At 45.3% G+C, this 69519-nt stretch overlaps 6 protein-coding genes and 1 long non-coding RNA gene across 10 annotated transcripts; 4 read left to right on the top strand and 3 right to left on the bottom strand.

The window, feature by feature from the left end:
* Positions 1-3463: 3463 nt before the first annotated feature.
* LOC130201617 (uncharacterized) lies at positions 3464-7723 on the bottom strand. The gene is made up of 2 exons (XR_008833218.1): positions 7459-7723; positions 3464-4363 (listed from the first exon to the last, which is right to left on the bottom strand). It is a non-coding gene; the product is annotated as an uncharacterized LOC130201617 (long non-coding RNA).
* A 25161-nt stretch (positions 7724-32884) lies between these two features.
* On the top strand, positions 32885-37835 carry syf2 (SYF2 pre-mRNA-splicing factor). Its single transcript, XM_056426345.1, has 7 exons — positions 32885-32931; positions 33230-33331; positions 33484-33609; positions 34061-34178; positions 35501-35591; positions 36003-36101; positions 37435-37835. Exons 1-7 carry the CDS (start codon positions 32914-32916, stop codon positions 37598-37600), a joined length of 720 nt encoding a protein of 239 aa, XP_056282320.1. The 5' UTR covers positions 32885-32913; the 3' UTR covers positions 37601-37835.
* Positions 37836-40286: 2451 nt separating this feature from the next.
* On the bottom strand, positions 40287-43406 carry rsrp1 (arginine/serine-rich protein 1). The gene is made up of 5 exons (XM_056426092.1): positions 43182-43406; positions 42248-42761; positions 41987-42159; positions 40748-40822; positions 40287-40644 (listed from the first exon to the last, which is right to left on the bottom strand). The coding sequence occupies exons 2-5, from the start codon at positions 42738-42740 to the stop codon at positions 40486-40488; spliced, it is 900 nt and encodes a 299-aa protein (XP_056282067.1). The 5' UTR covers positions 42741-42761; positions 43182-43406; the 3' UTR covers positions 40287-40485.
* Positions 43407-44381: 975 nt separating this feature from the next.
* On the top strand, positions 44382-46457 carry mgst3b (microsomal glutathione S-transferase 3b). The gene is made up of 4 exons (XM_056426094.1): positions 44382-44592; positions 44716-44838; positions 45072-45144; positions 46176-46457. The coding sequence occupies exons 1-4, from the start codon at positions 44467-44469 to the stop codon at positions 46274-46276; spliced, it is 423 nt and encodes a 140-aa protein (XP_056282069.1). The 5' UTR covers positions 44382-44466; the 3' UTR covers positions 46277-46457.
* Positions 46458-47120: 663 nt separating this feature from the next.
* tmem50a (transmembrane protein 50A) lies at positions 47121-49744 on the top strand. Its single transcript, XM_056426093.1, has 7 exons — positions 47121-47228; positions 47767-47872; positions 48086-48198; positions 48707-48774; positions 49035-49127; positions 49304-49364; positions 49476-49744. The coding sequence occupies exons 2-7, from the start codon at positions 47771-47773 to the stop codon at positions 49519-49521; spliced, it is 483 nt and encodes a 160-aa protein (XP_056282068.1). The 5' UTR covers positions 47121-47228; positions 47767-47770; the 3' UTR covers positions 49522-49744.
* Positions 49745-50209: 465 nt separating this feature from the next.
* rhd (Rh blood group, D antigen) lies at positions 50210-53396 on the bottom strand. Of its 3 annotated transcripts, none has more exons than XM_056426088.1 (10): positions 53205-53385; positions 52667-52853; positions 52234-52384; positions 51872-52019; positions 51553-51725; positions 51284-51421; positions 51086-51213; positions 50929-51008; positions 50608-50681; positions 50210-50425 (listed from the first exon to the last, which is right to left on the bottom strand). In XM_056426088.1, exons 1-10 carry the CDS (start codon positions 53353-53355, stop codon positions 50399-50401), a joined length of 1257 nt encoding a protein of 418 aa, XP_056282063.1. In that variant the 5' UTR covers positions 53356-53385; the 3' UTR covers positions 50210-50398. The 3 variants fall into 3 exon arrangements, with proteins under 3 accessions (XP_056282063.1, XP_056282065.1, XP_056282066.1); XM_056426090.1 differs by having other exon boundaries at positions 51872-51923; XM_056426091.1 differs by lacking the exons at positions 50210-50425; positions 50608-50681; positions 50929-51008 and having other exon boundaries at positions 51092-51213; positions 51284-51444; positions 51813-52019; positions 53205-53396.
* A 1013-nt stretch (positions 53397-54409) lies between these two features.
* Positions 54410-67789, top strand: maco1b (macoilin 1b). 2 transcript variants are annotated; one of them, XM_056426844.1, is made up of 11 exons: positions 54410-54681; positions 55918-56059; positions 57322-57448; positions 58948-59071; positions 59940-60118; positions 60772-61321; positions 62436-62594; positions 63543-63725; positions 63849-63969; positions 64345-64519; positions 65584-67789. In XM_056426844.1, exons 1-11 carry the CDS (start codon positions 54602-54604, stop codon positions 65775-65777), a joined length of 2034 nt encoding a protein of 677 aa, XP_056282819.1. In that variant the 5' UTR covers positions 54410-54601; the 3' UTR covers positions 65778-67789. The 2 variants fall into 2 exon arrangements, with proteins under 2 accessions (XP_056282819.1, XP_056282818.1); XM_056426843.1 differs by having other exon boundaries at positions 60769-61321.
* Positions 67790-69519: the final 1730 nt, after the last annotated feature.

Here is a 69519-nt window from a genome sequence, read left to right as displayed (position 1 = left end):
TTCTTTTTCCAACATCTTTTATTAATTGCCATGTGCTTGATTCACATGAATTGTATTCAATGTTCTCTTGACATCATCCACATGGATCGTGGTCCATGCCGACTACTAATTATTCATAAACTGTGTCAGACACATTGAATGTGTTGTAACTCTGTAATGATTCCTTCTGATCACATGACATCTATTGCTTCTGTCCATCCTGGAGAGGGATCCTCCTCTGTTGCTCTCCTGAAGGTTTCTTCACTTTTTTTCTCGTGGAACTTTCTTTCTTTTGGGGGGGGGTGGCGATGTGAGGTCGTGGGACAGGGATGTCGTATGCGTTCAGATTGTAAAGCCCTCTGAGGCAAATTTGTCATTTGTGATATTGGGCTCTATAAAATGAACTGAATTAAATTGACATGGGATTCTGTGTGTTTGATTGTCTGACTGCTCGTTGCGGGTTCGCCTATTTATGGAACAGTTCATCTGTGTTTATTTGACGCCGATATGAAGCTGTGTGATGTGTTTTCAATTGGTTTCTGGTACGGTTGTGATTGAGGCTGTTCTTGGATTAAAGTGGCCGTGTTTTAAATTATGACGGAGCTGGAAACTGTGGATCTGATCTCGCAAAACTGTTTGCCAAACACATGGGTTAGTCCTCATCCTTAAAGTCCTTTTCTTACTTTTTGGAAATACCCTGTTCTGGTAACAGATTCATGTCAGCTCATACTATCCGTCTGATAATAATGACCTTGTTTTCATACTCGATGCAGGACAGAACAGTGTTGTCTTTATTTCCGTGGATCATCAGCTGGTGAGGATGCTGATGCTCTGGGACATGTTAGCTTTAGTCTATTTGCAGGAAACCATACATAGAGCCACCAAGTGCCTATTTGAGACCCTTTTTATGAAGTTCTGGAAACAACTGGAAACATTAAAATGCGGCTCCACAGCAATCTTCAACCAACAGTAGCTCAATGAGCTCGCTAGGGCTGATACGATCTGCTAAGTCATCATTTTAAATGGTAATGTTTACATTTCAGACTCGACTGTGGCCACGTTCTTTGTGCCTGTCTCTCTCCCCCGGTTTCCTTCTCTTCCTCCCAGCTGTCCTCTGGGGCAAGTCTCGCTGATCCGGCCCATCGGAGCGCTGCTATGTTCTCCTCAATTGCCTAATCAGAGGAGATGGTTAAATCAATGAGGTGGATGGATCCTAACAGGAATCTGAAATGAACACCAGCCTGTAGGATCAATGTGTGTCTGTGTACGCGGGGTGGGGAGCCCAAGATGTTCGACCTTCGCCTGGACAGCGGCGCTTTAGGCCCGGGCTGTATTGGATCACTTTTGGGAAACGATGGCGGGGGAGGAAGGTGAGGACAGGAGGCGTGTAAATTAGAGGTCGAAAGTCTGCACAAGGAGTCAGACACCACAGCCCACTTTACTCAAATCAGCGCACAATCTTTTGAGGCCAAATCAATCCACCTATCGTAGGAAAGGACAACTGATCCCGTCCGATCAATCGCGGCCGCCGTGATGGAAGTGGGAGTTGAATTGAATGCACATTGATTTAGTCCGCGGCAATTGTATTGGAAACCGAAGGCAATAAATAAATAAAAAAACAGCGTTTCGATGGCGACAGCAGACAGATAAGATAAGCCGAGGGCCTGAAGGAAAACCGCACTGATGAGAAGAGAAGAGAGGCTCGGGAGCGGCTCGTCTCCATCTGGTCCCCATCACCTCCGACTCCTGTGAAGTTACCGAGAGGGGGATGGTACCAATTAGAGAGCAGACTGGAGACAACTTGGGGAGAAGTGGGCTCGGTGCCAGGCTCTGAGCAGGATGCCACCGGTTGCCTCCAATTCCAATGAAAACAACGTTGTTTCCGAACAGAGCATTTCCAGTTCATACTTGTGGCTGTTGATATCGCCACACGTTAAAGTATTGATCATAAAATAAGGGCACACAGCAAATTGCGTGATCGGTATTCAGCTTTCCGTAAGTTAATGGCGGTCTGGCTGCAGCACGCCACTTTTTTAAAGCTCCTCTGTCGGGAGCGAGACGAGCAGCGCTGGCTCTTCTCGTGTTTCTTTATCAGAACAGGCTCAAACGCTTTCCCAGAATCTGTCAGGGCCCGGCGAGCACAGCGCTTCATCCATCACCGGAGCCAGCTCCACAGGCTTTTCATTTGACTGCGGAGGCCCACTTCAGAGGCCCGGCCCATTAAGTGTTCACATTCGTGTCCCGACGCCTGTCGTTTGGCTCGCATCAACCCGAATGCTCCTTCACCATCGCTGTCTCTCGCTCTCTCTCTCTCTCTCTCTCTGTTTTCCTCTCGTCCCATTTATCTTTATTTATCGGCCTCTCCCTCTTTGCCCTCCCCCCCCCCCTCCCCTCTGTCGCTCCATCACTTTTCTCGCCTCTGATGAGGAGTGAACCCGTTTTATTTTGAAGACGATGATGTGATCCCCGGGGGTCAAAGCTTCAAATTAAGCGCACGTTATTTCGAGGCTCGCCCCCAAAGCGGAGCGAGAGAGGATGTGCAGGACGGCTCCGGTGTGGCCTTCACAGAGCGACTCTCAGTTGCCAGTTTTCCCGCATAAACAGGACACTGGAATGTAATCGCCGGTTTAACAAAACATTCAGGCTTAATCCTCAAGTCACGGGCACACCGAACAACCAGTGAGAGCAGCGCTGGTCTTCCTCGGCACTTAAGCAGAACATTTCTGGATCTTACTCCAGCCCCCCCCCCCGCCCACGAACAGGCATGCCGTGCAGCGTGTGTCGTGCCGGAGGGCCGGATCAACGGCTAACAATGTTGACAGTCAGATTTACTCTTGGAACAGTCCTGATGCCTCAATCTCTTTTTCCTCCCTTCATCTTCATCTCCTCCATTTAAAAAAGTGGTTCTGCTCTCACTGCCAATCACTCCGCTAACATTTCCCCCAATCGGAATCCGGTGACTCGAGGCAATTTAACCCTCATTTTTGGCGCCGCCCAAAATTATTTGCGAGGCCGCGGATCTGGCACGGTGGCACTTGGTGTGAAAGGAGGCGCGATGGCGTCTCCGTCCTGCCCTCGATGTCGTGACGCCACGCTGAACACTCGCACGTCGGTTCCCTTTGGAGAAAAGAAGGAGCACATTTGTTCTCTTACAAATTAAAAGTTGAATTCAGAGGCATTAAGATGCACCGCTCCATACATTCACTGGTTTTACAGATTAACCCTTCATCATTGGCTCATTGTATTGTGCACAGCTAATCTGGGCTGACAGACATTGCTGTGTAACTGTGATTATTGAGTCAGTCTGATGACTCGATGACTCAAATTCACTGTATTGTGACTCCTTGTATGATAACATTCGGCAAAATCCAACTTTATGATGAGTCATAATTAGAGTATTAAAGATTTCGTCTGTTTACAATTCAGCCTTTCTTACCAAACGTTGGCTTGAAGACAAAAATAAATGCATTCACTACCTTTAAAAAACTTTTTCAACGCTCTTTTTTAATTTATAATTTCAACCAGCATTGTATATCCATAAATAATGATGTCTCTGTCTCTAACGTCCATTACGCATAAAACCAGTAACCTTTCTACCAGAGTAGGTACAATCCAGTAGAAATGTAAGATAACTGTATTTAAATGCAAACACATTATGATATAAAACATAGCTGTCAAGTCACTGAAACTGAAACTGAAAGCAACTAATGATTTTTGAATATAATCAGAGGGTATTCAACGGGCTTCGTAATTACAGTGAGAAGCAACGCAGACATCTCTCAGTCCATTTCAAAGAAAAGTGTCTCCACGAGGGTGAGATCTGCTTCCCTGCAGGTCTGCGTTGCAGAACAGGCCACACACTTGAGTAAATCCCACGTATTATTTCTGATTGTAACCACAGCTCCCAACTCCTCCGACATGAACAGACACGGCCGGGCTCTGCCATCTCATTTGCATGACTCCATTGTTGTTGTGCCAAGCAGTCATTCTGTGGCATTCCGCATCAGGCTTGCCAATGAGGCAGACATTTAAACATGCTGCACATTCCTGTGTGTTGTGATCGTGGTACAGTGTGTCCTCACACGTTTATGGGCCAGTGTTCCAGGCCCTCCGAGTGTCAACACTCCACGGCGAGCGGTCCAAAGAGAGAGTATTGATCGGGGGGTCGGCGGGTCGGCGGGCGGCAGGCGGTTTATTTACTCTCCTCCGCCGCTCGCAATTTGAAGGGAGGAGCCGACGAACTCTCCTGAACGGCCTCTTTGTCGATCTGTGACCTTTCCTCTTCTCTCGTCCCCTCTCCGCCACTCCGACCTCCATCCAGGAAGGAAGCGGTTGTTGTGAAACACTCGGCCCGCTTCCTCTGTACATCATCCGTCAGCTCTCTCTCGGAAAAACAAAAACAGAAGTGGTTTTGGACATTGTTCTATCTGTGCCGCCGTGTGTTTGGGTTTTCATGCCACGCACCAAACATTCAGTTTGAAGTCTTCTTTTTGCATTTTTTTTCGCAGCACTTTAGTGCAAACCCCACTTATATTTAATCTCTACATATTTTGACTCTCCCCCCCCCCCCTCTCTCTCTCTCTCTCTCTCAGCTCTTTAAGGTGTTTACATAATGAACATATTGGATTTGTTACTGGGCCCAAGTCTTATTTCCACTTCGCTCTGGGTAAATAAAAGGATAGACCCTATATTAAAACATATTTTTTAAATTATATGATAATTAAACCAATTAGAAGTTGTTTATGGGCCCGTGCTCGGGTTATGGCCACTTTGGGCATACCGTTGAACAATGTGGATCTTGTTTGGCTGACGTTTGAAGCGGTTTGGCTGTTTGGAGGGTCCTGTGAACTGAAACTCTTCAATAGCTGCTGTTTGAAGCCCTGTCGTGCGCTCCCCACTCAGCCCCATCCACGGGTTCCTGGAACCCCGAGGGGGACATTATCAAATTTAACACAAAAACACAAATTCTGTTTTATATTTTTTCAACCATATCCCCTCTACCAACCTGCCCTCCCCTATAAAGACACTGGTCCTTTTTTTCTACTAGAGCTCGACTGTATTCCGACATCTTGGGCTTTAATAGCAAGTGTTGAGCACACCAGATCTAAACATCCATGGAAATGCATAATCTTGACTGTATTCACACCTTTTTTACCCAAGTTACTTCAATGTACACATTTTTCAACAACATTCACATTATATAACATTAAATTCAAAGCTAACTTCTTTTATTTTATTGCTGTTTCTTGTGAAAAGATCCTACGTGATGATGACAGCCCACTGTGCATCAGTGCCTCTCCTCCGAGAAGGCTTTCACAAACCACTGGTAAAAATGTTTGTCTCAAGTTAATGGTCCTCCCCTCACACTCGAGACCAAACAGAACAAACAAAAAGCACTTATGTCAAACAGCATCCTTCATTACATAGGAAAGAGAATGTTTTATTAACTCTAAATAAGCCCCACACCTATCGTAAACACCTATATTACTGTAATGCTATCAATAAATGAGCGAGTGGAAGCCTTTCAGCCTGATAAACAGCAAACAGCTCTCCATTTGCCTCTGACTAAAATGATTTAATGGCCAGATTGAATCAGTGGAATTAAGTTGTTGTTTCAGTCCCAATGTATAAGCAACCTCGCCTGAGCCTGTGCGTTGCTCTAATCCAGGTAATTTATGAATGTTCGACCCAAACAAGACCAGACATAGTTTAAATATAATAAACTAAATAAAGTAAAAGGTGTACAGACAAGAATATAGCTGAAGAAATCAATAAATATGATTTAAAAAGAAGCATTTTCTTCCAACAGACTCTGGACAAATACGTCCATCTAATTATCAGATATGAATTACGGAAATGTATGAATGTGTCAAATTGTAAATAGATGAATTAACAGTGTTTGCCAAGACCCAATAAATAGGAAAAGTTTCCATCATATTTTAACATTTTTGATTTATTTCATGAAATGATTTAGTTGTAAATGAAACAATACTTTTCTCACCTAAACATGCAGTATAAAGCTTTCTATTTATCATAATGCCATGTAACAGTATTGTGTATTGCTTCATTACCTTCGCATTGAAAATGCGGAAGGTTATGTTTTGATCGCCGTGTATTTATTTATTTATTTGTATGCGTGTTATTCGCATAACAAAAAAAGTTTTAAACCGAATCGCATGATATTTGGTGGGATGATTGGTTATTATCCGGGGACCATTTGATTAGATTTTGGGATCGATCGGGTCAAAGGTCAAGGTCAAGGTCATGAAAAAGGTCAACATCTTCTTGAATCGCATGAAATTTGGTGGGATGATTGGTTATTATCCGGGGACCATTTGATTAGACTTTGGGATCGATCGGGTCAAAGGTCAAGGTAAAGGTCAAAATCTTCTTTTTACCATAGCTCGGTCAATTTATATCCAATTTGCATGCAACTAATGCCAAAATGTTCATAATTCAATGCCCAATATTGTGATATGCGAAGGTATGCGCTCTACCGAGTGCCCATTCTAGTTTAATCATGTTTTGTCTGATAAACTTGAACTCCATCTCTCAGACTGAGCCGTGCGGTCTGTTTTATGGGGCTCAGGTTTAATCAACAATTTGCCTCCGCGCCCATAAATCTTCCCGCCGCCTCCGATATTGTCGAGTGTCGAGAGACGCCGAAACGACAAAGACTTTGTTTACGTTTGACTCTCAGACGTCCTGGTTCATGCCCGTGAAGAAGCCACATGTCTTCATGTGTGGGAGGCCTGCACTCATACCTCTGGTTAACCATTATCTTACATCAGGTTTAGCATGTAGGCCGCAGCCCCAGATCAGGCCCGACATGGGCGTATCGCCGCTATAGCTGCGGCGGCAGCAGCACCGCTAGCCCTGCTCAGGGTATTTTTAACTGTCAGCACTAAATGCCTTATTCAGCCCCGGCATCCCCCCCCCCCCCCACCCCCCCACCTCGTAACCTCAGCCAGAATACCTTCACTTCTGTTTACACAGCACCACAGGCAGGCTTGCCAGCTGTTTACACACTCAGACACGCGCACACGCGCACACACACACACACACACGGGGGCGCGCGCCGTGCCCTTCGCGTATACTTAAAAAACACAAATATGCAGCGTGCTTTCTCCGCTACACACACACACACAGACAAACACTCAAACACAGAACACATCTCTATGAACTCCATGAGAACGTTTTCATATTCGCTAAACAGACACACGCAAATAGGCTCCCGTGCTCGCGTACTGTACACACATCACGGGATCCGGCCCGGGCCTGTCCCGTCTGTTGGCGGCTCGGAGGAAAGGAATGTGTATGAAACGGTGCCCACACATGGAGCAGCCGCCCCAAAAAAAAACGGCGGAGCTAGCGTCGCACACAGTGGGGAAGTGTATGCGGCGTGGAGCGCGAGGAATGCAGACAAAGAACTCGTCTCCGTTTAACAATGCCGCCGCAATTAAACACGCTCTTTCTCACCTTCTGTCTCACTCTGCCTGTCATCACATCGGGGAGATAATGGATCGCGTTGAGATGAGACAACAGTTATCTGCAGTGAGAGAACAGCCCGAGGCCTATCAATCATCGTGGCGTGACAGCTTTATGACTTCTAATGCATTTCTCCCACGCCACCTCCATCGCTACTTATTCAAGAGCAGCCAGAATAATTTTTTGTCTCTCTTATTATTATTCAGCTCCTTCCTCTTCGGGGCGTGGATGAGATGCCAAGTCGTCACCTAGTCGACAGCCATTGTTCCTCCACACACCTCTACCAGTCGGTGTCATCATGACATCACTGTGCCCCCCCCCTCCCCCCCCCCGGCGCTTCTCTCCCTCCGTTAGCCCCCGAGTCTGTTCGGCGCTAATGAATGAACGAGGGGAGCTGTGGCCGAGCCTCTCTGTATTTTTAGGGCTGTGTGCCTGTGGTCTGTGTGGCCTGTCCCATTCAGAGGAGCCATGGGGGGATATTTCTGGCCCACGGGCTGAGTTGAGTCCAGGCCCACACAGAATCGCTGACAGACGCAGGCGAGGAGGAAAGAGGGATGTTTTCCTATTGGGAGGAAACCAGGCCTGATTATGGAGGAGAGAGAGAAACCAAGAGAAAAGGCAGATGACTGTGTTTGTGTATGTGTCAGTGTGTGTGTGTGTGTGTGTGTCTATGTGTGTGTGTGTTTGTATGTGTGTGTGTGCAGACAATAAAAAAGCCAAACAAAACGCTTAGAATTGGACATTTAGGCGACAAAAAGCATCTTGTCATTATTAGCTTTTTACTTTGAATGTGAACGTTTTTTAACAAAAGAATGATAATTACAGTTATTGCTTCCCAGTTTTATATTGTTTTTCCCCTCCGCAGTTGGTTTAGTCGGGATTAATGATATTAAAGATACCCAAAGTCTTATTTATACAGCTCTCCAGATGCTATTTCAGTTGGCTCACTGATTGGAGCGATTTGCATGCCCCGTGTAATGTGGATACAGCTCTCAGGCTATGATTCCCCGTATTAATATTTAATTGCCATCAAAGTGTGTTTTCAAAGTATAGGGTGACGCTCCGGTCTCTGGGCCCAGTCACGATGGAGCTGACTGCGGCGCGTGGGCGAGGAGCGCGGTGCGGTTCCAAGGAGACGAGCTCTCGGTCATCTTATCCCTCCCTCCTCGCGAGCTGGCACCTGTAGCGCCTCTCCGGCAACAGTAAATCACGTGACCATTTCCTCGCCGAAGAAATCCTAATCCTCGAGCCAGATCCGTCCGGGTGCGAACACTGCCTCGGCCCAAGACATGTTGAAACCCGAGGCGACGGCATTAAGAATTAAAAACGCTAGAAAGTGGTCCCTGTGCGCGCCTTGTTTTGTCATCAATGCTCCATTAGTGTCACTTTATTCCGCGCCTCCCCTCCTTCTCCCCTCGCTGTGTTTGAGTCAATATCGGGAAAGGCGGCCCGTTTCTCCCCAAATGGTTACAATACACCTTCTTCACGCCTGAAGAGCTGACAAAGGTTATTAAGCCGATCTGTGTGCTGAGCGCTGGACGGGGCCCAGCAGATAAATCAGAGCTGCTGCAGATATGTTATCTCAGCTCAGGGGATTCGCTCAGCGAGGAAGAGTGTGAGGGGACGAGGGCCGCTACAAATCCATTAGATGTAATGTAGCAGCCATCTTCAGATGGAGAGCACGTCAGACGCTCATTGAGACACCGTCTGCGTCATCCTTTCCTCCGTTGTCGTCTTGGTTTCAGAGTGCGGTACCGGACTTCCTGGACTGTGGCCTGTGTGTTTAGAGGCTTGGTCTCCCTGGATATATATTACCTGTGTGCGGCTGCAGCCAGCGGCCAGTGTGGTGATGTCGATACAGAAGCAGACCTGACGCACGGCTGTTGTTTATGATGTGGCTGGTTCAGGTGGACGGGGCCACGGCCACAAGCCAACCTGACCCCAGATCCACAGATCTATAGTCCCCACCAGAGCCGTTCTTAAGTCTTTTTGGTGGAAGACGAGTCGTTGAGCTTGAGCACAGCCTGAACTCCTCGCCAGCTAATCCAGGGTTTATCACAGCAACAACACGGGTCATTCAGCTGTTAATGGATTTCAACATTTTCCTTTTAAAGCTCCTAATATTGTCAGTGGTCCCTCAAACCATTTTTTAAAATAAATAATATTCTATAAAAATGTGAGAAGAAAGAAGAGGTGTTTGTATTTCTACAGACTAGATACTCTTTACTCTTCCAGAGATTACTAGAAGGGCTCAAAAAAGCATCCTGGTGATGGTGACTTCACTCTATATGTCACGAATTCCCCACCTTCCTAGTTAAATTCATCCTGCTTACACGTTTAATTAACTCTCCTGTCATTCCAGATCCTGTCATCCTCACCTGATTGTCCCTCATTCCCTTCACCTGGTCCTCACGCCCTTCTCACCTGCAGCCCATCCCCTCATTAGTCCCTCACTATTTAGCTCCCTCACTTCCACTTGTCCTCTGCCAGATTGTCTTGTGTGTCACTGTTAAGTTGTAATAGTTTATTTTGATAACATCTGCAGAGGTCTTATGTTTTAAATTAATACATATAGAAAGATATTATAATAGACAATATTAAGGAGAATATTGATATTGTTATTAATATATTATGAAGCATAGGGGTAATGTTTACTCTATGCAAATGTAAATGGCAAGAATTAATGTATATTGCATGAGAGTGACTATGTTAGTATTATAGATTGACGAAGCCGGTTGAAATCCGTGCAGTGACTCACAATAACAAGAGACTTTTATTGTGAAGGTGACTTTAACAAGACGGGATTCTTATTGTGAAAGCGACTGTACCGGAAGTGACGTTTCGACCGGTGAGAGAAAACTCCGTCTCTCAGGGAGATCGGCCTCTTTTCACAGGTAAGCCCCGAGGGGAAAGGCTGAGCTCCCGAGCCGGGACATGAGGAAAGAGCGCTTTGAAGGTTTGTTTCACATTTCCTGCCATTAAATGTTGATAACTTAATCCACGCGCGTCCGGAAGCCTGTTTTCCACCATCTGCGTAGTGCCCAGTTTCAGAATACCTTACAATTTGGAAACCACGAAGGCGGAACTGAGATGGCCACCGTCGATTACGGAGCTTCGGACACGTTCCTGCGGTGAGTAGCTCGCGCTAAGGAATCAAACTATTTACGCCATCAGAACACGACGGAGGGCATAAGCCTGCGGGAGGAGTTTAACAAACGTTTGACGCTGTGTTTGTGTTTCATGTGTGTTTGTTCCAGCCGCGTTAGCATGCTCTGCACGTTTTGTGCCACATTTGCGCGTGCACGTCTCCCACGTTTGGCCCGCGTGGTCGCGTGCACGGTTTGGTCCTGTCGCTGAAGTGTAGTTGTGTGTGCGCGGTTGCGTGTGTAGCCTGTGTGTACTCCCAACACCGGGTGTGTCACTGTTGCAACAGCGTTGTGTATTTATCGTGTTATATAGTGCATGTTTTTGTCATATTGTGTGTTCCTCGTTGCTCGTTTTGTCTTGTGAGTATCACGTTTTGTATCAAGAGTTGTGGCTCAATGATGTGCCTGGAAGCCAGGAGTGCTTGGCACATAGTAAATTCGACGAAGACGACGCGGGGTCTCTCTAAGAGCACGCTAGATATCCAATATAATATCCTAAATTAGTGTGTGAACGTTGCTATTTACGAGATTAAAGTTATATACGTAAGCTGGTGTACGTCGGCGCACTGCACAGTTACAAGATCATTGTCCCACAAAACTCAGTTGGGTGGCCCGTGTAAGTTGTTAATGTACGTTTGACCCTTGTTTAACATGTCCGGCATTGACAATATTCACTAAAGGGGATCCTTCTTTTAAGTACAGCGTGGTTTTGCGTTTCCTGTTTTAAATCCACCATTACGTTGCATGTTTTTGTCATTGTTCGTTCCTCGTTGCTCGTTTTGTCTTGTCTCACGTTTTGTATGAAGAGTTGTGGCTCAATGATGTGCCTGGAAGCCAGGAGTGCTTGGCACACAGTAAATTTGACGAAGACGACGCGGGGTCTCTAAGAGCACGCTAGAAAACTAACATAAACATCCGTAAGCTAGCGCACGCGTGTGACACGATTCTGATTAAAGTTACATACGTAAACTGGTGTACGTCGGCGCACTGCACAGTTACAAGATCATTAGTCCACATAAATCAGTTGGGTGGCCCGTGTAAATTGTTAATGTGCATTTGACCCTTGTTTAACATGTCCGGCATTGACAGAATGGGATCCTTCTTATAAATACAGCGTGTTTTTGTGTTTCCTGTTTTAAATCCACCATTTTGATTTGGCCTGAGAAGAAGGGATGGTAGTTCCCCTTTGTTCACCCACATGGTCGTTAGGGAGTTGAATACATTTACTTAATTTGCATGACTTACTTGGTTAAATTAACAGCTTCTCCCATTTCACAGAAAATATCACATTTGGTTCATTGGTTAAGATAACACCGTTTTCCCATATGTTGTTTGTTAACATTTTCCCCATTTTAAAATGTCTATGTATTTTGTATGCTGTGCAATTTCACTGTATTCACCCTAATTTGCATTCTTTCCCAACTGCACCGCATCCACAAATTAGACACATAGTGTAGAATAAATTTCCTTTCGATTTCTTTCGAAAAATCGATTTACGATTTTTGAGGGATTTTGATCTGAAATTTTTTAGGAATTTCTGTGCTCTACATTTACATTTCCTTACATATATTAAGCCTCAGTACCTGATCCCTTCAACAATGTCAGAATCAACGTCAATTAAGACCCCTACCGCGTGGATTGAGGATGTTCTCTACGCTGCCATGAAGATGGTGGAGAAAGCCGACAGACTGCACCACTACAAGAAGCTGAGGAAGCACGTGCAGGAATGGCATGCAGAGGGTTTACTGGATGTAACAGCCCTGGAGGGGCCCACCAAGAACAGAAACTTATGCTTATGATAGTGCTCAAGCGTCGCATCAAAGCAGCAGAGGAGCAAAAAAGGGAAACGCTGGTTCAGATCCCGATCAGCAGACATCGCCAAAGCCAGTGACGCTGTGGTGCAGGGAAGGCGGTTGTTGCATGGGATGACAGTCCATGCTGACAACAAAGCAAGGAAGCTTCAGTCCCAGCAGCAAGGAACAGTCCCCAAGAACGCTCCCAAAGAAGAAGCTCCCCCGACTGAAACCCTGCATAAAGAGGCAGCTCCAAGGCCATCAAGCCTGGCCCCCACCCCCCCCAATCCACCGACCAGAGAACTTGGCGAGCCAAGCAGACTCCGCCAACAGATGACGTCCAACATCAACTACGGAGATACCAGCCCTCAGACAAGACCGCTGCCACAGACGGAGTGCCCCCAAGACAAAGCGGAGCAACACCATATCCAAGCCCCACTCATAACAATGAGCACCGGTGTCACCCAGTACAAGCCGTACAGCCCAAGGGATATGCATTTCATCACCGACCAGCTCCCCCCCATATCGAAAGGAGGAGTCCCCTGGATAAAGGCACTCGATGCTGCCACCACCGGGATTCCCTTGGCAGTAGGAGACATGAGAGCAATCCTGGCGAAATGCTCCTCACTGAGAGAGCTAGACGACCTGGAGAGAGATGCTGGCTGCTCATCTGCCCATAACAGCCAAGATGTGGACACTGTCAATATACACCTGTTCGCTGCCATCAGAACACGGTGGCCCTTTACCCCTGACATGGCCAACCTGTCCGGCATCAAGTTAAGGCGAGATGAAGACGCTGAGGCCTACTTGTCACGCGCTGCAAAAGTCTGGAAATCAGCTACAGGCACCAGACACGACAGGGATACCACCTCCATGAACATATGGAAGGATGCAGTGATAAAAGGACTCCCACCCAAGCTCGCCAGAGAAATGTACCGGACGGTGGGCATCCAATATGTCACTTTTGAGATATGGAATGCACACATCACCCACTTCATTGCCCAGCACATCGAAGATGAAGAAGAGGAAAAGGCAAACAAAGAAAAGATGACCATGACACTGCTAAAGCTACAACTAGCAGAAAAACATACAGAAGCTTCTAAAGAAGGTATCCTCCCTCCGGAGTGTGTTGTCGGTGCAGTAACCTGGGAGGTGGAGGACAGGGTAAAACGCTCCAACGCCGAACATCCTGCTCCCAGTCCTTGTCCGGTTAACCGGTTGTTTGTTCCTGCTCACCTCCGCCCGCAGGTGCTCCAGTGGGGTCACTCTTCTCGCCTTGCTTGCCATCCCGGGATCCGACGCACACTAGCAATGCTCAAGCAACGCTTTTGGTGGCCGTCCATAGAGGAGGACACCAAGGGATTTGTTGGTGCTTGCCAAGTCTGCGCTCAGCACAAGACCTCCCGCAAGGCTGCCTCTGGTCTCCTCCACCCTCTACCACTTCCGCATCGCCCATGGTCCCATATTGCATTGGATTTCGTAACCGGCCTACCCACCTCCAGTGGTAACACAGTTATTCTGACAGTCATTGATCGATTCTCCAAATCTGCCCGGCTTATCCCACTGACAAAATTGCCTACCACCAAGGAAATGGCCGAGATTCTGTTACAGGAGGTGTTTCGTGTCCACGGTCTGCCCATAGATGTGGTCTCCGACCGTGGCCCACAATTCACCTCTCGCTTTTGGGCCGAGTTTTGCAGGCTACTGGGGGCCACAGCCAGCTTGTCGTCTGGGTTTCATCCGCAATCTAATGGACAGGCGGAGCGCATGAACCAGGAGATGGAGACAGCATTACGATGCCTCTCCTCCCGCAACCCGCAATCCTGGTCCAAGGAACTTCTGTGGGTCGAGTATCCCCACAACACCCTTCCCAGCTCAGCCACAGGGCTCTCACCCTTCCAGTGTGCCCATGGATATCAGCCCCCTCTTCCCGGAGCAGGAACTTGAGGCCAGTGTTCCTTCTGTCCAGGCGTTTATCCAGCGGTGCCGACGCACTTGGAGGCAGGCCCGCTCCACGCTGATGCGCACTTCCGAGCGCTACAAACGGTCTGCCAACAGACGTCGCCTCCCTGCACATCAGTATGCTCCAGGACAACGGGTCTGGCTGTCTACACAGGACCTTCCCCTCAGAGTGGAGTCCAAGAAACTGGCTCCTCGGTTCGTGGGCCCGTTTCCGGTGTCGCGGGTCATTAATCCTGCAGCCATCTGGCTGCGTCTACCACCAGCCATGAGAGTTCACCCCAACTTCCACATCTCTAGGGTTAAACCTGTCGAGGAAAGCCCGCTTCACCTCCCCCCCCCCCGGCTCCTCGACGGGGATCCTATCTACACGGTCCGTCACCTGCTCAAATCTCGGCGACGGGGTAGGGGACTTCAATACCTCGTGGATTGGGAGGGCTATGGGCCGGAGGAACGACAATGGGTCCCCACTCGCGACATTCTGGACCCCTCCCTGATCACTGCCTTCCACCGTGCTCATCCGGACCAGCCCAGTGGGACGTCTCTAGAAGGGGAGGTTCTGTCACGAATTCCCCACCTTCCTAGTTAAATTCATCCTGCTTACACATTTAATTAACTCTCCTGTCATTCCAGATCCTGTCATCCTCACCTGATTGTCCCTCATTCCCTTCACCTGGTCCTCACGCCCTTCTCACCTGCAGCCCATCCCCTCATTAGTCCCTCACTATTTAGCTCCCTCACTTCCACTTGTCCTCTGCCAGATTGTCTTGTGTGTCACCGCCAAACCTTCCAGCGTTATTAGAGTTTATTCCTGACCTGCCTGTTACGACCCTGTTTGCCTGTTAACCCGACTCAAGATTCTTGCCTGCCCCTTTTAGGATTTGTTGCCCTGTTGGACTGACTACCTGATTTTGACCCTACCTGAAACATACAGTAAACTTCCTCCTCCTGCATTCCTGTGTTTGTCGTGCTTTTGGGTTCCAGTACCTGTAACCCTTACACTATATGATTCAAGTCTATATGCAGTATGTTGTTTGTGCATATGAAGATATATTAGTTTACATTGAGAACATCTCTTGTGCATGGCAAAATAAGGAAACCCTTCAATTTCCTAGGTTGTGTTTCCTATTTATTTCAATAGATAGATACTTTATTAATCCCCAAGGGGAAATTTGTCGAGTTTATACTGTATGTCACTAGTAATTTACATGGAGGTTTTCTGGAAACATCATTATTTCTAATATTTAAAATTGAGTAACTAATTAATTTAACTTCCTAAGAAAAAGTCCACAAATTATTCCTTGTTAAATTATTATAAAAGCCAGCTAGATTGAGTTCATAAAATGTGAAGAAGAAAAAAAGCTATGGGAGCAGCTGGTCTGGCTCTGGGTTAAACAAACACGATGTAACATGTGAATTTAAGAGGTGCTGGGGAGAATAACTTGGTACTTTTGACGAGCAAGGCAGCTAGCTGTTAACAGTCTTAATGCTAAGCTAAGCTACCAAGCTGCTAGCTGTTTCCATGTTGAATAAAATTAGAACAAAAGGCCAATAAATTTCCTAAAACATCACCATTTACAAATAAATACATTTCTAAGCAGTTACTAAGAAACTCAGGATATAAAGACGATTATCTCTTTTTGAGAACTTATTTATATATATATACTGTATATATATAGTATGTATATATAATATATATACTATATATATACACTCTATATATATATATATATATATATATATGGAAGGCCACGTTTTCTCCTTGTGATATATGAGATTTGTGAAACCATAGACGGCAAACATCGTAAAACATTGCTAAAGCCTGACGGCTACATGTACAGTGAATGCATTCAGTTGTAGTGATATGCATCTACACACACACACACACACACACACACACACACACAAAGGCAGTAACAGAACTCTCTGCTCCCTGGCCTTCGAGTCATCTCACTGCATCAATAAATACAGCAAAATAGCATTAGCAATAACTTCAACTTTATGACCAGGCTCTAATATGATAGAATTAGTATCAGTGTTTTAAGGTTTGGCCATTTAGGTGAAATTCTAAGCCGGGCAGGGAGTAATTTGGACACAGGGAAAATTGATTTTGACCATCAGCACTTTCTCATTTTCAAACAGCGCCTGCGGCTAAACGGGTTAGCCTGTTAAGCACATTACACAGGTAGCTTCTCCTTTCCTCCCCAATGATTATGTGTCCGCCTTGAGCAATTGATATTTCTTGCAAATAAGAAAATTATCATATTCCATGACTGGAAGGAGAAATTAGGGCCTGCTGTTATGGAGTGTAGTCTCAGGACTGAGAGAGGCAGACGAGGAACATTTTTCTCTTCTTTCTTCGTTTTTTAAGGGTGGGGTGCACGTATCAAATGTCCTAAGCTATATTGGAATTGGGGGGCGCTGTCAGGCCTCATCAATAGAAATATACCGTGTTAGGCTATAAGTGGTGGAGGGGGGACAATGAGGGTTGGAGGGACTCTGGCAGAGAAGTACAGGCTTTCAACTTGCCGAGGCAGAAAGAGCTGAGAGCATAAAGAGCCGGGCGTGTCATGAGAAAGCTGGAAATTCACCACCAAATGTGCTTCGGTCTCATAACTCATAACTCCAGCAAGTCTGAATAAAGAAGAAAAAAACCTCAAATAATTTAATTGACATATAAAATAAATAATAATAACCATTTGGGCTTTATTTAACCTACCTTCTCATGCCATGTAAAGCTCAGTGGACGTATATTCTCTGGGCAGTCAGGCACCGAAGAGGCCACGGGGCACCGGCTGCTCGCGATGAGGTGTGTGCCACAATGTGGGTTATTGAGCCTGATCCAGTCAGTGGGGCCTTCCCCTCACCGCCTCCGCCCTGTAGCCCGAGAGGCTGTCTGCAGACCGGAGCTGGAGCCCCTGGCGGTCTAAGTGGAACCACATGGGGGAACCTGATAGCGGCGCTCGGCCTGAGGAGAAGTCAACCCGGGCGGTGCGGCGAGCGGCTCGTGGCCTCAGTGAGAGGGATGGTCACCGCTGGCGGGCTCGACTCCCGTTCATACGCGGCATCATTGCGCAACGTCGTCCGACTTGCACACACACATGCGCGCGCGTGTGCGCCTCGTTGCATCCCTGCACAGGCACTTTCTCTCACTTGCCCCGTTGTACACAACTCATCCATCCTACACCCTCTCGGGGGTTTCTGCGGCTGCGGTGCCCTCAGGAGTGGCCGACCGATAAGCAGCATTTACCGTCGGGCCAGTCGGTATGCGAACAAACACCAAACACACTAATGGGGGGGAGACAAAGCCACAGGCCACAGACATCCAGTAAACGGAAGACCACAGTCCACGAGATGTGTACTCTCTCCTCCATTTGACCACGCAGGTACACCTTCAGGAGTTGTGACTTCCGCCAGCCGAGCAGCTGCAGTCGGGTTGGAGGTATCTACAAAGTGCCGGCTACCGCGGGATATCAGCGCCATGAGGTCGGACGCTGTCTTGCGCCTCGGCACCGTGAAGGATCTTTCACTGGTGGGTGGGTTGATAGGGATTCTCAGTCGCTCTCTCCCCGTCTCCCTCCGTCGGAGCGCTCTGCAGCCATGTGCTTCCAGTTAAGTTGGCGCTCAGCCCTGAGCAGAGGTTAAGTGAAACTACCTGCTCCTCTGTGTCTGCCGATTATTTGCTTTGTCCGCGGCGCTGCCAGATCATAAAACACTTGTGTCCACTTTCCTCCGGCTCTCAGAGTCCCCGAGGTTCATTATTGTTACGCCTGGACGTGTCGCTGTACAAGGCCGACCTTTTTAATGTCACGCTGTGACAGCCCACTGAGGGCTCCACGAACAACCCGTAGCAGCGGGACAATATATCCAACAGCAAAATGCACTTCAAACCTTTTCCAAAAAGATTCCCCCCCTCCTTCTCTTAATGTACACATTATTGATGATCATCAGTCTGGAAGTGAGACAGTAAATAATGAAAAATGAGGTTTCTGCAGGCAAATGGGATGAGACATGAAAGCGGACTGCAGCGCTGGCTCTGGTTTCCTGTCTGAATGGCTGTTAATTAATGGAGCAGACGAAGGCCATCATTCTTCACCGGCCCAGGACTGCCACAGTGCCTCACGCTTACATTGTTTTAGTGTTGCATCTGTTTTCATGTTGAAGAATTCAAGTATAGGAAACCCAAGCCATGCTATCTCTTTCCCTTTTTTGGTTATTTTTTTACCCCCCACACACGAGGCCCTATCTCTCCTCCCTGCGAAGCGGCAGATCAAAGATCAAACCTTTTTCAACCCCTATCAGTTTGGAGAACCAGTCCATTCTAAGTGATTTCCAAAAACCGCAGGTGATTCGTCTCTGTCTCTCCCCTTGACTTCATTTGCAGGATTCCAAGATCAAAAGGGCGCGCAGCTCCTCCGAGATGAGCTCCAATCGCTTGAACTCCAGCGCGGTCGTTAAATACAGTCGTATGGATGTCTCTGCCCGAGCGCCGGCCCCCGAAAAACGGCCCGCTCTGAACTTCTACTCTCTTTAGCAGAAGCCACTCATGGGGAAACATTGGCGCCTCCCAGAGACCGTGATTAAAGTACGCCGAGGAAATAAGATACAAGGAAATTGAAATGATTAGTTTTTATAGTAACCACGACGACTGGCAAGGCCCCGCCGCTCCGGCACAGGAACAACTGAGCCAATAAAGCGTTTGCATTCGACTGTAAACGAGGCGGCGAGGAGGGCGAAGGAGCGCATAGCAGAGTAAGACCAAAATTGCATTGATTATGCATTCCTAGCCATGGCTTTCTTCCATGAAATATGGTTGGCTTTCAAACATCAAACCTGAACTTTCATTTCAGAGGACAGCCAGAAATCCCAGAAACAATGTCTGGTTTCACTCACGACGGACAGTAGCGTTTCCGTCATTCGTGTTATTCCCTCAGAAACACGACATCGAGGGTTTTTGTAATGTGGGGATCTTAAACCTGCAGTAATTAATTGTTTGGCCACCAGGGGGCGTCAGAAACACCCCGTTGTGATATTATTGCTGATGTAAGTTGATGTATTGTTTCGTAAACAGTTTCTTTTTTGTTTATATACATCCGGAATATACGCGGCTCCGCTGTGTTCGCTAGCTGGCCGCTAACTCCGTCTGCCACTGGGTGGAGGCCGTCGGATGGAGGCCTTTCTCATGAGTCGGGAGGAGGCCGGTCTCATGAGAGTCTGACGGAGGCCGGTCTCATGAGAGTCTGACGGAGGCCGTTCTCATGAGAGTCGGGGGAGGCCATTCTCATGAGAGTCGGGGGAGGCCGGTCTCATGAGAGTCTGACGGAGGCCGTTCTCATGAGAGTCTGACGGAGGCCGTTCTCATGAGAGTCTGACGGAGGCCGTTCTCATGAGAGTCTGACGGAGGCCGTTCTCATGAGAGTCTGACGGAGGCCGGTCTCATGAGAGTCGGGGGAGGCCGTTCTCATGAGAGTCTGACGGAGGCCGGTCTCATGAGAGTCTGACGGAGGCCGTTCTCATGAGAGTCTGACAGAGGCCGTTCTCATGAGAGTCTGACAGAGGCTGGTATCATGAGAGTCGGGCGGAGGCCGGTCTCATGAGAGTCTGACGGAGGCCGTTCTCATGAGAGTCTGACGGAGGCCGGTCTCATGAGAGTCTGACGGAGGCCGTTCTCATGAGAGTCTGACAGAGGCCGTTCTCATGAGAGTCTGACGGAGGCCGTTCTCATGAGAGTCTGACAGAGGCTGGTATCATGAGAGTCGGGCGGAGGCCGGTCTCATGAGAGTCTGACGGAGGCCGGTCTCATGAGAGTCTGACGGAGGCCGTTCTCATGAGAATCTGACGAAGGCCGGTCTCATGAGAGTCTGACGGAGGCCGGTCTCATGAGAGTCGGGCAGAGGCCGGTCTCATGAGAGTCTGACGGAGGCCGTTCTCATGATAGTCGGGCGGAGGCCGTTCTCATGAGAATCTGACGAAGGCCGGTCTCATGAGAGTCTGACGGAGGCCGGTCTCATGAGAGTCTGACGGAGGCCGTTCTCATGAGAGTCTGACGGAGGCCGGTCTCATGAGAGTCTGACGGAGGCCGGTCTCATGAGAGTCTGACGGAGGCCGGTCTCATGAGAGTCTGACGGAGGCCGGTCTCATGAGAGTCGGGCGGAGGCCGGTCTCATGAGAATCTGACGGAGGCCGGTCTCATGAAAGTCGGGCGGAGGCCCTTTCACTGAAGGCTGCATAATAATGTGATTTATTTGGCTACAAACATTGACAGTAGCTGCTTTAATGTTTGAATTACTTCGGTTTTGCCACAACTTCTTTGACCTCGACTATAATTTATATATTGTATCTTTGAACGGACTTAATGAGTTTATTTGTATTAGTTGAGGAAATACTGATAACCCAGTCCGTCACTTACACAATCCCACAATCTAACGAGTGTCTCTTTTTACAGACTGAATTCATACATATTTTAGTTAGGTTCACTCTTTTTGGCTGTATTTATGACTAATGTATGTATTTTTACACCTCGTTCTTCTCCTCTGTGTCCTGAGGCGAGGGCGTGACAGACAGCTGGGACAGACTCGGCCCTCGTGAAGCATTCAGACCCAAATCTCCCCCCCACACTGGTGACGGGCGGAGAAGCGGTGTATTATCCTTTTTTACACATGGCGTAAACTTTAAATACCTCACGAAGCAGCGCGGGGACATGTTTTCAATTTCAGATTCTGCGATGTCATTTTGAGTGGTATCAGGAAAGGGAAATGAAACACAGCATCCAACATTTTAATGGGTCATTAATGGCCTCGGTCATATTCTGGGAATAGCTGTGCAGTAATTAATCACATGTGAATTAAAAAACCGGCCAGTCCATTGACCACCAACCCCCACCACCATGCTCCGCTGCCTCTCTGCCGTTTGATCCCAGGCCTTTGTCCACCCACCAGCCTCCCAGTGCCCTCTTTTATCCCCCGCCCACCTGGCACGGGAAGAAAGGCAGCCTCTAAACACAGAGTGGGCCAGGCCCAGCGGGCATCGTGCCGTGCCTACATTTCCACATTTTCTCACCGTCTGTGCTGCGTTTCCTCTCCAGAAGCCATACATCAGCCACCGCGCCCGGCTCCCTTTCCGCCTCGCAACACGACTACAAAGCCACGGGGTAAATGACAGGAGTGGCGGGAAGAGGACAGAGGAGAAAGGGGGGGAGGATATTTAACGTGGGAGCATTAAAGTGAGCGCAAGTAGAAATAAGGGCTCAGTCCAACGCTCGCTGTAGAATTCAAACATACGGCTGCATGGGTGGGTGTCTGGCTGTGAAACGGAGGGCGGGTGTGCATGTCGTGGCCGTTTGCCAAGCTGGAAGCTTCAGGGCTTCCTAGTAGGGCACAAATTGTCACATGCACCAGTGGCCAAGCCCAAACCACCGTGACCGAGGGTGGAAGTGACATCATTCTCTCTGGCTTGGCAGCCGGGGATGATGGCATTATAGTAGTGATGGCGTCGCACTGGAGGAGCGAGCCAAGACTCGGGTTAACCGCTAGAGGAAAAGACATGGGGATGCAATGAATGACAAGAAAGGGAAGAGAGGATGTGTCCTGTTAATCAGGTGGAGGTGAATCGACCACGTCTTGAGCCACAATCTGGTTCTCTGGGTGGGGGGGGGGATGTTGTGCAGACGTTTGTCAGGATGCTCTCTAATGACTCTGGTGATGGATCAGCATGAAATATGGAGAACACTTCGCGCCGCGCTCAGGATGAATTCACTTTTCATCTGTCGTACCGTCATCAGAGCTTCTTCAGTCAGAAACCTTTCATATTTCCGTCGGGCTCAGCTGAATTGTGTCCAGTGGTCTGGCCCAGATCTAAATATATATATATATACAGATATATATATAGATATTTCGATATATATATGTAAATATATGGATATAGATATATATCTATATATCTATATATATACATATAAATATACATATATATATCTATATATCTATAGATATATATATGTATATATATATACATATAAATATACATATACAGGACTGTCTCAGAAAATTAGAATATTGTGATGAAGTTCTTTATTTTCTGCAATGCAATTAAAAAAACAAAAATGTCATGCATTCTGGATTCATTACAAATCAACTGAAATATTGCAAGCCTTTTATTCTTTCAATATTGCTGATTATGGCTTACAGCTTAAGAAAACTCAAATATCCTATCTCTAAATATTAGAATATCATGAAAAAGTATACTAGTAGGGTATTAAACAAATCACTTGAATTGTCTAATTAACTCGAAACACCTGCAAGGGTTTCCTGAGCCTTGACAAACACTCAGCTGTTATAAATCTTTTTTTTACTTGGTCTGAGGAAATATTAAAATTTTATGAGATAGGATTTTAGAGTTTTCTTAAGCTGTAAGCCATAATCAGCAATATTAAAAGAATAAAAGGCTTGCAATATTTCAGTTGATTTGTAATGAATCCAGAATGCATGACATTTTTGTTTTTTTAATTGCATTACAGAAAATAAAGAACTTTATCACAATATTCTAATTTTCTGAGACAGTCCTGTATATCTATATATATACAGTGCATCCGGAAAGTATTCACAGCGCTTTACTTTTTCCACATTTTGTTATGTTACAGCCTTATTCCAAAATGGATTCAATTCATTATTTTCCTCAACATTCTACACACAACAACCCATAATGACAAAGTGAAAACTGTTTTTTGCAAATTTTTGCAAATCTGTTAAAAATAAAGAACGAAAACATAATATGTACATAAGTATTCACAGCCTTTGCCATGACACTCAAAATGTAGCTCGGGTGCATCCTGTTTCCACTGATCATCCTTGAGATGTTTGATTGGAGTCCACCTGTGCTAAATTCAGTTGATTGGACATGATTGAGAAAGGCACACACCTGTCTATATAAGGTATCACAGTTGACAGTGCATATCAGAGCATAAACCAAGCCATGAAGTTCAAGGAATTATCTATAGACCTCCGAGACAGAATTGTATCGAGGCTCAGATCTGGCGAAGGGTACAGAAAGATTTCTGCAGCATTGAAAGTCCCAATGAGCACAGCGGCCTCCATCATCTGGACATGGAAGAAGTTTGGAACCACCAGGACTCTTCCTAGAGTTGGCCGCCCAGCCAGACTGAGCGATCGGGGGAGAAGGGCCTTAGTCAGGGAGGTGACCAGGAACCCGATGGTCACTCTGACAGAGCTCCAGCGTTGTTCTATGAAGAGAGGAGAACCTTCCAGAAGGACAACCATCTCTGCAGCACTCCACAAATCAGGCCTGTTTGGTAGAGTGGCCAGACGGAAGCCACTCCTCAGTAAAAAGCACATGACAGCCCGCCTAGAGTTTGCAAAAAAGCACCTGAAGGACTCTCAGACCATGAGAAACCAAATTCTCTGGTCTGATGAAACAAAGATTGAACTCTGGCCTGAATGCCAAGCGTCATGTCTGGAGGAAACCAGGCACTGCTCATCACCTGGCCAATACCATCCCTACAGTGAAGCACGGTGGTGGCAGCATCATGCTGTGGGGATGTTTTTCAACGGGAGGAACTGGGAGACCAATCAGGATTGAGGGAAAGATGAATGCAGCAATGTACAGAGACATCCTGGATGAAAACATGCTCCAAAGCGCTCTGGACCTCAGACTGGGGCGCCGGTTCATCTTCCAACAGGACAACGACCCGAAGCACACAGCCCAGATAACAAAGGAGTGGCTTCGGGACAACTCTGTGAATGTCCTTGAGTGGCCCAGCCAGAGCCCTGACTTGAACCCGATTGAACATCTCTGGAGAGATCTGAAAATGGCTGTGCACCGACGCTCCCCATCCAACCTGATGGAACTTGAGAGGTTCTGCAAAGAAGAATGGGAGAAACTGCCCAGAAATAGGTGTGCCACGCTTGTGGAATCATACCCAAGAAGACTTGAGGCTGTAATTGCTGCCAAAGGTGCTTCAACAAAGTATTGAGCAAAGGCTGTGAATACTTATGGACATGTTATGTTTTTGTTCTTTATTTTTAATAAATGTGCAAAAAATGTCAAAAAACTGTTTTCACTTTGTCATTATGGGTTTTTGTGTGTAGAATGTTGAGGAAAATAATGAATTTAATCCATTTTGGAATAAGGCTGTAACATAACAAAATGTGGAAAAAATGAAGCGCTGTGAATACTTTCCGGATGCACTGTATATATTATACAGTATATATATATAAGTATTACATGTGTGCTAATTGCATGTTGTACATTGGTACCAAATAAGATGTATGAAGGATTTATCAATCTAATAACCCGATTGATGCAGAGCTACAGAGGAAATAAACAAAAGTTTTTCGTGGCCCTTTGCATTAAAGGCAGCCCCCTTCTGGGCTTTGCTCTCAGGCACACGGAGGGCTCGCCGCGCTCAGCGCCGGGGCCTTCCAAACGGATGATGCTCCCGAAGCATCCGCACCGTGTTTATAAACAAGACTCAATATTATTGTGATGTCTGAGCCGAATTCGATAGATTCCTCCTCCGTCAGTTGTGCTTCCGCTGCAATACGATCCGAAATTACATTCAACAGCAACAGGAGACGGGCCCGGCCGGTTCTCTACCCCTGCCGTACGCTGCCTGCTGCCGCTCTAACTTCATCACCGGGGCTCGCGAGGGGCCATGGGAGTCTGCAAACACCCCGGTCCATTACTCAGAGTGAGAGGCTAACCTGGAGTTAGAGTGTCTTGGCTACCTCCATCAGAGCCCCGTGTCTGGAGAGAAAGCGTTCCCTCAGAGGCTTTTGGCTTTAATGGACTCTGCTAAACGCATTCTCTCTGTATATTACCTTTAGGATTGGACATATCTGGTTTCTATACTCTGTTTACACACGGCCGAAGCTTGTTCTGCCTAATGCTCTCCGTTTCTTTCCTTTTCATCCCTCCGTTTCTCCAAATATTTTTTTTTTTTCATTCCCATGTTTTTGTTAACCCCCCTCGACCCCATCCATATAAGAAAAGGACCCCAGTCTAAATTTACGCTAAACATTTTTTTCTGCAGCACTCTGCCTGCTTCTCCCTCCCAAGGGGGTCAGATTATAGCCCACATTAGGGAAAACACCTCATTCATTCACACACATCACCCTACATCACTGCAGCTCGTCTGGCCCAGACAGTTCATCCACTCTGGAATATCCGTCATTGTTTTCCCCCGAGCCGCTCAGCACTCCCACATGTGCGTCTGCTTTTAATGACTGCGAGTCACCCACAGACCCCCGGTACGACTTGAATGGGCCGAACGATGCCAATACCACACTGGAAATTTTGACACTTACTTCTTTCTTTTTTTTCAGCCTGTTTCTCCCACCAGTAATTGCTTTTGTCATTAATTGTGTTTGGTTGTCACGGTTTGGTCGCATGCCACCGCGCTGTCCTCCTCGCTTTCCTCTTCTGCCTCTTGTGCTGATTCATCTTTTCTTTGCGCGCGCTAACCCTCTCGTCGTCGCCTCAGGCCTGCAGTTCCTCACCTGTCCACCAGCTGTCACTGTTGATTCTCCTCACCTTCATCAGCAAGGTGAGGAGACTCAATGGCTTGACTACCGCCTGACGCTCTCTGTCACGGTGAAATGTTTCTTTTTTTCTTTTTAAAATGTATTTATTTGTATTTATTTAACCAGGAAATGCCTCATTGAGATTAAAACTCTCCTTTACAAGAGAGTCCTGGCCAAGACAGAAGCAGCAGCACATTACACACAGTTTCAGACAATACAACATAAAACAGTGACAGACCATATTTTAAAAAAGAAAGATAATTATTTTTTAGATCACAGCATGAATAAAACCCAAACTAAGACTCAAGTCATCATAACTCAGTTCACACAGGTACCTCATACCTAATGAGTTCATCCTAAATGTTGTGGTGCATTATGTATATGTTTTTATTTTTTATCCTTTTTTTTATAAAACAAATTCTCAGTTTTCTTCTTATATGTACTAAGACAAAATCTTGAAAAGATACCAAATATTATTATTAGTAAAAACAATAAAAACACAGTTGGTCGACTTGTCTACTGACTGTATTCCTTTGTGCCAAAAATAAATGATGGCCTTTAATCTCCATTAATCGGAGAGATGAGACCATTTTGTCAATATCAAAGTTTCTTTTTTTTTCTGTATATTTTGTCATTTGCCAAAACATGAAGACCATGAGACGACACAAGCCTGAGGGTGAGTGGTTAGCAGGTCTTTCAATCAGAGGGTCGGTGGCTCACGGCCCTACTCGATGTGTCCTTGAGCAAGGCATTTTGTGACACTTTGTCTGTGATAAGTGCAATATAAATAAACTTTACTTACTCACTTTACTTACTTAACCCTAAATTAAACCTGAAAAGCGTCAGTGAAATGTAATGTAATGTAATCAACTCACCATGATTGAGTAGAGCTCACATATAATAAGACAAACAATAGAAACATACGGTATAGAAACAGGATGCCCACATGGCTGATATTTGACCGATGTCATACCTCTTTCTCTCGCTCCGTGTGCCTTCTCTATCTCTGCCCTGTCAAAGTGTAAAAGTATTTTTTTAAAGTACAAAAATAAAAAGTACTAAAAAGTGACAGCTCATTTTCACAGTAATAAAATGCAGAAATATGTGCCCGCTATTACATTTCCTAATTTATATCAATAAAATAATTGTTTAGGAATCCGATGATTATTAGTCATTCCAATCAGTGATTGAAAAGAAGATATTTATGAGATAGTTTCAGTTGGATTACACTTCCATTAATCATCAGTGAGTGCCATCTTCAACTTTAAGTGGTGTATGATATTATCCTATTAGAGTGTTGTGTTCACCAAAGTTTAGCTGCACATGATTTATTCATCCGTAGCGGTGGCTCCATTCAGAGGAGGATTCTGGGTCTTATGTGGTGGGGTGACCTCGGTGTGTTGGCCTGCTCGAGCTTCGTGAGCAAACAGCATTTATTGTTCCCTGAATCAGCCTCCAGGTACCAACGCTATCCACATATTCTCACCGGGTCCATTTAGTAACCATTCTGGACCTTTTGATATTTTTCAAGTTTATTGTGTATAGCCCAATATCACAAATTACAAGTTTGCCTCAGAGGGCTTTACAACCTGTACACATATAATCTTCATCATGTTCATGGACTTATTCCCAGTTGATTTGAAACGTTCTTTTTTCCCAGAGCACTTTATACATATTATATAAAGCAATAATTAATTGTATGTATGATTAAAAGCTCTAAATGGTGAATTCGCTCTCTCTCAATGGCTTTTCTTAATCTTCAAGAATTAACTTCAAACATCAATTTTAGATTTTGTTCTGGTTGCAAAACAATGTCCCAAAAAGAAAGCAAACTAAAAAATGATGCCATTATGTAATCCTTACATTTTCTTACATAAAGAAATCCAACTTTGACATCATTCCCATGGAGGAACGACTAAACTGCTATTTTCTGCTCCAAAAAAAACCCCCAAGATGAGTTTTGAGAATAAACCATAGTGACCACGAAGAAAGAGCTCATTTATCTCTCTGCAGCGTCGTGGTGTTGTTGTTGACACTTTTTTTCCATCATCCGATTTGGAATTACATCCGTCGCTTTGAACCGGAGATAAAAGGAGCTTTTTCACTCAAGTAAATTCTCAGAGCACGAAATGAGGTGGGAATGGGATTCACTGTGTGTGTGTGTGTGTGTGTGTGTGTGTGTGTGTGTGTGTGTGTGTGTGTGTGTGTGTGTGTGTGTGTGTGTGTGTGTGTGTGTGTGTGTGTGTGTGTGTGTGTGTGTGTGTGTGTGTGTGTGTGTGTGTGTGTGTGTGTGTGTGTGTGTGTGTGTGTGTCTGTGTGAGGTTATTTGATCTGGCAACTGATTTTGGGTGTCAGGTCGGGGACAGATAAGAAAGACTGTTGGCCTACACAGCTGCATGTCCGGAAGCTGTTGACTGGCCACTTCTTATCTCAAGCGCTCTACAACAGCGCATTGTTTGGGAGTGAGAACTTCACTCTCTCATTTACATCACTGGGAAGGAGGATGGGAAGGAGGATGGGAACTCTGAGGCGTAAACCCATGATGCTTTTGGGCCACGCTCAGGGGAACACACTCGGGTTGAACTTGGTTTTGGGCATGGTGGTGAGGAGATGCTTCGCAGCAGATACGGAGTCCAGCGCTTTCATCTGTGGTGAGAAATCAAATCGGTTGGTGACTGTGGCTGGTGGGATACGGAAACACGATTACGGGAGAATAAACTTAAAATGGTGTCCTTTTTTATTAATATACCCACTCTGGTTCCGCTGGCCTGGGTCGTGTCTGATGACATATCAGGGAAATGCCTCCCTCTTGTGGTAAAGGGGAGTTTAAAGTGGCTTCAGTCACTCAGTTTACTTTCATACTTTATCTCAGGATGAACATCTCACAAACACATCCTCTCTGATAGTCCCACTTGGCTCGTTTTACCGGAATCTCCGAGTTTATATTGTTGTTGCACTTTAATTTTTGATCAGTAATTATGATCATAAACTTTGTCGATCAGTCTGAGTTCCTTTGGATGACAACACAGGAGACATCTGTGTGCCCGCAATGGACGGGCCGTGGAGCTGCTCTCCCTGTGGTTGCTGCTAGTGGAAAACCCATAATGGCCTTTAATTGGGACTTTAATTGTGTGTGGTGGAGCAAAAGCATTGACAACAAAACTGGTGGTATTTGAGTGCACACATGCGTCTTCTGTGTAAGTATATGTGTCGTTCAACGAATCCTCTTCCTCTCCAAATGGCTTTCATTGGAAATCAGACGAGCTAGTAGCATATCAAATCATATTCTTCACGATCTGTGCAATATTGCCGTTACTCTGCCTCCAGGAGAAGCACATACATGGGCATTTGTGTTGACGCAGAGATGCTGGGTGTCAGGCAACTTTAAAAGGACTCCCATCCAAATAACTCCATTCATCCATGCCCTTTGGATATGTCTTGAGCAGCAGCAGCAGCAAATCAATGGGACACATTTTGACTGCAAGGGACGGAGGGTAATGATGGACTGTGAGGAATGCCTCGGCTAGAAATGAGCTTGATGACGTATGAGAGAGATTTCAATTCTTCATTTAGGGCATGCCAAGTATTTCGGTCACATTACAGAAGGATGTTCCTTCAAATGTCCCATTAACCATTAACAAGCCTGCTATCCAACATGGACTGGACCGCATGGAGGAGAACAAAGGAGAGAATGGATGGAGGGGAAGAGTGGTTTACGAGTGGGGTGGGTACAAAAAAAGGTGGCAAGGCACGAGATTAACGCAGAGAATGTTACACCCTGTGTGCTTCCTGTTTTATTTTGAAGTCCTTGTCTCTGGTGTCCTGCACTTCCTGTCCCTGTGAGTGTCTGCCCTGTCCCTGATTGTTCATTCCCTTCACCTGCCGGCAGCCACTCCTCTGACTCCTGTGGGATTGCAAGCCCCGCCCTCATTGTTTACACCTGTGTCTCGTTGACTACTCCTTGTTCGGGGCCAGATTGTCTATGGTACCTCCCGTGTGTTGCCTCCTCCTCCTCCTCCTCCTCGTGTGACTTTTTGCAAGTAAAGAGTTGTTCTACCTCACCTCGACTCCTGTGTTTTCCTCTCCTCCTGAGTCTCTGCCACTGCCCTCAGAAACGTTTGCGAACGTGACAGAGAAGCAGCAAAAGAACAAGAGCAATGTTGCGGGGAGGAGAGAGACGGGTCGGGTCGCGTCTGTCGTGATTATTCGGGCACCAGGAGGACCATTTGGAGGGGATGGAAAACAAGACGCCATCTTGTATTCCATTCATGTCTGGCAGCGCCATGGCCTTTGCTTCCCACACACACACACTCTCACGTTTACACGTTCACACAAGCACGTGGCGGCGGAGCGGGGCGGCGGTGTGTGTGTGTGTGGTTCCAGTCCAGTGACAGCGGCCTGTAGTCAGGGGGGCCGCCGCTTCAGGAGCAGCTCCTCGTGTCGGAGAAGCGTGTTTGTGTTGGCCCCGAATTAAGAACTTTTCATTTAGTGCGGAAATGACAGGAATAGTAATTAAGGAAATGGAATGATTTTATTGGCCGTGATGTTTATATTAAGTTCCAGATGTGAAGCAGCTGTATGCGCAGCAAGAGGGGCCCCCCACCCCCCATGTGCTATCTACAGTGACTCCTCAGAGCAAGATAACAGCGCCATAATGTAGGTCTGTGTGTCCCAAAAGCAGAGCAGCTCAGTCACAGCATGCAGCAAACTGAACTAATATCATGTCCGATTTGATTAATGCCTTGAAAGGATCATGAGGTCTGCTACGAATTTAGAAATGTGCAATTTATTTGCACATATAATGTTACTCTATTTCAGGCCTGATTTGCCTGAGTGGAAAAGTTAATATCGAGGAGTGGCTGTTCAGCATTTTTGGGTGGCCCCAACACATGTGAGATCCATGGCGCACGGCATCAAAGTTTAGTATCCCTTAAACGTCAATGGCAGCATTGCTTAATCCCCACGTCGGCTGTCACAAAGCCAATTTGTATGTCAGATCTAGATCAAGCCGATCTCCACGGTAACATGTGGAGCTGTTGCGGGGCCGATGACAAGCGCTGGCACAGGAATGAACAGAAAGAATGCTTTTCTTTCTGTGTTGGTGTCACTATAAATCCTTGAACTTATATGTTCCTGTATTGTGCAAATATGTAATATTCTCTTGACTGATTAAAGTTATAATTACAAGGCATGTGTTGCGTAACAGGTCCCCAAACACAGTTCAGTGATTTGAAAAGGGACGCTATCCTGCACCTCGTGACAAGATCATTAAACTTGGAGTTACAATCGTTACACAGGTCCTCTCTGTCCAAGTTAAGTGTACTCATGAGTACCTGAGAGCTGTTTATCAGTTCAGCCGCGATTGAAGACAAAGAACACACCCATAAGTCACACTCTAACCTCTTCCGCTCATTTTCGTCTTGGTGCCTGGAAATTTAAAGTAATACACACAACTCTATTTACGTTGCTTCACAACACTTCTGCGCTCTGCCGTTGTGGAAGTGCTCGTTTGACTTCCTCCGCTCCTTTCCCGTTGCTTTGCTGTTACCATCTCTTCATCTGAGAGTCATTTATTATGGAGATGTTTTCTCTTTTGCATGGCAATAGCAGAGCCCTGCCCATTTCTGGAGCCAATGATGTTTTGTTCTGTTGTGATGTGCTCCCATCTGGTTTTCAGTGAAAATGCATCACTCCATTAACATTGCCTATGATCTAAAGGATGCTTTAATCTAAGACTATAAACTCCACTTAATTACATCCTCAAAAAGAGCTATATTTGTATAATGCAATCACACAGGGAGCACATCCATTTTGGCAAATCCAACATGCCTCAAATGGCTCTGGAATGTGTTTACTTTTGTCTTCTGTTCTGATCCGAGAGTCATATTTGGACGTCCAAGGCGCCGAGTGATATTTGTGTTTTTCTGTGGGTAAAAAACATTCAAAGTTGATACATATGAGGTCCTATTTCTCTTCAGCAAAAACAACCATAACAATTGAGTTTAGGGGAATCTGAACGGACTCTCTGTGTGGCACACTGATGACTTTATGCTCGACCTTTCATGCCTCTCTCTGTATAACCTCCAGTCATATTCAGAATTGCTGCCTGTGTGCATTGTGCAAGTTTCCATTCGTAACAGTATTTTTCAATAATTTAAAACTTCAAAGGAAAGCAAGATGGCCTGTTTTTAAAGTATAAACAAAGATAGGATTCATGATGCATGGCAATTTCTTTTGACGTGGTGCCACGGTCAAAAGATCATTAAATTTGGCAAATATTTTAAGTGAGTTTTTTGTGTGGTGGTGGTGTCACTGATATTATGTCTAATAACTTGGCTCTGATGACACTATTGTACAGGGTTGCCAGTTTCTTAGATGACTCCATAACCTATTAATATTATTATTATTATTATGAAGAAGAAGAATAGTTTATATTCATAGTGTTATTTGTAGTATTACTATTATTGTTTTTGTTACAATTATTATTATCATTATTTTCTCTGGAAACTCAAAAACTAAATAAGATAGAGAACATCTAAAGGAGTTATGGGAAATGACACAATTCCATTTGTTTGACTAGCAAACGCCTTGAGCTCTTTTTGAGAGGAAACATGTAAAGACCTCTTTCAGATGACAGCATTCTCTGAATTGTCCATCGTTACCAGGAAGACCACGGACATGCTCACTAAGTTACACACTTAGTTTTCCAGTACAAATTAATTTTAATTTGTGTCAGCATAACAGCATAAAATAAATGACTAATCAGCTACATAAGTCTTAGTTAATCAAGGAATCATAAGTATATGTTTATAGAATATTAGAGAGAGAGAGAGAGAATAATTAATTGAAAAATCATGAAGGAGATCTGATTCGGCAAAACAATAAATCAAGTAAGGTCAGAAAACTGAAATGAAGCCATCTTTAACATAATACAATCTGAAATGTTGATGTCCTGCGTCATATCCGGTGTAAACGTCTCACTTCCTGTTTCATCCTCCGTGTTGCGCAACAATGGCGTCCTGTATTGTGGTTAGTAGTTTCTCTGTTTTAATGTCAAATTTGGCATCATTTACTTTATATTGTGGCCAAATTAGAGCCACGAGAAGTACTTATTTTCAGGGCGACGTTTCATGTCGCCTCCGGAGAGTGTTTCTGTTCCGCACTTGTTGTTGTCGTGGCGCTAAGCTAACCGATGCTAGCTAACGTTAAGCGAGGTTTAGACCGTCGGGTCCGTCAGAGGCCACACCTGGTCCCTCTCGTTGATAACGTGGATAACGTGATATCCACACATCACGCTAATAATAACGTTATCTGTCGGTGTTTCCAGGAGTCTGCTACGGCCACGGGAGAGGAGGAACTCACAGTAACTCACGCTTCCCAGAACAGGGAAGCCAGCCTACGGAAATTTAGAGAGTTGCATTTCAAACGGGTGAGTGTAGAGTTTTTTTAACTAATATTTTATTTACGTTATAGAGGCAGACTCTTACGTCAGTAGCTACATGGCTGGAGGTTTACTCCCGATGTGTCCCCTGTACACACCTGCGCGCGCAGCATGACGTCATGTGTTGTCTTTCTTCCCAGAATGAAGCGCGCAAGCTCAATTACCAGGAGGTCGTGGAGGAGGACAAGAGACTGAAACTCCCTAAGAACTGGGAGGCGAAGAAAGCCAGACTGGAGTGGGAGCTGGCTGAAAATGAGAAGAAAAAAGTATTTATAACCTACAGTGCTTTGGATGTTACAAATAAGGACATCTGTATGTTGACTTTAAACACAGATGACACACGGTTGTCATCTCATCACATTTATGTGAGATGAAATCTCTCCTTATTTCTGAGGATCGGCGTAGATCGTCAAAGGGAGAGGTGCTTTTGGATAAAAATTTATTAATAGGTCAAATAGAAGTGACTGTGGTTGTATACAAATCACTTTAGGTATTTAGTTCACACCCTGTCTTTAATTGATGCGCCCCAATAATTCCATATACATTGCACTCTGGTGATGCATGTATTCATATCTCCTAAGATAATTATAGCGATTCAATTGGTTCCTTCTTGGGGATAAATACATCTTTAATACCACAAACTCAATATATGGCCAGTGTACTCATGAAATAGCAATTAATTTATACATGCGTAACGCGTCAATGTTTTTCTTTCAGGAATGTGCTGACAAAGGGGAGGACTACCAACGAGTGAAACTGCTCGAAATCACCGCTGAAGACGCAGAGCGGTGGGAGAGGAAGAAAAAGAAGAAGAACCCGGACAAAGGATTTGCAGGTTTGTAGCCAGGATCTCCCGTGAAGACACGAGGCAGTGTGCAGCGCACTGTTTGGTTGCACGTGTCATGAACTGTGAGTGTATTCAGTGCTCAGTAGAGCCTAGATCTCCACCTGGTGTGTCTGCAACGGCCGGTGCTGTATGTGCAAACCCCCGTCTTGTGTAGCAAAGACTCAAACAATCAGCGCCGTCATGTGTTAAACACTTGATACAAGCTTTCTGCCCCCGAGCAGCTGCTGAGTGGCAGTGATGCACTCGACAATGTTCTGCTGATAAAAGGGGTTTTGAGAAAGTGTGAGTGACCGCAGCCAAAACTGGCAACTAAAAATATTACACCGCGAGATTATCTGTGGACAAACGCAGAGGTGCCCCATCGCTCCCAGGCCGAACAGAAGGAGTTAATAAACCTGTCGGCATGGTCAGTTTATGTTTAATTTGTCCATTTTTTTACTCAGGATAATGCCATTTGATATTTGTAATCTTATTTCTAAAGGGATTCTCCACCAGCACCACATTGTTTTGTTTTCATCCAACTTTCGATTGGTGGAAGGAACCAAAAGGATGTCATCTTTTAATTACACGACGCACGTTGGCACCAACCTCATATTCACTGAATTAATAGAGCTCAATGTACAGACGAAAGACTGGATTTTTTCAAAGAAATCTAAACTAATTACTCATGTCTTGATCAATCAAGGGGACGTGTATACAAAAGCCTAATAGTCATTCGTTGTTTAACACACTGAAGTGGTTGTCACTGATTGTATTGACTCACTGATTGTATTTACTCTGAATCTTATCGTCGCATCAGGAAGTAACAAGGAAGCAAATTATTTCATTATTTCAAACTGTTTTATTTTCGGAGTGACGCTACAGAACCAAAGTCTACTCGTTCAATAAATTGTAATTTAATAGTTGACTCTTGAGGAAACAAGTGGTTCACTGTGGCATGTTTTTCTGTTGCTGCCTGAATCCTCTGGAGCGGCAGTGAACACGGCAATCGTGGTTTGAGTGTAAGGACCTCTCTGGGATGTTAATCATCTTGAACTGCTCCTAATTTAATCTCCTGGGAAGAAGAACAAAAAGACTTCTCATAAATATGGCTGCCATCTGTTCCATCAAAAACCTCCTCTGAATTAAAACCTCTGGGGAGAAAATGATCACCAGAGGGGCCTCAAGAGAGGAAGGGAGTATGAAAGTTGTCTCTTCATCCCTAACCAGCCGCAGGTTGTGTTGCTGAGCCTCGTGCCTGCTCGCTGTTTGTTCCGGTAATTATTATGAACTTTTTTTCATTTCTCTCCGTCTCACACAACGTTCTGCAGGTTATGCCGAGGCCCAATTCCGACAGTACCAGAGGCTCACCAAGCAAATCCGACCAGACATGGAAGGCTACGAGAAGCAACGGGAGGTTTGGTGAGTGACCCCCGCCGGCTTTTGCTGTATCTTAAAAAAAAAAAACTTCACCCAGATAGACGGACGGCTCAACATGCATGAATAAATCTGGGATTGCTCTATTTTGTTGTTGTTGGTGCATTCCCGCTAATGGGGCCATGAGGACGATGGCGTGGGACGTCTCTGACATTAGGACCGTAACTGTGAAATCTCCAGTTAAGCTAAATGAATTGTAACATAACTGCAGGTTATTCCCCCTCAAGAATGACGGTCATGCAGAATTGTGATGGATGCACAGACACATTTCCCCCTGTGGCCACATTATCTTCTTTCATTGGGATGAACATGATCACAATGATGGAAGAGAGAAGTCACTTCTTCAGTACGTCCAGATCCTGATGCGTGTCTAATTCCTTTGCTTCTCCTCCCCAGCGGCGTGGACTTCCACCCCACGTCCAACAGCCTGATCCACGGCACCCACGTCCCCACAAAGCAGGGCATCGACCGCATGGTGGAGGACGTGGAGAAACAGTGAGTCACACGCGATCGAGCTCGGACGCCTCAGCCTCTCCCAACCCCCGCATTCATTTGGCTCCCTCTCAGCCCGACTCACTGGGCAGACCGCGGAGATAAATCCTCCTCCTCGCTGGCGAGTGTGGCTTTAACCAGGCCAACAAGCTGGACACCAATGGTGAACTGTAAATAAGGCAGGTCAATAGAATTGAACCCCCCCCATCCATTACTTTTATTCGAGGTTAATTAGGATTCGCCCTCAAAATGACCGGTTGTAATTCAATTACTCGCCCCGTGTCGGCTTGAGTTCTGAAGGGAGCCGAGGAAAGCCGTGATGCATTTAAGCAATAAAGACTGTGGCAGCTGTGTCTCTGCTCTCCACCCTGACTCCCGCTCTTCTGTCCGTCCAGCTCCTTTATGGAGACAGCCTCAGATACACAAACACCTATCAGCTGGACTGATTACCAATCTGATTAGCAATCAGTCCAGCTGATGACAATCAGACACCGTTCCCTGAACCACACCCCCGCTGCCACAGACACCTTTTGAATTGAAGGTTCTACGGGGTGAATAATTGATATAAAAATGATCATTTTGTGGGTGACGTATTTTTTTTAACAAAACATATTTGGTATTTAAAAAAGACAGTGGGTACATTCAGACCTTTCTTTCCACACTGTTCCACCACAAACGCAGTGTGAAGAATGGAAATATGAGATTATCTGTCATAATAAATTATGTGTGAAAGTAATGACTTTATGACCTCTATGCCAATTTGGAAGAGGGGGATGTTTTTGTGCGAGCCGTGATCTGAATACGAGCGCCCCCCCCCTCATACAGAATGCCTCTCTCTGGGTCCTGGTCAAGCGGGTACGATGCTACTCCACCTTCAGAGTCCCTCACATTGAACTGACCGCCGCTTCAAGCGGTTTAGTTCATCCACTGGTCTTGAGTTGGTGCCCTGGCTTCAGAAGGCCCCTCTTACCCTTTTGTTCCCCCGTCTCCCCCGGAGCTGTTCTATATGTGAGACGGCTTGAGGCTTGTTTTAGAGACGCGACTGTGGGGCATTAGACAAGGACTCTGTTGCCAGGCTATGAAGCACAACAATGCTTTGAAGACGCAGCGAATGAAGACTGGGAGCTCGCAACTTGACAGTATTTTCCTCAAGCATGCATGCGTTTTAGGTTTTCCATCGCCACTCTCCTTGCCAAATTTAAATGCACACCCCTCGAATTATTGCCTGTAGCCAATTATTGTTATTGAATATGCCATGGGTGGTGGCCATGCTGGGCTATGAAATCCCCTCTAAGCTGCCTTCTCTCTTTTTTTTTTTTGTGTGTGCGATTGTCAGGATAGAGAAGCGGGCCAAGTACAGCCGCCGCAGGGCCTACAACGACGACGCCGACATCGACTACATTAACGAGAGGAACGCCAAGTTCAACAAGAAGGCGGAGCGCTTCTACGGCAAATACACGGCGGAGATCAAACAGAACTTGGAGAGAGGCACGGCTGTCTAGAGGGTCCGGTCACCTGCGCCCACGTGTTCAATCTACTAGAATACGTGTATTGAAATGCTATAAAGTAGACTCTGTGTTGCAAAGCGCTTGTCGTAACATTTTTATATGATGCTGAAATTATTGTGAGCTGAGATAATTCAGTCATCTGTAAGATGTGTGATATCTTGTACAGTTCTTGAAGTTAAAAGAACTGATAATTGTACCCTTTCTTTTTAAATAAACCACATATAGTTTACCTTGTAGACTTTGTTATTTGTTTGTCGGGGTAACTGTGTGGTCTCATGACGGGAGACGCTGGCGGAGCGTGAGAATGAGTTTCTGTTGGCTCGGGGCACATGGAGCCCGACATGCCAGCCTCCTTTTAGGTGCACAAAGGGATAAAAGAGCAACAAGTGAGCAATTGAATTTATATATTATCATCCACATCTCAGTCTAACGAACTTGCCCCGAGCTGCGACATGAGCAGGAAGGCCTTGTGACTGGAGAAGAGATCAAGAGACAACAACACCGGTTCCCATGCAAGTCCTCCACTTGTGTCAGAGTGGATGTCGGGGCATTGCCCCCCCCCACACACACACACACACAGTCACTGAATCAAACACCATGCTATACATATTTATAACAATCTGTTAGATCTAATCCGGTGAGTCAATAGAAGCTGATCCTCCACAAAACACAGACGGGATCCCTTTAAAGGGCGGTGTGCAAAGTTGTTTCCTTTTTACCGATGACAGACGGCTTCAGACGATGGCTTTGATACCTCGCTCTGCTCTCCAGCTTTTAGGGAGTGGATTAAACGTTCCAATGCAGGATTGGGATATTGTTTTGGTTTTATCTGATTAGCCCGTGGATGTTTGCCGGGTACTCGTACAAAAAAAACAACTCTGCATAACTGACACTTTTGATTCTTTCAAGGCCAACTGCCTGTTTTAAAAGAGTTGCCCTGTAACACATAGATGGGTTTGATTTAAGCCCAGTGAGCAGAGGAAAATGTCTGGATAATTAATGAATGTTAGCGGGAGGAGTTGTTTCCAGAGACCGGACGGCGGTGACGTGGCATCGATTCATTTTACCAACCGAGAATAACCAAATCCGATGTGATGACTCCATGAGTCCTGTGAGGATGACTGTGGCACTGCCTGCCACATCAATGATCTCTATCACAGGAACAGGGCCCCGCCCTGCGCTCCAGTTCCACCGACACGGGGTGTGTTTGTACGTCTTATCTCCTGTCAAAGCAATTCATCAGGATTACAGCTCCGCCTACAGCAGCAGACACACAGTCTGGGGAGTGAGGCGTGATTTAAAAAATGTCAATCTTTTTTTATTACAACAGATTGAGTGACATGCATCTAAATGTATTACCCGCTCACTTATACTTATCTCACCTAAAAAGTTACCTGTTGGCAATACAACACTGTTTTAATGCGGGCTGAGAACACACACCTTTAGGGTAAGTACCACAGTAACCACAACAGCAGGATACATCAGGTCACTCAAGAAGGAACATGTATAAATCACGTGTTGGCAGACAATCATCAGCAGCTGAGTTTCCACATTGTGACAGGTGTGTTGTGCACAGCAGGAAGAGCACAGGTGTTACTAATGATGTTAACGACTGCCGTTTTGCAGTCCCAACACGTTATGCCCTTTAGCAGGACCCCGACGGCTAAATGGAATTCAGCAATGGTTAAGTTTATTATTACCTTCGCATTGAAAATGCGGAAGGTAATGTTTTGATCGCCTTGTATTTATTTATTTATATGCGTGTTATTCGCATAAGTAAAAAAGTATTAAACTGAATCGCATGAAATTTGGTGGGATGATTGGTTATTATCCGGGGACCATTTGATTAGATTTTGGGATGATCGGGTCAAAGGTCAAGGTCATGAAAAGGTCAACATCTTTTTACCATGGCGCGGTCAATTTATATCCAATTGGCATGCAACTAATGCCAAAATGTTCATAAGTCAATGCCCAATCTTGTGATATGCGAAGGTATGCGCTCTACCGAGTGCCCATTCTAGTTCCTACTGCAACAACTCAGAAATATCTGCCATGAAAACTAAATGAGTTTCCATTTTGTCTCCGAGTTCATGTTCAAATCAAAGCTGCTGGCGGTGATTCACGTCTCTAAAACGTGAAGCATCCCCTGAAGACAAGTGAGAAGGACCACACGAATGGAAAACGTGATAATACTGACACCGTGTGGTCATACAGAATGCAGCAGAAACGTGGCAGACGTGTAACTGGCAGAAGGGCGAGGATGGACATTGTGTGTCATGAGGCAAGCCTCCCCTCTGGTGATGCAATGAGTGACAGAAATAACCCGAACAACCTGAAAGCAAAGCACCAAAATGGAAGTCGGGCGGGATTTATTGCATTTACATTGTGACTTTGTCCGTTAGCATGAATGTTGTATCCTTGATTTTGAATATATTATTTTAAAGACTGGTCTACGTACACATCATTAATCTTTACCCCACTGGAATATCCAAGCTCGCCATAACTGGTAAATTCAGTGTTTTCCTGTATGGGAATTGAACCTATTCATTATTAGATGTTAAAATCCATTTTTAATCTACATGTAATTTAGTAGTTTTGGAAACTGAAGCCTCAACTTCTTAAAAGCTTTCCCCCCCCCCCAAATAGTTATTTGATTTTCAAGATGCAGACACAGAACAGAAACTTTTGTAATCAAATAAATATCTTTATTGAAGCACAGTATACAACAATGGGAAAAAACAAATAATCCCACCTGATCGACTTCTTCACTTCTTCCCACAAAAATCTGTAATAAAACTTCTGCCATAAAAAGGTCAAACATATGTACAAAAAAAAAATATGTATGTATAGTATTCACAGGGTCCATGTACTCTGCCACACTAGTGTGACATGGCAAGTGCCTGTTTGCGAGCACTGGAGGCGTGGCCTGATTTGACTGGCATCCAGTGGCCATACGGCTTCCTGCTTTCATAGCTGTCCACTCTGGAAGTTACCTTAGCGCCAGATGGAGCTGCCCCCGTTGGCTTCAGCACAGCGTTCTGAGGGGACATGGGAAGTATTGGACATTAGAACACATAAATATAAAAATATCAACAGGAAACTAATTTAAATCAGGAATATGCTGCTATTTTATTCACTTACATTGATGCTGAAAGAGATGGTTTTCCTTTTTGGGGACATCCTCGAGCTGAACACATCATCAGGATCTTCATCACTCTGTTTCAAAAAGACAAGAAGACCTACCTAGTGAGACATGCGTATATAACGGATTGTGTGCTTTGACAGTTTCTTTGTTAATTTAGATAGATTATAGTTACCATTACTAATATTGTAAAGCACTGCATGGGGATATATTTAAGTTTGTTTCAACACCAACACAGCCCCCTCCCCCCCAATCCCACTGCTGTCAAAGACTTGGCACCATCATTTAAAATCATCCTACAAGGACAGACATTGAAACACACAAAAATGTAAAATGCAAAAAGAAACGAAAAGTATCGTAGTAAAAAAGGAAGTCTTCTCTGTCTACAGTGGCAGAATGATGGCGACGTAGGTTTCCCAGTCCTCAGCACACGGCTGATGAACCAACTTATCTTTGGAGAGTTCTTCGTCTGTTTTTAGCTCTCTTGACAGGGATAGTCACTATAATGCAGTCCACACGCCTTTGCTCCATCAGCGAGTGAAGGATTCTGCTAAATAACAACGACCCATTTCAACTTCAAGCATAAACACATTGGAAATGTCAAAATTCTACTACCTATATCAAGTGGAGTCAGTGTAATACAATATCTGAATGGATCATGAAGCGTCTATGTGAGGAATTAGCATTTATATCGACTGTGTGCACCATGTCTGATAATCTGCAAATGTGTTTGTTTAATTGCTAACCTCTAGTTAATTTAAGACTTTGTGAACATTTCAAGGATTATCAGATAAACTTTCACGCAAACACGTATTGTTGTCACCTAAGTCACATGACAGCCCTTTAATCCCAGGTGCCGATGAGTGAAGGAGACCACTGTCATGTTATCTATGAAACAGGAATAAATACAGAGTGTATGTATAACCTCTCGTCCAAAGGTTAACACAAGTCACAAGAAATTGAACAACATAGCCCTAAAACTAATCAATAGACACCTGGAGACATTGCAACAACGACACAGGAGATCAGGAAACAGTAACTTTGATCAAATTAAGAGACAGCTAGGATCAATTTATGATTATTCAATGACATTCTCAACACGCCTTACCTTATATTTATAGTCGTCCTAGATGGGGAAAAACGGCTGTGCATTTAATAAAAATAATCTCTGAGAAAGCCTTATGTTAAAGTGTGTATCGTGTTCAATGTAAAGCGGACCATCACTGTCAGACACCCACCTCTGATGGAGTCTTTTCAGGGTCTTGTCTCACCCATGTCCCCGACAACAGCCGTTTGGACTCCACCGCCTGCTCCAACAGGATTGGTTTCACATTCTCGGGAAGTTCAAGCATTTCCGCTCCCGGGATCGTGATAGCAATGGCCTCTGCAGCCTCGACAAGGATTTCTTTATCTGCGTAAAACACAACAAATGGAAGATGTATTCACATGTGCAATATAACATTTAATGTCAAGTATATTCCCATATCAAATCAACTCACCATCCAAACTCAAGTTGACCGAATGCTCTGAAGATCCGGACCTTGAGCCGTTGTTGCTGGGCGGGGACTGGGAAAACCTGCTCACCTCCTTACTCTGCCGGCTCTTATGGCTGGTTGGCCTGGAGTGGGTTCTGTGGCGTCGGCTGCGGGAGTGTCTGGATGGCGAGGGTGAGCCCGAGTTGTCCTTGTGGCGCCGTGACGGGGATCGGCAAACACGGCCAGACCCGCGATGGTTGTCACAGCGACAGCGGGAGGAAGACCTGTGGCAACGGGGGTGAGAGCGGGACCGGTTGCGGGAGGGGGACCTGCTGCGGGACGAAGACCGGTTGCCTCCCTTGCGGTTGTGGCGCCTCCTGTGGCGGCCAGCGCTGCCGCTTTTGGACCGCGATCGGGGGCCAGATGAAGGAGCGCAGTTCTGGTCAAATTTGACGTTGATGCCATCGCTCTGACTAACGTGGATAATCTCCAAGTGAGAGTCACCTCCCTTGGCCATTTTTGTATTTTCTGCCACGAGCTGAAATGAGAAATGCGTACTTTAAAAAAAACATTTAAAAAGAAATGTGATTAAAACAAATAGACTACAAAGTAACAATATCGCCCGTCGTTATATCTGGTAGAGAAGTTCCATTATAAAACCACCCTTATCCTGCTATGTGTCCCGCCTGTGGCTGGTGTTTCATAACATGGCGACTGGCGCAACGCAACAGCTCGTTGAGGCCTTCTAGAAACGCCCGCACGACTCAAGCTAACGATAGCTATCCATGCTAACGCTAACATCTGTTATCACTCCAAAAGACGACATATGCAGTTCGTTTATATATCGTGAACAAACAAACGTCACATTTATATTCACAAATTGAAAATAAACATAGCGTTAACTGATGTTAGTTTGCCAAAAACAGCTAGCCATGCTAGCGGAAGTCACGGGTCTTACCAGGCCGACTGGAGCGTGAAGCCTTTGTTCCGATACCGTCGATGTTCACGCTATAACGCTAACGTTGTGTCAAAAGACTCACTTACTTAAACGTATAACAAGAAGATTGACGCATAAAGCTCAAATGTGGTAGAAATGTGTTGGTTTGTTGCTGGATATTAGCGAAAACTAGACCGTTTTATCTTCCTTCGAGGTTGAACGAACTGCCGCCTTCGCTGGTGTGGGGGACGACGGTTAGCGAGTGGGCGGAGTCACGGCGCTGGAAAATTCCAGTCACGTGTTGTTGTTCGTGTCTTGGGGAGCTTTTGTTTTAACGACACCAGACATAATGGCGGTCATCATAGGTCTGCGGTAGGAGCAAGAAGCAGTCACAGTATACGAGCCATGAAGACCAAATGAGGAAAAGATAGTGTTGGAAATCTATCCTGTTTCAAAAAGTTTTGACGAATTCAATAATATGGTCCGACCTGTTGTTTAAGCAGTGCGACACAATGTTTGAGTTAAATAAAGTAAAAACCCCTTCAGTGCCTGCCATGTCTCCAGCGCTGGTGTTAATACATATATCCATTATATTATTTTGTAGCTCTGTACCAGATAATCTACCTCAGATGTTTGATGTTGGATGTAATGTTTGCTCAATTTGCAATGTTTGTTCTACCTCCTTTCTGTCTATAAACCAAAGTATTTATAGTTATATAAGGATATGTATACCAATAACTGTATATATTTTTAGATTTGTTTAATTTAATATGTGCAGCCCTGTGTACCTGGACCGTGTAACATTGCAACTTGAATTATTAAAACACATTCTTTTTATAGCCATAATTTTTATTTAAAAATAAAATAAATAAATAAAAAATACATATATCCAAGATCGATGTTCTCTCCTGTCATGAAATACAAAAAAGACTAATTTAACCAGCTGTAATGGTCAAGTATGTGAACACAAGATATGTATCCCGTTTATTTATCACTGTTGACACAGTTTAAAGTCTGTGTTTCGGTAATGCATTTATAAAATTCCATTAACAATACATTTCGTGCACATTATTATGAGCAAGCTGCGAGCTCCTCACGTGCAACTAAAGATCATCATTATTATGGTGGCATTTCCCTTTAAATTGGTTTCGACATCGGCAGGCAAGCGATCTCGCGATATTTGTATAGAACTTTGACTTCTGGTTACTCCTGTGCGTCCCGCCTCAATCCCTAGTCTCCTCTGGTCCCGCTAGGCTAAATAGTCGCAGATTGCGTTGTGCAACGCAGGCCAACACTTGGTGCAGAGATGGACATCCTGACTGTACTGCCGTCCAACTTCGGCTATGCCATATTCACCTACCTGTACAGCTGGATCATGCTGGGCTACTTAGGAGTCAAAGTCGGGGTCGCCAGGAAGAAGTACGACGTCAAGGTAGTTCGGTTTTACTTTCGTGGGAAATAATCTAAATAAAGTATACGTGAACACGCATAGTTGAAGTGTGAGGGTTTTTTGTACACTGGCTATCATAGTATGTGTTTTTCTTCTTCTTTGCAGTATCCCACGATGTACAGCGACAAGGAGCAGGTATTCAACTGTATCCAGAGAGCACACCAGAACACACTGGAGGTGTACGCTCAGTGGCTCGTGTTCCAGACCATTGCGGCTCTGGTCTACCCGGTATGTATCATTTGTACACCTGTTTGCCATGCTATTCAGGGCTTACAACTATATTTATTTAGACTGCTACATGTTGTATCTGACTTGTGGGAGGGGCAATCAACCCTCATGATCTTTGGCACCAATTCTCCAGATAGCAGAGTCAGAGTGATAAAGCACTTTTTTTCTTGGTCAAACTGAATCACCCTTGCTCTTCCCCCTAACTGACTAATTATTTGTTTATGTGTTTCTAGTTATCAGCATCGGTGCTGGGGGCTATTTGGGTGACAAGCAGGTTTTCCTATGCCTGGGGCTACTACACAGGAGGTAAGACTCACATTCTGTTCATGTCATGTGACGGCCTTTAATGAAGGACAAAAATACCCTGAACACAGGTCACTCACTCTTTTCATCTGTCTCACAGATTTTTTTACAAATATTTCAATGTTTACATAATAAGATAAGATAATCCTTTATTAGTCCAGCAGTGGGGAAACATGCAGGTTTACAGCAGCAAAGGGGTAAAGTGCACACAAGACTTAGTAATATCAAAGTAATATAAACAAAAGACAGTACATAATGCATTTAAAATACAATATTATGTAGTAGCCGACAAATGTATGCAATAGTACATGTTTCAAAGTTATACAGTTTCATTGGAGGGGACCGTAAGGATCACAACGCAATCTAGCACTGCCAGTAGTCAAAGAGGTGACAGTGGTCGCCGGAGCATTTTTGTTGCTACTCCTCGCCCAGTTTTGTTTAATCAATGACAGAATATGACATTGAGCAAAAGATAATATTTTTTTTTTTAACCCTTGTGTTGCCTTTGGGTCATTTTGACCCGATTCAATGTTTCACCCTCCTGTTACCTTTATATTTACTAACATATTTTACCCTTTGGGTTCAATTTGACACCAGCAATTAAAACCTCCAGAAAATTATTAGAATTAATATTGTTTTCCAAGTTTAAGTGTGAGGCACTTTATGTTTGTTTGTTGACTACCGAAAGAACACTGACATTAAACATTGAATGGGGTCAAATTAATCCTAAGGCGGGGGGAGGGTGTAATATTGATTCGGGTCAAAATGACCCTAAGGCAACACAAGGGTTAAAGCATTGCATGGGGTCTGAATTATGGTAATTGTTCAAGTTACAAGGTTTTACAACAGTCGTAGTCATATGATGTACAAATTACATGGTTTTACAACAGTCATAGTCATTTAATGTATTATCAGCACCATTTTTATTTTAATGTCAGATATTCCCATGTAAACAAGTTTAGTATTCATTGTTTTTTCATATAATTTCGCTTTGGTGAAAAGTTAGCATTGTTCTGTTTTCTGTTTCGTTCCAGATCCGGCCAAGAGGATGTATGGCGCCTATGGCTACATTGGATACTTTGGTGTCATCTTTCTGTCCATATCTGTAGCCTTGCAATTGCTTGGAGTCTTTTAAGACGATTGTCATCTTGTTTAATCATTTATACTGTCTTGCGTGGACTTTTCAAATGTGTAAACTTAAAAGTAGTTGTACAATGCTTTATATACTGATTTCAAATGATGACGCTACACATGTTTTTGTGGACCACTAACTTGTGAATGTCTGTGTGATCATCAATAAAATGAAGTCGATGATGCGCCCCCGAGGCATTTTCTCTTGTACCCAGTTCATAGTTGGAGGATTTACTATTTGTGAGCAATGAAGGGGTGAAAAGGCCCCATGTGACTCACATGACGTCTCGGATGAGATTATATAGCAAACGGCTTCATACCTCTGTTCAAGTTATTTTTGCAATCAATAACAGATCCAAGGAATGTTCTGTTGATTGTGTCAAGTTCATTCCTCTGAGATCAAGTCTACACTTTTCTCTCTTGTTTCAATAAACAGCATATTTTAAACACGCTTTTTAGCTGCTCTGCAACAGCACCAGTGAAACACAGATAAAGCAAATATGCCCAAATTCAAGGAATTTAGATGCTCATAAATCCATTAACAACATCTCTCCTTAGTCTTTTGTTATTATTCAGTTACTAATTTTATTAAATGAAAAAATGTATAGTTCAAGACATGTTTTAGTTCCAAATGTAACCTACATTTTCTTTGGAATTCACAACAAAATCATTTTGTCGTTTGGCTGTAACCTAGGTAACACCATAGGTATATGGGGAAAAGGGTAGCACATATATTGAGTACCGTATTCTAAAACTTGCGTTAAATCGTAGAAAATGTCCATTCGCTTGTGATGTTGCACGAATTCCAATTTTATTCACAACACCCTGAACGCAACGAAATTGGTTCCCTCACCAGACGAGTGTGGGTGTGAACTGCGCATGTGCATGACCGAGCTCTATCGGAAGCAAAGTCTGGCTTAACGAGGGGCTTCGCATCAGGAACCAAAAGATAACAGGTAAGAAATCCTTACACAGAGCGACATTAACGTGACGACCCGGTGATTCCGGCGGCTCGCGTGTCTCGGGTCGTCACCGCCGGTGTCTTTTGAGTTTTACGCTGTTATTTCAAGCAACTTCGTAGCGAGAAGAAACCTTCAAGGAAATGTTTGCTAATACCAGCAGCGGTGAACAAAAGAAACCGTGACGAGTCGACACAGCGATGTTTTTAAATGTCCTGTAAAGTTACGCTGTGTTACTTCGACAGCCTTGTTTTGTCGAATGGCGGAGCCGTGACGCGCTGTAGTGTGTCGCTACAGCAGTATAGTTGCTGCTCGGTAAATAAATCTTGTGATTGAGCATCACCCTACAGAGATTGCGCACGCACCGAGAACGTGAGCGCACGTTGTTTTTCAGATAGAGGGGGTGATGGAATGCGTCTGTTTATTGCTACACACAACAAGACATGTGTGATGTCGCGAAGAGCTTTTGTTGTGTTCCCCACTTGTGATTGTTTTTTCCCTAACGTTGTTGAACGTGACGCCCTTTCCTCCGCAGAGTCATGTCGGGTTTCCTGGACGGGATCCGGTGCGGAGACTGCGAGTGTAACGTGGACTGGGGAGAGAGAAGAAACACGATCGCGTCCGTAGCCGCTGGAGTTCTGGTAGTACCCTCATTGTGGTTGTGAAAGGAATGATACATATAGCTACAGGAGGGTTTTTTAGACAGGCACTGATTTGTCTTCCTGTTCTGTATCTGCCGCCTCATTGTTGTTGTGGGTTCCTGCTGTAAGGGGCCAGGATGCAGATTTACAACACGTTTGTTGACACTCGTGTTCATGCTGAAGCCCTCGGGCTAACCGTGTATCTCGTTGCAGTTCTTCACCGGTTGGTGGATCATCATCGATGCGGCGGTGAAATATCCCGACGAGGGCCAGTTCCATCATGCCTATCACACCTGTGGAGTCATCGCCACGGTGGCCTTCCTCATGTAAGGCACACCGTGCTCACTGTGGTGTTCTGCCACGGCGGAAATGTTTCAATCCGTTGGTGTTTCTTCAGCTCACCGTGCCCCAGGCCTCTCATCTCTCACAGAGGTTGATAGTTGTTATCATGTGACCCACATGTCCACTCACATTAAGACTGGTGGGTGTATATTGGGGAGGTAGAGGGGGCGTCGCCCCCCTCGGTATCTTGACGTCAGCTGTGCCAGATACTTTCTCAATCTTTCACCAACTTAACCATCTCGATGACAACTGAGCCCCTTTAGGGCTGTTGGACGGGGCTGATAGCTTCTGAAACAGCTGGTGATGGTAAAGTGTTGGTCATATTAGTATTTACCAGCTCGTTGGTTTGTGAGTGTAGTCCTCCAAACAGTTCTCCAACAGTATCCAGCCAACACCATGGGGTCTGTCAACATAAGCAGTGGGGCACGAGTAGTTTTGGATATGCTTGTAATTATTGTGTTTTTTTGTCATCCTCTCATCGGACACCTCCAGGATAAATGCGGTTTCAAATGGCCAAGTGAGAGGAGACAGCTACAGCGAAGGCTGCATCGGACAGACGGGTGTGTATGATGAACTCCTCGTCCCGCTGGACAAAGACTTCCTCACCAACGCTTAATTCTTCCCATTTATTATGATGGTTTCCTCGATGTGTGTTTTAACTCTGCCACAGCTGGGTCCTACAGTATTTGCGCCCTAATTTAAAAGTGTTTTTCCTCGTTCAGCCGTTACGATATATACGTGTGATAAAAATACAAACCCATCTCGCTATCCCTGTGCGGCGGCGCCCAGTAACGCACGCTTTCTTATCTGTGTTGTGCAGGCGCTCGAGTGTGGCTCTTCATCGGCTTCATGCTGGCTTTTGGCTCCCTCATTGCCTCCATGTGGATTCTGTTTGGAGGATTCGTAGTGCCTCGTGAGTCCCTTTGTTTCCTTCTCTCTCTCGCAGCTTGCACTGGCGGATCAGTTTCAGGGTATGACAAAGTGTTGTACAGCCCAACCGTGAACAGTTCTCTTCATCTATAATGTGGCGCTCTGTCAAATTGTAAATGATCCTCATTTCCTGAGCTGTGCATCGGTTGTCTCTTGCAGAAAAGCCCGTCGTGTACCCCGGCATTGCCGTTTTCTTCCAAAATGCCTTCATTTTCTTCGGGTAAGTTGGTGTTCCTCCGCCGGCGTCTGGCATCAAACTCATGCTTACACTTTGGCCGCGTGTTGTTTGGAAGTATATGTCTCTTACACTGTCTTCCTGTCCTCCGATCAGGGGTTTGGTCTTCAAGTTTGGACGTACGGAGGACCTGTGGCAGTGATGGACCACTGTTTATACACTCTGCTTTCTATCATTGTATGACACAGGATGCTTTTGTGGCTATCCACTTTATCTAAACACCTTTTTAGCTTTACAATTAACATTTTTAAGTTATATTGTTTTGCAGTATCATGGCCCGACCAAAACAAAGTTTCCGCCAAATGTTTTTTGAATATTTTCCAAATGTGGCACAACATATTTAAAAGTGTCTATTTGCACTCGGACTTTGTTGTCATAGTGTTTTACAACTAATGTGTAACAACATGTATTATTTGGGAAGCTTTACGTCTCTGAACGGTCCACTTTTCCTTGTTGGGTAGACTTACTTTTATGGAATCCTTTAATTTGAACAGTCTTTTAAGTGGAAACAACATAACTTATTACACATCCTTCAGGGCCATATTTCATAAAACTGTACACATTTACGGAGTGTAACCATACGGGGTTGCTTGTGTGTTTCCTGGAATAACAATAGGTCACAGCTCTTGCAATTTGCAGTCGTCCAGATGTATTGTTGTCGGTGAATCAGCTGACACGATGTCGACTGTAGGTTGTCAGACTTGGACCTGAGATTTGTATGCGACTGTAACATCCATCTGCTTGTGTAACACCCGAGCCTTGAGGTCAGTTTATGACGACCACGGCAGCATTAAACGGTGACGTACCAGGCAGAAAAAGAGTCTCGCATCCATGCTTCCACAGTTCCAACCAGAGTTTGATTTAATTTAATTTGTATCCCAATCTTTCTCGCATCAGAAAAAAAAATCTACTAGCGACTTTGCGTTAAAGTAAGAGAAACTGTATGAACTGATATACCTCACACCAGAAATAGTTTGTTCTTCTGGAATCCACCTTGGTCCACTTCCTTTTCCGTCCTCTTACTTCTTCACGGCAAGATGGGGAAACTGCGAGACATGAAAACATTGTTGACCCGTGCTGATTTAAGATTCTACCGTAAGTATGACGCAACACAATACAGAGTCCTTTGCTGTTGAGTCATTCATCATGATAATTGATCTTTTCTGTGCCGTGAGAGAATTATGTTTAGCTCGATATTTGGTTTTAAGAATAAGTCTTGATTGCCTACCTCCCAGAAAGCCTGGTCATCAAAACATTTGTTGTCTTGAGGCGGTCTCCAGAAGTTCCACTTGAGTAGGAGCCCTTTAAACAATGACGTAGAAGTAATTAAGGTTACAAAAGGCATTTATACGGTGTAGATGCAGCTGTGGGGGTCCTCTGAGGTGACCTGCATTTCACTAAAATCCGGAAAAGTTAAAGTTAGACACGCGCCGGGTCCAATTTCCCTGTTCATGGCATTATTTTGCGACTGAATAAAGATTGGACCTCCTGTCGTCTTTGATTGTGCCAGACGGTTAATAATAGACACCGTACTGGGGAGAAGGCTTACCGGTCATGAGGCCCAGGCACAGACTCAGACTGATGGTGATGAGGAGAGAGCAAATGTGCAATACGGCAAACCGGACCGCCCTGCGAGACAGAGGACCGATTACTCCGGGCGTCGCCCCTCCTGTGTGTGTGTGTCGTACGGCGGGGTGCGCTCTTACACCGTGGGGTCATCGCAGGCTTTTATCTGCAGGAGGAGGTGGGCCAGCCATCCCAGGAGGCCGGGGAGTCCGTGAGTGCTCAGGAGAGCACGGGTGTCATGGCACTCGAATGCAAGAAGCATGTGCGTCTGCAAAAGTAAGATTTCAGGACTGTAGCTGTGCAGGGCAGATGATTTACTTAAGGGGGGGGGGGACCACCTTGAGGTATCGGGATCCAATGGTCGACAGAACAGCAGCAGTGAATCCGATTGTCATGGCTTCCCATGGCTGATGGACCGCTGACATGGAGACCCCGACAGCAACGCCCCCGGCAAGGATGCATGACTGCATGTGGATCTGACAGAGTGGAGATATACGTCCTGTTATGAAGTAGAACTCATTGGTTAAGGCACCGAAGCAGTTACAATTCACTGCAGCCAACAATGACTCCGGCTATGAAAGAGAACAACGATCAGGTGTCAGAATACCGGGTGGAGCTTCCCCTTGGGGCTGGAGAGCACAGACACAGCTGCTGCTGTGACGGCGCTGACAGCCAGGGCCAGGTAGGTGCTGCACACGGCCCCCAGCTTCCTCCCCGGACTGCGGTGGTCCACGAGAACTGAATTAAAACTGGGCCAGAACATCCAGAGAAACACAGACCCTGGAGAACAGAACAGATGACATGGGATTCAGACTCTTACTAGTTCAGCGTTTGAACTTGAATCTCCAGTTGAACAATCCCACTTGCCAAATTAAATCCCAATCCGGCAGCAACTTCAGAAAACCCTACGAGCCCATCCGCTTTACCCAACATGGAGAATAATCCTGCTTGGCGGTCAAACTTCTCCTTTTCAAAAGGCTGCAGGGATCCTTTCCGAAACAGGATCCAGGTCAGCGCGAGTCCAAAGAAGGCCCCGAAGGTGTGAAGCAGCATGATGCTGTTCACCGCCGGGACCTCGAGGTAGAACGGATTCAGATTCAACTTTATTGTCATTGCACAGAGTTCAGTCACCAGGGCAATGACATGTAGTTTTACATCTGACCAGAGAGTGCAAAGAAGCAGAGCAGATGTAGTCAACAGTGGAAATGTACAAATATAGAGAACGCATCATTCTAAGGCAAATGATGAACTGATGGAAAGGTGACATGCCCGATGGGAAGTTGCTCACCATCAGCAGAGTCTGGAGGAGCCATCGATTCAGGACGAATCCTGACACCTCCAGCAGGGCGATGAAGACGAGGTGCACCGGGTTGGTCTTCCCCAGCAAGGCTCCGATTGAAATGAGGGCCGAGGCCGCGCACATCTCAGCTACCACCAAGCTGAATTAAAACATTGAACATTAAAACATTGAACATTTAACATTAAAACATTGGCCATTGTCTTACATAAGATCTGTGAAATGTGGATATTGGGTTTGGAGTACTTTGTGAATTTTATTGTTTGATGCATCTCGCTTCAATTTGGTGACACTTTATTTTGCTGTATACAAGCTTTAGATGAACTGTGACAAATGGATTCAGTAAGATCATTTGTGTGAGATAACATGTGTGACGTAACATTTTAAAAAGTGATCAATATGACCGTCTCAGCCGGTGACGCACCTTCTCAAATCTACCCTGATCTTTCCCCTGTAATACCAGAGCTCCATCCCATTGAGTATGACGGCCCACTGGGTGGCCATGGCGGCTACGAGGAGGTTGAATCCAGTGGCGCTGTAGCCATACCGCACAAGAAAAGTGCCCAAGAAGCCAAAACCTAGAATCACCATCACATTCACATCCTGGAACTCTGCAAAAGAAAAGGAAATAGTAGAGGCGCAACCAGTAAGTTAAGCCTTCTCAGATACTTGAATCACAATACAGTTCTGCACAGAGTTGCGTCGGCTACGTTTCGGCTACAAACCAACTGACAATCGACGACCAGGTCATCTGCAGCTGCATGATTGCTCTTATCACAACTGACGAGCCTCCCCATATGGATTGGAGTTTTGTTCTTTCCTTTAGCTTTTTGACCTTTTTATAGCTTCAAAATTATGTTTTGTTGATGAACTATTCACCTTTCAACCCCTGTTGCCCCCCCACACCCCCCCACACACACACACACCTCCCTCATCCATCCAAACTCACTACTTAGACCTACCTGGGTAAGAGCTGCTGAAGGTGGTCCCATCTGCTTTTATATTGCTTCCGATCTCAACGTAAAGGGCATATATGACGATGAAGCCGATCTGCAGTAAGAGCAGCAGCGGTGCCAGACGGGACCGCAGACTCGGTGCGTACCGAGGAGCCATCGGTACCGTTCCCTGCACCCTTCACTCCAACTGATGCGAAGTGTTGAGTGCAGGGCGCAGCCCTCAACACGTGCACGTGGTTTTCTTATTTATCAGCTGCTTGCCACGAACTCGTCTTTCATGACTGATATCGGACAGAATCATCCACTCGTTACAGCTCGGTGGAGCAGGTTGGTTCAATGACTGCATGAGGGAAGTTTATTTGGATACTTAAAAGAAAAAGGCTTTAGTCATTTCAGCCAGAAAGCAAGAATCTTAAAACAAATTTCAAATGGATTGAGGTCCTGAAACATAGCTTTTTATGAAAGTAGTCGGGTTTTTGAAAATAATGTTTTTAAGAAGAAGGGACAGAACAGTATTAGCCGATAAAAGTACATTTAGACAACATAGAGAGTTAGCATTAATTATTTGATTGATTGACACCCTAACATTGATATATATATATATATATATATATAATGCCGCTTTATTATGGACATACAGGCTAAGGTTAACAAAAAGCCATTGATAAAGTTCATAATATTAAAAGCAACAACTGCAAGCCACACTTTCGGTGCGCGTACATACACATACGTCAAGCTGGTAACAGAACATAGATGGCATTCAAGGCCTCGGGGCAATTCTATCAACGAAGCACAATAAAGGGTCTGATATAAATAACCCCCGTATGCTGGAAGTTTTTTTGTGTCTCACACAAAGGGAATTCTGTCCCAAGGACTGCATGTTTTCTGCCTATAATAAACCTAAGGCAACAAAAAGAAAGCTCAAAGAGAACAACCCGCCTCCGCGATTAGTTCATTGGTCAATCAGCGAAGTCCGATTAGCCCACATACATCTGATTGGTTCTCGGGGAGGCTCCGTGCGCCGCGTCCCCGCCCCCGCTCTCCCCTGCTGTCTTTGGCGGAGGAGAAGTGAGCGACCCGCCACGGTGCATCGTAAATGGCTGGTCTCTGTGACCGTCAAACAGACAGGCCTCGGCGGAGGGACCTGATTGGACGGACCAGCCGTCTGACAAGCGGACGGACGTAAAGCACCGCGCGGTCCTGGCTTATTGAGTCTGCGCTAACAGAAAAAGAGGAGGTTCCCGAACAGAGTCCTTTATTTATTTCTTTGTTTCCAGCGGGGGAAAAAATAATAACAGCGACATTTAAACACAGGCATTTAATTTATTATATTTGTCCGAATACACAAGAAAACTGGATAAGATTACAGTGGTTACTCGAAGGCCAAAGCCAAGGGGAGGAGGATGAAGCGGCGCAATGCGGACTGCAGCAAACTCCGACGGCCGTTAAAACGGAACCGAATCACTGAGGGTATATACGGCAGGTAACTTATGCGGAGCCCGACGGAGGGTCCTCCTCGCGACCATGGCGGGGGGGCATGAATGGGGATGTGTGCCGCTTGGTAGCTGCCTAACGTCCGTGCTGATATCAAGGCACTGCCTCGCTCGCCTCCAACGGCAGCGCAGTGTGGGCTCGCGGTGTGTTGTCGTTGTATCTGAGCAGGTGACGTTAGCTCGTGGGCTAGCCGTGGCGCTAGGCCCCAAAAAAAAACAGCCCGTCTGCAACCGTGTCAGCGTCTCTTTCAGAGCCCCGTTGCTCCTCGAGATGAGCGGCACGGTGCTCCGCGACTCTCGGTAAACGACACCGACTGGCTGCCGGGTGCCCGCGTCACGTTGTCACCCGCGAGCCGTGTCAAACGGAGCCGCTTCCCCTGTTAGCCGGGGGGTAACTTTCGTTAGCGAGCACAACACCAGCTTGTTCTCGGTTATTTCTAACCTCCCCACATGCGCCTTGTTTATCCAATCAGGGCGGAACGCACGATGACGATAACCCTAAAAACACGAGTGGACTGTCTGACTTCTGCAGACCTCGCGTGTCACTGTTCACACAACTTTAAAGTCGCTCCGTTGTCCTTCACAGCCGCACCTGCAGGTCCAAACAGTTGGCTCCATGTGACTTTTTATCCGATGGAGCAAATGTGAAAGGCACCTGGTGTCTCTTGAATTATTGACCAGTTGACCCCTCACATCGCAGCCATGCTCTGAGCTCAAAGGACCCCCCTACTGTGTCACTTAAGGCAAACAAATGTCAACTGCAGTCACATGTCTCTATTATAATAACTTTGAATTTTAAGTGTGACTGTGGAGAAGACTCATGAAAATGGACACAACTCTTGAGAAAAGTGTATATACACCGTAGTTTGTCACGGTCGCCATGTCCTCGTGTCCAAAGCATCATCACAGAAGAACATGTTGAATTGGTGCACTTGTTCTGTAAATATGCAGTTGCATCTGATAACATAAGCCACTTATTATAAGTGCAATGCACACAGGCATTTCACCTGTCAAACAGCAGCAACGTGACCTGATAAACACACAATTACAATAAAGCAGAATCTCTTTTGATGGTTTGACTTTGTGATGATTTGCCACATATTGACTGTTAAATATGTCCTGGCTAAATGTGTCTATCATTCTTGTAACAACACACCACTTTGTCAATATAAAGTACATACATTAATGTGTATTTGTGTTCATCCAATGCTTATTATCATTTTCAGTACCTTCCTGTACCTGAAGTTCCTGCTGGTGTGGGCACTGGTGCTACTGGCAGACTTTGTACTGGAGTTCAGGTTTGAGTACCTCTGGCCATTCTGGCTCTTCATCCGGAGTGTGTACGACTCCTTCAGATACCAGGGGCTTGTGAGTGGCTGTGTCCTTCTAGTTATTATGATTGTTATAAAGGTGATGGAAGAGCAAAGCTATTTGTTCAACTTTCTTTGTTCACCACTTAACTTTCAATTATTGCACTAAAACAATCAAGTACTGATATGCTAGAATTGTGTATTTAGATTACCAGCACCACAGTGCTGCTGTCACAGTCGCTGCATTTACATTATACGGGGACCAGGTCGTTGTTGCCCTTCTGCAGTGAGTTGAGAAGCAAGAAGCAGTTGACAGTAGCTCGATAGCAGTGTTGTGAGATAAAAAATAAACATTAGCACACACAGTGGTGCATCTTAGTATCCAAAGTAATTAGAATCAGAAATCAGGCTAAACGTGAAAGATGAAGTCTCACCACTGCTTTTCCTTTTCCCCAAATGTTTATTTGTAAAATACAAATGCATGCAAAAAGTAAAGTTTCTCTCTCAGTTCAGAACCTGCAGTTTCACTGCATCGTCAAAATGCTTCAACCTAAATGTAAACAACTTATTAATGAAGCATTATGTATCAGTCATAAATTTAACACATTTCATCTTGGATTAAAAGCACGTAGTCCCGAAGTGTAGACTAAACACTCCGACGGTTTCCAATCCCCAAAGAAAAGGCGAAGAAACTTCTTGAGAACCTGGACGGTGACCAGGGATGATTTAACAGGAGAGATCATCTTTAAATATCCGAGGCAGAGACGCGGCTGCAGGTGGACAAAGGACCGCGCATGTCAGACCGTGAGCGTGCAGTTGGGCCTCACCAAGTCAGACTTTACCCTCTGCTGCCTCATAACATCATAACTCTCATCGGACAGACCTGATCAGGCTTTCAAGTTATTGCTGTTATCTAAATGTTAAACATTAATGTTAATCTATGATAGTTATATTTTGCCGCGGGTCCTTTGTTGATGCTGTACAGCTTGTTCTCATTGAAATGCATTGTGTAGCTGTGTGTAGCTGTGTGTAGGTGTGTGTGTTGGTGTCTGTGTCTCACAGAGATGCAGAAAAGGAGAAAACTAAAATGTAATATTCACATAACCATCCATTGTGATGTAATGCAACAATTCTTCTGAGAACTGGCGACTCACATTTTTAGAGCTGGTTGTTGGCCTGGAAAAAATTCCCTTTTCCTTTTTAAGGCAATGTTTTAGGTTTCAAGCATGAATAATTAACGTGTTCAAACGGCAAACCTTCATCTTTCCTTGCTGTTTCTGGGTCGACCCTCATCACGACCACGTCTCATCTCTCCTACAGGCCTTCTCGGTATTCTTTGTGTGTGTGGCGTTTACCTCGGACATCATTTGCCTCCTCTTCATCCCAGTGCAATGGCTATTCTTCGCTGCCAGTACTTATGTATGGGTGCAGTATGTTTGGCACACAGGTAAGGCCCTCCGATGTATGGGTGTGTTTTTTATATGTTGCTATGAACACTGGTTATTACCTGTGAACAACGTGGCTCCTGCTCCGTTGGTCTCACTCGTCTCGACATTAGTTCTTTTCAACAATTAAAAAAAAAAGAAGAAGAAGCTTTCTGTGTATTTACAAGATGGGCTTTAAAGATAAGTGTTGTCCAGTCATAGACCACACACGGTCTCAGAACCTTTCGGCTTTGTCCTTCCCTTTAGTTTTTCGGGGAAAGTCAGATGAGTGTTGTGCAGTTCCCTTGCACATTGTGCAATGTTATTAACAAATTGACTTGCTTCTTAGAGCTTTTCATGGTGTGTAAGTGAGCTCCGCGCTGCGGGTTAGTCGTCGGTTTGATTTAGCGGCATCCCACTGTGTTGACTAAAGGCCAGGTGTCAGATGGAAATCCCAGTGCCAGTTGGGGGAGGGAGCAACACGGAGTGCGTCCCAGTCTGTCCTCGCCAGTGATATTCACTGTCGTATTATTATCTCTGACCACGCCACAGCCTGGTGGGGACATCTTCTCACCGTTTATTCTATTTACGGATACTATTGGTAGAGTCTGTGTTCTTACCACCCACTGTTCAGCGATGATGGGGTGGCCATAAAGACTTTCATAGGGTGTAGAGAAGTTCAGGGTTTGTGTAGCATGACGGTCTACACGGATCTGTGTTCATCACGGGTCTCATTTATAACTGGTGCCTACGTGGGGAAACTGGCACTTCCCACGCAAAAGCTGTGCTGCATAGAAACAAAGTTGGCAGGAGAATGTGTGTAATTCTGACGTATGAACATTTTGGTGACGAAGATGGGGAGGTGGTGAAATGAAGCCAGAAACGCGGCATCATTCCGCATATAATTCGGGATGGGTATCGTGAGAATTTTATCGATACTAGTACTATTTTTGGTATTATATCGGTATTTTGAGCAAGACAAATTAATTAAAATAGAATCAACACTGTTTTTATTCATATGTAAACAAATAGTCTTTCTTGAATGCCAATAGCAGGAATGTTTCAATAACTCACTATTGGTATCGTCAGAAACTATTATTCAAAGTAACTTCTAAGTTAGGGGGCAACCCTATGTGTAATGATGCCTCTCACACTTCTTTCACCCTATCAGTGTCTGTCTTCTAAAGAGTGAGTTTGGGTCAGTCAACGTGGTGGCCACATGATCAGGCGGTCACTCGGGCCAAGTCATCTTGCCTGAAGGCAGAACAGTGCGTCCCTTTCTCCTCAGAATGTTTTCTGTCACAAGATAAGCTTAGGCGTGTTTTTGTTCCACAGACAGACATTATAGAACTATAATTAGCTAAGATTAGCAATGATTCAGGAATTGAAAGAATGTAAGTCAACAATGAACAAGCACTCGGTTCTAACGTTTCCAGTCGTTGCTATGGAGACAATCCAGGTTGTACTTCTAGTGATGTTCAATAGCCATTTATAACACCTCTGTCCTGCATCTTTATTTCAGAGAGGGGTGTCTGTCTCCCGACCGTGTCGCTATGGATACTCTTTGTGTACATCGAGGCGGCCATCAGATTCAAAGACCTGAAGAATTTCCACGTGGACCTGTGCCGTCCTTTTGCTGCACACTGGTGAGCTACTGCTCTGTTTTGACCAGTGGGACCCGTTTCCACTGAAAGGCAAGTCGAGGGTCAGTGACACAGCTTCATGGCTGCACATGAAGTCACATGATCGGTTTCTCATGCCTCTCTTTTTCTTCCCTTTCCTCATATCCATGTAAGTCAGTTTACGGCTGGTTGCTGTAAATGTTTTAAAGAATAAATTACTTTAAATTAGTAGGAAGTGTGGAGAAATTTGCTCTGCCTTGGTCAAATGCATTTCTTTGGGCCCACGGAAAAATATGTTTGCTAAAGATTTCTGTGTATGTTGAAAACTAAAAAAAAACAGGTCTGATGTTTCTCTTGGATTCTCCCCCAAACTCTACATATTTATGAACAATCCCGTGAGAGGTTTAAAGTAGCACCCTTTAAAATTCAGAGATATGCAATTTAAAAAAGAACCCCAAAGAGCTTCAAGCTGATGAGCTCAATTCTACCGTGAAGTTGAGCTGCTACCTTCCCAACAAGTAGAGACCATCCAGGGATGGCATCACAGCAGCCGACTCCGGCCTTCACGTTCTTGCCCTTCTCCTTCCGTCGCCCTTGCTACACCGATCTCTGACAAAATGTGTCCCCAGACAGAAATATAAACACCTGGCTAAGTACGCAAAAGTGCTTCTGGGGTCACTCCTGCTTCAGTCGGTGTCTCAAGGACCACACATTGCACACACAGACTCCCAAGGTGAAAACAATACCTGCAACGCTTTCGTCGCTGGTCATAGAAGAATTTCTAAGGATTGATAACACAAGTGTATTTTTGCAGCAGCGTTAATATAATCTGTACTTTTTGGATCTGTGACCCGACAGCAGACTCACGAGTGGTGTTCTTGTGTCTCTGCAGCATCGGCTACCCGGTGGTCACGCTGGGCTTCGGCTTCAAAAGCTACGTGAGCTATAAGATGCGCCTTCGGAAGCAGAAGGAGGTGCAGAAGGAGAATGAGTTTTACATGCAGCTTCTGCAGCAGGCCCTGCCTCCAGAGCAACAGATGCTTCAGAGGCAAGAGCGAGAAGCAGAAGACGGTACGATTCAAGTGTGTGTGTGTGTGTGTGAGGAAATGTGAGACTCCAATACACCATCTGCGAGGACAGTACAGTCGCATTATTTGATTACACAATTTCCCTCAAAATAGGCATATCATGTTCTCTTTGCACATCACTGCTTCTCACTCGTTCCTTTAAGTCCTTGACAAATGTTTCCTGAGAGATTTTTGAGTCCTTTTTTGTTGTTGCATGATTTAATGGCTCTTTGGCGAAATGGTGCCGTCTTTTAAATCGTGTTGGTTTGTAATGAGTTTGTGACCAACGTACATTTGCAGTATTTCCCTGCCTAGCCAAAGTCTGTGGTTGCAGGTGTACCCGGCTCGCAGTTTAAACAAACACCCCATGCACATAATGATCAAGCTGGGGGGGGGGGGCGGGGGGCTTGGATTTGAATGGAGCGTTATTAACATTGCAGCCGACCAATATAAAAAACGATCACTTGAGATGCATCGCAGCTGTGTGGTGCTGTTGTGCAGTGATGGGTGAAGTCCAGTCATTTAACACAAGTAGCACTTAACCAACCGGCGTGTGACTCCTCCTCCTAGCCAGCGCTCACATTGCTTATATAAAGTCATGATTCATTCATAATATCTGTCCCCTTCACGTCCCCTTGTCATTCATTCCTGCAGCAGCAGTAGCAGCAGCAGCAGCAGCAGCAAAAGGAATATCTGAAGTAGAAACGCCTCCAGTGTCACAGAACGGCGCCCCGGCCAATAAAAAGACATCGGCGTCACTGCCGGAGTTAGAGTATCGGGAAAAAGGGAAAGAGGGAAGGGGCGGCGGCGGGGACGCCAAAAAGCAGCACAACAGCATCCTGCCATCGCCTGTGGACTCTAAACTCCAGGAGATGGAGTATATGGAGAACCAGATGAACAACAAGAGACTGACCACAGAGCTGGGCAGCACGGACAACCTGTTGCTCAAAGAGGACAACAACTCCTCTTGCTCCTCCTCGTCCTCGTCCTCCTCCAAGAACTACAAGAACGCCGCGGCGCTCAACTCCTCGCCCCGCGGCCACAGCGCCACCAACGGCGGCGTGCCCTCCTCCTCCTCTTCCTCGGGAAAGAACGAGAAGAAGCACAAGTTGGCGGCGGGCAAGGGGTCAGCGGGGGGCTCCCACCGGGACCCCACGGACAACTGCGTCCCCAACAACCAGCTGAGTAAGCCCGAAGCACTCGTGAGGTAAGAAGCACCTGCTCGCACACGGACGTGCTCCTCAAGCGCGTCGACACGAGCAAACTGTCTGACCGCAGCGCGGCGGTCACACGCTCGGCAGGAAGGGTGGACCCAAAGCCCCGGGGAGCCTTGAGAGCAGACGCAGAGCCCTGCTGATCTCAAGACAAATTCAATCCTATTCTTTATTGATTCTTCTCCTCCGTGTGATTCCGCTGCAGACCGACGTTACATCTCCGAAAGTAAACCAAAGGATTTGCCGCCCTGCAGTCGGAACATAGCACCTGCATCACAGTTGACCTTTGGTGGTTTCTTGTGATGTCCTGTAGTGTCCGATTGCCCGGTGGCATTTAGTCTCATACCTCTGGTCACCAGAGGCGTGTCCCTGTTGATCTGATCTGGCACAATAGGTTTGAAAAGGGTTTGGAAAACTAGCACAAAAAAGAATACCAAAGATCAAAGCCTGCCGCCTTTTAATTTCATGGTTGTTTTGGGGTTTTTATGGAGTGCACCAGCTTGCCTCAATGCATCCATTAAAACGTTTCCTGAATCGTCCCCTATTCTGATCCGTCTGAGACATCCGTAGTTGTAAAAATACATTTGCAAGCAGATGGTCGTTCAGAGGGTTTCTTCTGCTGCCATGTGATTGCGCCGAGTCATACAAAAATATATAAAAATGGTCAATTTGACTCTAAGGCACAACTAGTTAGACTGTTGTTTTATTTCCAGGTGGTGTTTTAAGGGAGCCATCGCTCAGGCGTTACAGGGTTTAGTTTAGGTTTGTTGGGGACAGATGATTAAAAATGTCTCAGGAAATATGAAGTTTGGCGAGGACTTCCTTCACCCACTTGTGACTCAGGATGAAGGCCAACGCCACTCGTGAAACACTCCGAGGCACAAAGTAAATGTGTATCTGTATAGATTGAATATGATCACGCTTCGGCTGCAGTGATCATTTCGGGACCGCTGTTCCACGATATCTGGATGTATCCACAACGGCCTGCATGTGACATGTGACGTAATGTGTCGCCGCGCTGGGTGTGAAACCACAAGTCATGTTGAATGTCTAAGAAGCAGCAGGTCAACGTCTCCCCCCTCTGTCCATTCTTCCCACCGGGCACAGATTGGAGCAGGATATTAAAAAGTTGAAGGCCGACCTGCAGGCCAGCCGGCAGGTGGAGCAGGACCTGCGCAGCCAGATCGGCTCGCTGGGCTGCGCCGAGCGCTCCATACGCACCGAGCTGGGCCAACTGCGCCAGGAGAACGAGCTGCTGCAGAACAAGTGAGTGGCAAAGTCACACGAGGGAGGTTTTGATTTTGGGTCATTGGGGTCAGGCACGTGCGCAGACATTTTGGGGGGCAGGTGCTCAAACCAAAAAAAAGGGCACCCATCGGCAAAATGATTTTTATATTGATCGCTGTAACTTGAAGTTAGCAAGTAATTAAAACGCATTGTGTCGTGAGAAGACATGAGAGCTAAACAAAATGAAATGTTTTCTATTAACAATTACAATTAGTTTTTATTTACAAAATGTTAGGAGCGAAAAATGCCATATAATAAACAACTTACTAACCTCGACCGCTCGGTCATGCCGTGAAATATCAAACCTCTGTAAAAAAGTTATAAAGCCTCAGTCTGATATTTCCCGGAATGATCTCACTCTGGGTTAGTTAATACAAGTGTTGTTTTTTCTTGAGTTTACTCTTTTCACCCTCTGCAATGCTCATACAAGATTGATCTTTGTAAAACTGGAACAGACAAAACAAATAGAAACATACCACATAAAACAATGTGGTACAAGCATGTCGGGGCGAAATTCTCACAATAACTCAAATAAATGCCCCGTCGTATATCAAAACACATTTGGGGGGACTTGATGACAGAGAGTCATTTTTATTCTTAAATGCTGATGAATGAAGAAAAAAAAAGGGGCTCCAGCAGAAAGGGCACTTTTCTCATCCAGGGCAAAAGGGCTGGTGCTTGAGCACCACGAGGGCTCTATCTGTGCACGTGCCTGATTGGGGTGAAAGATCATCAAAAGAGCTCAACACACGCAAGTCATATTTCCTAGCAGGGCGATGTCTGCTGGAGAGGTTCCTCAGATTGTAAATGAAATCACAAACGGTTTGAATGGGCTTCTCAACTGAACTCTATCCAATGCACAGGAAAGAAACACTGATCCTGACTGTGTGCGTGTGTGTGTGTGTGTGTGTGTGTGTGTACTTGTAGGCTTCATAACGCTGTGCAGGCAAAGCAGAAGGACAAGCAGGCAGTGGGCCAACTGGAGAAGAGGCTCAAAGCCGAGCAGGAGGCTCGAGGCGCCGCAGAGAAACAGCTCGCTGACGAAAAGAAGCGGAAGAAGTTGGAGGAGGCCACGGCGGCGCGGGCAGTAGCTCTGGCGGCCGCGTCCAGGTCGGTGCACATCGGGCACGCGTTGGAAGAGGAGGGTGCCGTCATCATTTCTGCCGCCGACTTGTTGCGTTGATCCGTTATTATAATTCATCCAACATTATTTCCCTTCTTTTTTTGTGTCAGAGGGGAGTGCACAGACACGCTGCGGCGGAGAATCATTGAATTAGAAACAGAGTGCAAGAAACTATCACTGGACATCATGCTGAAGGAGGACCAGATCAGAGAGCTGGAGTTGAAAGTTCAGGTAAGGTTTAAAAAAAGAAATATAGATTTATGTGTTTCAATGAATTGTCGCTATCCAGCGCAGTCGAGTTGTTCCCGTGTTATTGTGTTAAAACGCCTCTTTGTTCATGTGGTCACGTTTCATGCTTACATGCCAGATAACCGAGTTACAGCGGGACTTTTAATCTTGTGATTAGCCCGGTCCCAGTTCTCGAGCCCCAGAGCTCGGGACCCCCAGGGACCCCCAGGGACTCTCCACGTGTTCCTCATGCAGCACTGAATGAGTTTGGGTTCACATCGTCTCTGGACATGAATCCGATGGGTTTGCCCCGTTGCTGTCACTAGTTGGTCCTCCCTGACTTGAGCCGAACCGCATCTGTTCTCCTCCGTCTCACAGGAGCTTCATAAATATAAGGAGAACGAAAAAGACACCGAGGTGCTGATGTCGGCGCTGTCGGCCATGCAGGACAAGACCCAGCACCTCGAGAACAGCCTGAGCGCAGAGACCCGGATCAAACTGGACCTCTTCTCGGCGCTGGGAGACGCCAAGAGACAGCTGGAGATTGCACAAGGTCAGTCTGGTTGATATTTATTCACGCGTGATTCTTGGAGAACATGGGTCAGTCCAGGGGAGGACATGTACAGGACTGTCTCAGAAAATTAGAATATTGTGATGAAGTTCTTTATTTTCTGTAATGCAATTAAATAAACAAAAATGTCATGCATTCTGGATTCATTACAAATCAACTGAAATATTGCAAGCCTTTTATTCTTTTAATATAGCTGATTATGGTTTACAGCTTAAGAAAACTCAAATATTCTATCTCTAAATATTAGAATATCATGAAAAAGTATACTAGTAGGGTATTAAACAAATCACTTGAATTGTCTAATTAACTCGAAACACCTGCAAGGGTTTCCTGAGCCTTGACAAACACTCAGCTGTTATAAATCTTTTTTTTTACTTGGTCTGAGGAAATATTAAAATTTTATGAGATAGGATTTTAGAGTTTTCTTAAGCTGTAAGCCATAATCAGAATGCATGACATTTTTGTTTTTTTAATTGCATTACAGAAAATAAAGAACTTTATCACAATATTCTAATTTTCTGAGACAGTCCTGTACATATTATTTAGGGGGCCATTTTTTTCACCCACTGACTGAAATCCAGGGGCATTTAAAAAAAAATACTTTTGAAATAACATTTAACATAATAAATATACTTATTTAGGCTTACAGGATATGAGCAATTGTCATACAAATAGCACTAATAAGACTATTAGGCAGTAGTCTACGGATTCAAAGTGTTTTATTCGATTTGTTGAAGGGAAAAAAAAATCAGACAATCATATTAAATGTTATTCTTATTTCGTTATGGTTATTTATTGTTATTACATTTTTTAAACGACTATTAACAACTATAACGGATTTCATTTTTCTGATTTGTTTGTGTACCTATACCTCGTACAGGGGGATACAGATAGGACACACACAACAAAGAACAAAAACTAAACGCTATTAAATTATGGGGGAATGTTTGCCCCTCTCCTCGTGACATCGTGGGCAAAATTATATTTCGCCGGTTCAGTCCCACAAACGTGCGTCGCTGTGCTCACGTGTCGGTGTCTGGTTCCAGCTCAGATCCTGCAGAAGGACCAGGAGATCAAGGACCTGAAGCAGAAGATCGCCGAAGTGATGGCCGTCATGCCCAGCATCTCCTACTCGACCGACACCAACAGCGTGACGCCCCACTACTCCTCCAAGTTCATGGACACCAACCCCTCCGGCCTCGACCCCAACGCCTCCATTTACCAGCCACTCAAGAAGTGAACGCCCCCCCCCCCTCTCCCGCCTCCATCCTCCCATCGTTTTTATTACCCCCCCCCCCCCCCCGAGCATTGTTTTTTTTCCTCCGGTGTTCATTGTTTCCTCCTCGCCAGATCAGAAGGATGTTGTATCGTGTGACTGTATTTGTTGTAGTTAAAACAAAAGACAAAAGAAACTTTAAACGGACATCACATGTCATCTCGGTGGAGCCGCAGCTTTTTCTTTCTTTCTTTTTCTTCTCCTTCTCTTAAGTGTCAAGTGAAACCTCACAGAATCGGGTATGTATCTTCATCTCAAGGGTGTTGCTCCCCCCCCCCCCCCACCACCACCACCACCACCAATGCAACCGCCTGCCGCCACTCACCTGCTCTCTGGTCCTGGGGAATAGCTTCATTCTCAAATTAGGTTGATTTTTTTTCGCTCCCTCAACCTTGGAAAACAAGAGTTCTCCTTTTATCACACAGCCTGACGTGCATCTCAATTGTTTTTCTCCCGGGATCGTCCGGTCACGTCTGTACAACCCGAGGAATGTAGTGCAAAGTTAGCACAGACTCTCAACCCTGTTTTATATTTTATTTTATATTTTTTAAGGCACCAGAATGAACCCTGCTCTCGGCTGCTTTTGGGAACGGTGGTACTTTTTTATTTTTTTAAGTGTATTGTGTGGTTCTATTTGTTCACTCTTTAAGATTCAAGTGTTGATTTCAACCAGCTGGAAGTGTTGATGGCAACAAGTTGGAGAATATTTTGTGTTATAAGAAGAAAACATAGACCGCAAAAATGACATGAACCCAAGCCGCTCCGACAGTCAGTCCTGAAGCGAGCTTTTGAGTTGAGTAGAGTGCAGGAACAGAAGTGTGTGTGTGTGTGTGTGTGTGTACACACAGGTGTAGCGGCTTCTCATTGCTCGGCATTGTCTTTCATCGGTTGTCATGATAACAGTGCCTTGAGTTGAGGACAAAGAGAGGAATGAGATCACGGCCCAACCCTTTAATGAATTAGTCGCGAAACATCTCGCTGAGCTGGAAACGGATGAGCATTTGACCTTTTGCCGAGTGCCGAGGGACAAACCTGCCTTCAGATGCAGATGTATTTTTAGTTTGGGCTGTTTGTCTCCTGCTAAGTGGGAGGGAAGCACCGCGCTGCCCCTTTAATAAGTCACGTTAACGGATACCTAAATTAATTGTCCTCCTATTTGCCCGTTCAGTATGTGACATGATGTTAGCCACCACAGTGTAGTGTTTACATGTCCACCCACAGGAGCTCATCTCTGCCCCCCCCCCCCCCCCCATTCCTTTTGATTTCCCAAAAAAGGTTGCACTTACCGTTTCGGAAAAAAAAGGGAAAAAACATAAAGATGGACTGCAATGTAAACGACGCTACGGGAATGCAGATAAATAACTTTTTATTTAATGAATCCTTCAGTTTGCGTGCCAAGACGCTGGTTCCTCCAGCAAAGTGTTCAAGAATGTACCGCAAATACATTAGTTCTGATGTGTTGGTCCAGTGTAATCCCACCTAATGGAGGTTTACGTTGAGCAGGTAGAGGAAGCGGTCATCTGTTTGTAGTAGACTGTGTAGTTTAAAGTAAGGGACTTAAAACATTTTTTTTAAAGAAGTCATTTCTTTTTGTGAATGTTACAGTATTTTCATCGGTTGGGGACGTGGCTGTTTTTCTAAGCAGTTTTCCTTACTCCTGTTTCTGGTAGTATTGTTATTTTCCTGCAGGGATAAAAAAAAAATCCATCATCAGAAATGGACATGTTCAAATTTTTCGCTCAGATTGCTGTCGTTGGTTCCTGGGGGAGGGGGAGGGGGAGGGGGGTGTTGTGAAAATTCCAGTTTGGTTGTTTGCTCAACTGATTGTTGAGAGTATAGAGAAGTGTTTGGTTTTTTATTTTTTATTTTTTTTATGCCCACAGTCACTGCTCTTTCTCCCCAGGTCTGACCTTGGCTGTGCTCTCGCTCTGTGAGGTTTACAAGGAATAAACTTCTTCTTTTTTCTTGCAATTTGATTTGTTCTCTGCTTGTTGTTGTTGTTGTTGTTGTTTTTTACACCAAGTTCAATTTATTTCCTTTCCAAACTCATCGGGTTATTTCAGCTCTGGTCCAACAGAAAGCCGCTTGACAAGCTGACGTTTAACAGAAGGGGGCCTTTAGGAGGTGGGGGCGTCCCCTAACGGAGGCTGTTGAGCTGCATCATGGGAAGTGTAGGATCCAGTGTTTTGCGAGCTTCAGGACTATCTCGGCATCACTCATTTTGCAATAATGAATGACTATACATTAATAAAAAATTAAAAACAAATCTCTCTCTATATATATTATATATATATGTATATACATATATGTGGGTTCTGTCAAACAAAGCTTCATAAAATTGTTAATCTGTCTTCTGGTATTGGAAGTCCGATGCACTACTGCTGTCGCCACTAGGGGGCAGTGTTCATCCATATATTTTGGCTTGGAAGGGATAATCTGTCCACATACACTGATTTTTTTATTCTGTCAAGAACCACTAAATCCCTCTATTCAAGACTAGAAAATCCCATTTAGCTCTAACAAAAGGAAAGTATGAGTAATTCCTTCACGCTAACCGCTAATCGCCGCTCGTCAAAACACGAGGACCAGTAGGCAGCGTTGGGTCGGTAGAGGAAGTCCCTATGCACCGTGTAAATAATGTTTAATATTTGGGCACATCTTTCTCCACTCGGCTCGTTGTCTTTTCAAATGTGGACGTGATTGCTCGGCTTGACCTCTGGCCTTCAGACTTCAGCGGTGGAACCACGAGTGGGAGACCTTGGGGCGTTTTGATTGGAATGATAATTCATTCATCTGTAATGCGCTTGGGGGAATTTTCGGTGGGCAGATAAATAGTTCCTGTGCCAGGAACGGTGTCTTTCAATGCTTGACAGAAGCCCCCACCCACAACCCATCCCCCTCCTCCACCTCAGCACTGTGTCACACTCAGGCCCCGAATACGCTCCACGAACCTGCACATGTGGGGTAGAGCTCCTCGCTCCTTGTTGGCTCTGCACTCGGCCCTCAGCACTTTATTGCTCTCCTTGTCACCATTTGGCACCGCTCGCTTTTGGCCGAATCCAGTGTGGAATTAACGGATTGTAATGGGTCTGTTGTAGCCGTCTGCATCTGGCACAGCTGTACTCGCGATGCCATCAGACATCACTTAATCTACAGTAAATCCAGCTGTTTGGGGAGAAGGAGCCATAATGATGAGGACATTACAGGTGTTTCTCTTGATGAGGACCATGGGGCAGTTTCCTTGGCGGACATCGACTTGTGTGTGTGTGTGATGAATTTTTGCATTTTGTCTTTCATAAGAATAATCTGTTGCAGTGGGATGTGTTCTCTCTCCTCCATACCCTTGTTGCTGTAAAAGTCCAGGTATGTCTCATATGGAGCAAGCGGCAGATTTACAAGCATAAAAACGACATCTTTTTGTTTCTCTTCTCTCGAAGAGGCTGCTAAGAAAGAAGGGAAGCACCTGCCTGAGAGTGGATGATTTGTGTTACACTGCTGCACACTGATGGGGGGGATATTTCCCCGCTTTTTGTTGTTGTGCAGCATGAACTCAATACTGTATAATTGCTACCCGAGCTTCATATTGAAGACGGTGGAGTTGAAGTGTCCCTGGGGGGATGCGTTGGCCCGTTGCTCTCTTGTAACCCAGCTTTTCATCTCCTATGAAATGTTTTATTATTATTTTTTCAAGCCATTCTCCATGAGT

This window comes from Pseudoliparis swirei, chromosome 11 (assembly GCF_029220125.1).
Source record: "Pseudoliparis swirei isolate HS2019 ecotype Mariana Trench chromosome 11, NWPU_hadal_v1, whole genome shotgun sequence".
Lineage (NCBI taxonomy): Eukaryota > Metazoa > Chordata > Actinopteri > Perciformes > Liparidae > Pseudoliparis > Pseudoliparis swirei.
Note: the sequence above shows the minus strand (reverse complement) of the source record. Positions and strands in the feature narration are given on the sequence as shown.

Bases quoted from the DNA above. Each gene is read 5' to 3' on its own strand.
- syf2 (XM_056426345.1), top strand. The intron at 33,332-33,483 runs GTGAGTGTAGAG...CTTTCTTCCCAG, and splicing joins GAGAGTTGCATTTCAAACGG to AATGAAGCGCGCAAGCTCAA. The intron at 36,102-37,434 runs GTGAGTCACACG...TGCGATTGTCAG, and splicing joins GTGGAGGACGTGGAGAAACA to GATAGAGAAGCGGGCCAAGT.
- rsrp1 (XM_056426092.1), bottom strand. From the start codon at position 42,740: ATGGCCAAGGGAGGTGACTCTCACTTGGAGATTATCCACGTTAGTCAG. The intron at 40,823-41,986 runs GTGGGTGTCTGA...TTTTTGAAACAG, and splicing joins CTGAAAAGACTCCATCAGAG to AGTGATGAAGATCCTGATGA. The intron at 40,645-40,747 runs GTAAGTGAATAA...ATGTCCCCTCAG, and splicing joins CCATCTCTTTCAGCATCAAT to AACGCTGTGCTGAAGCCAAC.
- mgst3b (XM_056426094.1), top strand. From the start codon at position 44,467: ATGGACATCCTGACTGTACTGCCGTCCAACTTCGGCTATGCCATATTC. The intron at 44,839-45,071 runs GTATGTATCATT...ATGTGTTTCTAG, and splicing joins TTGCGGCTCTGGTCTACCCG to TTATCAGCATCGGTGCTGGG. The intron at 45,145-46,175 runs GTAAGACTCACA...GTTTCGTTCCAG, and splicing joins CTGGGGCTACTACACAGGAG to ATCCGGCCAAGAGGATGTAT.
- tmem50a (XM_056426093.1), top strand. From the start codon at position 47,771: ATGTCGGGTTTCCTGGACGGGATCCGGTGCGGAGACTGCGAGTGTAAC. The intron at 48,199-48,706 runs GTAAGGCACACC...GGACACCTCCAG, and splicing joins GCCACGGTGGCCTTCCTCAT to GATAAATGCGGTTTCAAATG. The intron at 49,365-49,475 runs GTAAGTTGGTGT...TCCTCCGATCAG, and splicing joins AATGCCTTCATTTTCTTCGG to GGGTTTGGTCTTCAAGTTTG.
- rhd (XM_056426088.1), bottom strand. From the start codon at position 53,355: ATGGCTCCTCGGTACGCACCGAGTCTGCGGTCCCGTCTGGCACCGCTG. The intron at 51,726-51,871 runs GTAAAGCGGATG...TCTGTTCTCCAG, and splicing joins AGGATTATTCTCCATGTTGG to GGTCTGTGTTTCTCTGGATG. The intron at 51,009-51,085 runs GTAAGAGCGCAC...TCTGTCTCGCAG, and splicing joins GCCTGCGATGACCCCACGGT to GGCGGTCCGGTTTGCCGTAT.
- maco1b (XM_056426843.1), top strand. From the start codon at position 54,602: ATGAAGCGGCGCAATGCGGACTGCAGCAAACTCCGACGGCCGTTAAAA. The intron at 60,119-60,768 runs GTACGATTCAAG...TCATTCCTGCAG, and splicing joins AGAGCGAGAAGCAGAAGACG to CAGCAGTAGCAGCAGCAGCA. The intron at 63,726-63,848 runs GTCGGTGCACAT...TTTTTGTGTCAG, and splicing joins GCTCTGGCGGCCGCGTCCAG to AGGGGAGTGCACAGACACGC.